This window comes from Spermophilus citellus (assembly GCF_964194105.1).
Source record: "Spermophilus citellus genome assembly, chromosome: 5".
Classification (NCBI taxonomy): domain Eukaryota; kingdom Metazoa; phylum Chordata; class Mammalia; order Rodentia; family Sciuridae; genus Spermophilus; species Spermophilus citellus.
The window spans coordinates 118242795-118314883 of NC_138186.1; the positions used below are offsets into that span (position 1 = coordinate 118242795).

Here is a 72089-nt window from a genome sequence, read left to right on the forward strand (position 1 = left end):
TGTTTCAGAGTAAAAAATAACAAAAGGATTGTGGATATAGCTCAGTGGTAGAGTACCCCTGAGCTCAACTCAATAAATAAATAAATAATTTGAATTAAATTAATACTAAAATATCAATTTTAATGACTCTTGTGAATTTTGTTTTGTATTCACCTTATAAACCTATAACCACTGTCTGTATTTTGCAGAAGTACCCCTTCTAACAAAATAACCTGTGTTAACTAGAGAGAGTAAGCCATCACCTACAGGACAGATGGGATCTGTGTGAGGATGGCCTTAGGCCTGAGCGTAAGCAACTGGATTTTAAAAACTCCAGTTTGAAACCTGCAGTCTCACCAGGCACATCCACAGAGCCCTGCAGTAAGGCCTCAAACAACTTACTTCCCCTCACCCTGATAAACAGAGTGAAGCCCCCAGCAGGCTGTCTTTGCCAGATAAGAAGGGAAGATCAGGGTGGAGACCACCAGACCAGATGTTTCTGACCCCAGGGTCAATGATGTCATAGAGAAATCTGGTGGTAGCTGATCAGGATTGAAAGGGGTCAAAAGCCCCCAAAATTAGTATAAATAATAGAGCTGATGAACAGGGATTCAGCCAGCCAAAACAAGGATGCACTGGAGAGCCTGATGAAGACCTGACATCTCATCACTTGTCATCTTTTCCTGATCCTCGGTGTGATCCTCACCACTCTCAAACTCTACCGCCTTGTCTGGACCCTGGTGAGAACCGCAACTTCTCCCTAGGATTCTCTCCTCAAGCGGTTGTCCACTCCACGCCAGGAAAAGCCTGCCTTGGTTCTGGACCTGATCACCGTGGTCTGAGTGAGTGTGCATCTGCTGGACATAAAGCCTAAGGCTTGAGACTTTTGAACTTAGCATGCAGAGGGAATGACTGTCACTAGCCTGTCATGATTAAGTGTGTTTTGCAGTGCCTAGAATTAATCTAGAATTGTTTGCTGTGAATTGATTATGTCTATTGCAGTGCCTAGCATTAGGATTGTCTTTTTTTTTTTTTATTAAGAACCTATAGAATGAAATTGTATCGAGTAATTTGAGTGAAAAAAGCAATGAAAGGGGCAAAAGTGCGTGGACATTCTTTATTTCTCCCCTAGACTGCGTATGTCGCAATTTTTGGCCCCTCACGACAATATGAAACTAACTCCCAGTACTAATACTGATCCCAACTAAATGGAATGAGTAATTGTAAAATTCCAAAAGTTACAATTAAAACAAACTATTCCCAGGGCTGGGGATATAGCTCAGTTGGTAGAGTGTTTGCTTCATATGCACAAGGCCCTGGATTCAATCCCCAGAACCACACACACACACACACACACAAAAAAAAAAAAAAAAAAAAAAAAAAAAACTACTCCCACTTCAAGGTTGGTGGACCTAGTGGGGCATGGTGGTGTATACCTATAATCCCAACAATTATGAGGATGAGGCAGGAGGATAGCAAATTCAAGGCCCCAAGCTACTTAGTGAGACCCTATCTCAAAAAAAAAAAAAAAAAAAAAGACTGGTGGACATGACCTGTGTTCAACAACCAAGAATTGGAGACCAAAGTCAAAGAAAATAGAGGTGTAAGGAAAAACAAACAAATAAAAACTATGCTTTGGCCCTTGCCTTCAAAGGTCAGCCAGGACCCAGAGAAAATTGGACCTACAACTCCAGTGAGTCCACCCAACCTCCCAATTGGGGAGATTGTGAAGGCCCTAGAGAAAAGGAAGCTAACCAGTATCATTCTGCACAGAGGAGGGTCACTTGAGAGGGAAATGTCTCCAATGTTCCCAAGGGAAGCCATATGTGGTCATCAGTCAGCAAGACTCTGACTCATCCTGGCAGATGGCACAACTGGTAGAGGAAAAGACTGAAGGAGTGAAGAGGTGTTTCATAGTTCCTAAAAAGTAACCCTGAGGAATCTTAGCTCACTTTAACAGTGGGAAGGAAAGAGGTTACTTTTTGGTCACCTCCTTGGTCTCAAATACCCGGCAAGATCATATAACCAAAGACACATGTACTAATGTGAGGGTAAAGTAAAAGTCAAAGTACAGTCATGCATGAACATTTAAAAGGAAAAGACGTTAGTCCTTTTAAATGTAACTTGAGAATATATACTTACATTAGCCCTATCCAAAGTAAAATAAGATCTTATACATGTTTGACAATAACTATCAAGAGCCTCTGCCAAACTCATATTTATCCTGAACTAATTTGAGTCTGCTTTTTTTTTTTTTTTTTAAAAATCCAGATCTTAAGATGTATAGACATGAGAAACTATTAAAAATTACTTGCCTAACCTCACCTGGCTGTTAACACAATCAGGACCTTTGACTACTATACTTCTTAATCTCCAAGTAAAATTGGTAACTTCCAAATTACAACAATTCCATGATGAAGCCCTTTCGCTCTTCTCAGATTTAGTCACTGTAAAGGCTTGTCTCCAGCACAGTTCTTTAAATATTACCTGGCACAATGTTCCTATACACTGATTTCTTCTAGTGACTGCTCATGGCCTGGATGCCATGGCTGAGCTCTCATTGACTTATAACATGGTCCATTCCTTGATGGCCGTAGTCCTACAAAACAGGAGTCTGAATAATCCTCCAAGAGGAGTGCTGTCTTTGTGTCAACAAAACAGGTCAGGGGGCTGGGGATATAGCTCAGTTGGTAGAGTGCTTGCCTTGCATGCACAAGGCCCTGGGTTCACAGCCAAAAAAAAAAAAAAATCAGGACGGATTCATAAACTAATCACCCAGGCATCACAAGTTTAGGGAGAAAGCAGCCCAGGGCTAGTTCTCTTGGAAGGAGACTTGGGCATAGTTCTCTTGGTTTTTCCCTTCTATAGAACTATTAGCTTCAATCTTCTTTGATTCTCTTGTTCATCCCCTATTAACCCTCCTCATTAATTTCATCTCTTCCTATCTAAAGGGCATCAACCAAAGGCTTGCTGGGGATTATCAATGTGTTGTGTCTGAGGTCCTGCTGCTATCATCAGCTGTATTAGATCATGTGAGATGAAGATTCCAGTAGTGCTCACCTGCCATCAAATGTCTCCTCTTAAGCTAAAGCAAAAGCCCCCAAATTTCTTTTTTTTAAAAAATGTATTTTATTTTAAAGAGAGAGAGAGAGAGAAAGAATATTTTTAATATTTATTTTTTAGTTTTCGGCAGACACAACATCTTTGTATGTGGTGCTGAGGATCGAACCTGGGCTGCAGGCATGCCAGGCCAGCGCGCTACCACTTGAGCCACATCCCCAGCCCCTCCCCCAAATTTCCTATCCTGACCACTTGGTAGCAAGGAACCAGACTCTGAAAAAATTGTTGCCCCTGACTAGCAGGAAGCAGTCAAACAGGTGATCTGTTGCCCCAAATCTTAAGTGTTTCAGAATTCTGAGTCCTTGAGGGACTCAGAATGTTAGAGTAGGCAGGTAGACAAAGATATAAGTGGGGGGGATGGGAAGAGAAAGAATAGGGCTCAACCATCATTTTTTTTTTTTTTTTTTTGTACTGAGAATTAAACCCAGGGAAACTTTACCACTGAGTTACATCCCTATCCCTTTTTTAAACTTTTTATTTTGAGACAGGGTTTAAGTTGCTTAGTACCTGAGCAGCTGGGATTATAGGCACGTACCATCATGTCCAGCAGTTCTCCATTTTTTTAAACTATGAAATCTTACTCACTTAGCCAGGCACAGCAGTTTGGGAGACTGAAGCAGGAGAGTTACAAGTTCTAGGCCAATTTCAGCAACTTAGCCAGGCCTTATCTCAAAATTGAAAAACAAAAAGCTAAAAGAACCTCTTCATTCATTTAATTGGGCAATGGGTGAAAATATATTTATAAGGTTGTTTCCTAAAGTGTTCTTTACACCTACAAATTGTAAAATAGCCTAAATGTTAAAAAAAAAAAAGGATTAAGTTATGACACAGTCACAACAAACTATCCAGTTACTAAAATTATGTAGATAAATAATAATCAGAGGAAAGAGAAAAACCACCATGATGTATAGTGTCAAAAGCAAGTTAAAAAGTTGTAGGGCTGGAGATGTAGTTCAGTGGTACAGTGCTTGCCCAGCATGCTGATGGTCCTGGTTTGAAATCTGTACCATTTAGACTTGTGTATACGAAGATATAAGTATAGGGGCTGGGGTTGTGGCTCAGTGGTAGAGCGCTTGCCTAGCTTGTGTGAGGCACTGGGTATGATTCTCAGCACCACATATAAATAAATAAAAAATAAAGGTCCATCAATGATTAGGGAAAAAAAAAGGCTAGAAAGAAATATATTTTAACAATTTTTTTAAGCATACTACTAAACCAAGCTTGGTGGCACATGCATGTAATCCCAACTACTCAGGAGGGAGCAGGAGGATCATAACATACTCGAGGCCATCTTGGGCCACTTAGTGGGGCCCTGCCTCAAATTAAGAGTTGTGGGGAAGAGCGGGGACCCTGCGGATTAGTTCAGTAATAGAGCACTTTCTGGGCATGTACCATTGTCCCGGGTTCAATGGTGGGGGGGGAGGTTCTCTTTATATGCTCTCAACAATTTGATGCACTTGATGGACCCACTTATGTAACTCTTGTAGATCCTATGCTCTTGCAGGCTTGAAATCCCAACTCCTATTTTTCATAGCGTCTAAGTCGGTCCTTTTCACGCAGCACGAACTTAATACCTGTTAAACTGAATGTGCCTTTAACTTGGGTCCGGGGGACCCTGTCTTAAGTATTAGCGATCACACAACATTCAGAATTTCTTTCCAAGAAACGTACAGGTGAGTGAACATGAGGCTTTGTGCACTTCCACGCACACCCTGGTTTCCTTGCTTCATCTTCTTTCTCCCCTCTGCCTCGCCAGCTGGGTCAGGAGCCCGAGGGTTCCCAGTCCCAAGGGTCCCTGCACAGCCCAGAGAGCTCCGCAGTGGACGCCAGGACGCTGTACAGCTGCTGTGAGAGACGCGGCGAGGCGGGGCCTGCGCTGCGCACGTGGGTTTGCGCGCTCTGAGCGCCGGCAGCCGGCCTTCCGGCGGAGGCCTCCATCTCGCGTTCTGGCCTGCGAGGTCCACAGGAGCTGCTGCCCCTACTCAAGATGGCGGCGCCGGGAGAGCTTGTCTTATGACCCAGGCGCGGAGGTGTAAGGCTCATGGCAGCGGCCGAGCAGCCGACCCGGGAGGACAGAGAGGAGGAAGAGGAGGAGGCAGTAAGCACTCTGTCGGAAGCCTGCACCGCAGTCGCAGTGATGGGTGTGCGGGCGGGGGGTGGGAAGGGCTCAGGGATGCCGTCGGCGGGAGGGAGGCCCCCTGGCGCCTGGGCCGCTTCCCGGTCCCGGGCGCGCAGAGCTGGGGAGCGTGTGGTCTCAGTCTTGATTGCCCCACCACAGTAAGAATGCAGAAGTGCTCGGAAGGTACCTTAGGTAACGTCGCTTGCATCCTCTCATTGGAAACCGGACCCAGTTTCCACAAAGGTGGACGGACTCATTACAATGGGAATTTTTGGCTTTTTATATTTATTGCCTATTCCTGCTCGCTCACATGCTAACTAGCTAAAACTCTTCTTTCTTCCAGCAGGAGCAGTTTGTTCTGGTTGAATTATCGGGAATCATCGATTCAGACTTTCTCTCAAAATGTGAAAATAAATGCAAGATTTTGGTGAGTCTTCTAGGATTGGGGGATTGTTACAGATTTTCTTAAAACAAAAATTACTGGTGAATGTCTGCAATCCAGCTACTCTGGAGGCTGAGGCAGGAGAATTGCAAGTTTCAGGTCAGCCTGGGTAATTTGAAACAAAGGACTTCTAAGACATAACATGTTGTATCTTAGATTATTACCTGCTTTTTTTCCCTCCATGCAGTTCTGGGGATGGAACCGAGAGCCTTGAACATGCTAAGCACACCTCTTCCACCAAGCTATATTATGCGCTCTTATCCCTTTACCTTAAAATCCCTGGAATACTTCTCCCAAAACTTTGTGTTCTTATCGTTGATTGAAATATACCTTGCTACATGGGTATTAATTAAGTAGTCTTCAAGTTGGAGCTCCTGGGATGAGAGCAGTGCTTATCTTGCGCTTGCTAGAGCAAGTTGCTCTTTAGTTTCCCAGTTTGGAAAATCATTTTCCTTGGTAGGGAGGTCACACATTGAAGGCTTGTTCTTTCGATGATATTTATGATCCTTTATTCTGTTGTAGGGAATTGACACTGAAAGGCCCATTATGCAATTGGATAGCTATGTCTTTGCTGGGGAATATGAAGGTAAGAAGATGTCAGATCAAATTCCTTTTTATGGGGCTGGAGTTATGGCTCTGTTAGAGGCTCCTGAGAGGAGATAGGTTGGAGCCTCAGCACCACATAAAAATGAATAAAATAAAAGTACTGTGTCATGATTTTTTTAATTCCTCTTTATATATATCTTCCAGAGAAAGTAGCTTTTTTAAAAAATATTTTTATTAGTTGTTAATTTATTTATATATATCTGGTGCTGAGAATGGAACCCAGTGCCTTACATATCCAAGGCAAGTGCTCAACCACTGAGCCAAAACCCCAGCCCTCTCTGTTATTCCTTAACAATTTGTCTTTGATTTTTTTCTGCAGATACTCTTGGAACATGTGTTATATTTGAAGAAAATCCTGAACATGGTAAGTAATTACTATGCAAGTGAAACTGATTTTTTTTTTTTTTTTTTTTTTTTGCCCTCTGGGGATTGAAACCAGCCAGGGCATTTTTATCACTGAGCTACATCCCCAATCCTTTTTTTTATATTTATTTTTTAGTTGTAGTTAGACACAGTACCCTCATTCATTTATTTTTATGTGGTGCTGAGGGCCTCACACGTGCTAGGCAAGCGCTGTATACTGCTAAGTACAACCAGCCCCCCAGTCCTTTTTATATTTTATTTTGAGACTACAGGGTCTCCCTAAGTTACTGAGACCTCTAATGTGATCCTCCTGCCTCAGCCTCCCAAGTTACTCAGTTTATAGCCCTGGTTCCTGTAATTTAACCCCTATTTAAATTGTTTGTTTGTTTCATCTACATTATTTGTAACAAGCTTGGGTTTGGTGGTGCATTCCTGTAATCCCAGCAGCTTAGAGGCTGAGGCAGGATGATCTCAAGTTCAAAGCCAGCCTCAGCAACTTAGGGAGACCCTGAGCAACTTAGCGAGACCATGTCTCAAAATAAAAAATAAAATGAGCTGGGGATGTGGCTCAGTGGTTAAGTGCCCCTGGATTCAATCCTTGGAACCAAAATAAAATAAACAAATAATTTGTAACATACCATATATAGTAAGTTTTAAAATTAAACATCTCATGTGCCTAATTTTCTAGCTGCATCATATTCTACCATTTGCCAAGCTGACTCAGATTATAGTTAAAAAACATTCCTGTATTTCCAAACTTATTCTTTTTTCTTTTTTTAATTATTTTTTAGTTATTGATGGACCTGTATTTTATTTATTTATATGCAGTGCTGAGAATCAAACCCCATGCCTCACACATGTTAGGCAAGCACTCTGCCACTGAGCTACAACCCCAGCCTCCCAAACTTATTCTTTTCTCTTGTCTTCAGAGGTAATGTCCTGAATTTGCTGTTTATCTTTCCTATATTTAGTTCTATGTTACATATGTATGCGTCTACATACAATAAATATCACTGTTCTATATATTTTCAAACTTGACCTGGGGTATAACTCAGTGGGAAAGCATTGCCTAGCAGGTGCAAGGCCCTTAGTTTGATTTCCCTGGCACTGAAAAGCAAAAAACAAAAAATTTCTATAACATGCTAGGACTAGGTGTGGTATACACCTATAATCCCAGCAACTCTAGAGACTGAGGTAGGAGGATCCCAAGTTTGAGGCAGGCTTCAGCAACTTAGCAAGATCCTAACCTACTTAATGATACCCTATCCCAAAAGAAAAAGGGCTTAGTGATTAAGCACAGCTGGGTTCAATCTCTGGTGCCAGTTAAATAAATAAATAAACAATGACGTGCTATACAAATAATTCTGTAACTTTTTTCTCTCATTTTAGGATTGAGATATGTTTTAGGATTCTACTTGTTAATATATACATAGTGCTAATTTATCTCTTCCTTGCTGCTTAGTATTTTGTGACTGTATCACAGTTTATTCTTTATTTCTTTTCCATTTTACTGCCATTATAAATGGAAACTGATATTATCCTTTTTGTTGTTGTTTCTAGTATTGGGGATTGAACCCAGGGATGTTTTACCTTTGAGCTACATCCCCAGCCCTTTTAAGACAGAGTCTTGCAAAGTTGCTTAGGGCCTTGCTTAGTTGCTGAATTAGCCTCAAATTTGGAATCCTCTTGCCTCAGGTTGCTGGGATTATAGATATTTACCACCTTGCCTAGTTTGATAATACACTTTAGATAACATGGTGATATGTTTTTTTCCTCACTATAAAAGTGCTCCTAGCTTGGTGAGATGGCACACACCTGTAGTTCCAAATATCCCCCAGTTGCTCAGGAGGCTGAGGCAGGAGGATTGGAAGTTTGAGGCCAGCCTCAGCACCTTAGCAAGACCCTATCTCAAAACCAAAAAGGGTTGGGGATGTAGCTCAGTGGTTGAGCATGTCTGGGTTCAATCCCCAGTACCCTCTAACCCCAAAATAAAAAAAAGAAAGGAAGAAAGAAGATTGATAAGTGTGTTGTCTTCAATTTTAGTTGAGTCAAGTGTAATTACTGATTTGACCACATATCAATAATTTCATTTTCAAATTGTTAAATATCTCTAATACCAGTTTACACTCAAAGAGCAATATATAAGTTTTTCATTACTTTACATCTCTGGCTCAGAGCCTCCTCTTTCTGCCTAGATCCACATGATTCTAGCAGCAATTGTCAGCATTTTTTTTTTTTTTTCTGAGCCTTCTTTTATAAATAGAAGTGTGTCGGGTGTTGGGGTTGTGGCTCAGAGGTAGAGCGCTCGCCTCGCATGTGCAAGGCCCTGGGTTCAATCCTCAGCACCACATAAAAATAAATTTAAAAAAATGTATTAAAAAAAAAAAGAAATGTCCTCTCTCCAACCTCTGGAATCAAGTAATAAGACTTTGGTCTAGCACTAAATATTTTAAGTGCTAGAATTATAGATCCCATTACTCTATGGCCAAATTCCTGACCTCAATTTCCCCCTTTAGGATTTGAGCCTATGAGGTCTATGACTCTAATCTCACTCATAGCTTTGCATTTCTCTCCCTTGTAGGTGTGTGTTGTTTTTGAATCTAGTCAGGGTCTTCAAGTGGTAGTGTTTTACCTATCATTTCTCTGTGCTTGGAACAGGAGAGATAAATTGTACTTTGAACTTACTGTACCATGATAATAGGAAGTAGTTTAGTCAAACTCCATAAACTGGAATTACTATGGCTTAGCATCATTATTTGCTGGTATCAAGTAGTGTGATAATTGAATTCATTTTATGTTCCAGTGGATGCAGAAGGCAATAATAAAACACTGCTAAAATACAAATGCCATACAATGAAGAAACTCAGCATGACAAGAACTCTTCTGACAGAGAAGAAGGAAGGAGAAGAAAACATAGGTTAGTTCACTTAATTCTCTGAACAGAGGTGCTGTAGTATTGTATCCTATAATGACACATTGCTAGCTGAATGGGATGGCAGACACCTGAATCTCTGACTTTGAAAGCTGAGGCAGGAGGATTGCAAATTGAAGCCAGTCTCAGCAAACTAGTGAGACCCTGTCTCAAAATAAAGAGGAAAGACGCTGGGAATGTAACTGAAAAGATGGAAGCAGAGTACTTGCCTAGCATGCATGAGACCCTGGGTTCAATTTCCAGGACTACAAAAACAAAAAAACATGTTGCTGCCAGGATATTCCCTGTACTCTGTAGTAATAACTGTATGTAATATGTTCAATTTTATCTTATTTATTTTTTAGTCCTGGGGTTTGAGCTCAGGGGCATTTTTACCACTGAGCCATATCCCCATTCCTTTTTCCTTTTTATTTTGAGACAGGGTCTTGCTAAGTTGCTGAGGCTGGCATCAAACTTGGCAATCCTCCTGCCTCAGCCTCTTAAGTCACTAAGATTTCAGCCATGTGCTTCAGAGCCCCACTGTAATGAGCCTGTTTACAAGCCAATATCAGTGAAACCTAAAAATTAATAGACTTTCATTTGGGTTAGGAGTGTATCTCAATAGTAGAATGCTTGCCTAGCATATGTATAGACAGGCCCTGCAGGCTGGGGATATAGCTCAGTTGGCAAACTGCTTGTCTTGCAAGCACAAGGCCCTGGGTTCGATCCCCAGCACCAAAAAATAAAAATAAATAAAAATAGATAGGCCCTGCATTCAATCTCTAACATCACAAGAAATAAGTTAATGAGTAAAATTGAGAATGCTGCATGAAAAGTACCAAACAGATTTAAAATTCAGCCGAACTTGAATATGGGTGAGGAAAGAAACTAAGAAGTTTGCCAAGAAATGTTATACGATTTCCAGGCCTTAGGGAATTCAGCAGTGTTTCTCTCTTTGTCTGTTTCTCTCTGTGTCTCTGTTTCTTTCCATCTTTTCACAAAAAGTCAGCTTGAAAATGGAGTAGTTATGCTAGTGTTTGGCATTTCCAAGGTATAAATGCAGGGCATCCCCTGGGAACTTGGCAGAAGAAGCAACCTTCCCCAACAAGCTCACAGTTGGAGGAAGTTGGCTTTATATGCAAGCGAAACTGTAGGACAATAATTGTTCATCCTGAGTCTAGTTCTTAGCATCCATTTAGTCTTCTCTAGTTGTTGACATCACAGTCTAGAGACTGTAGAGCAGAGTGTCTTGCCCCACACAGGCACATGTTTGTGGAGCTTAACACATAATCACTTCATGGTTTAAAACTTCATTGTTCAACAACATATTTGATATTCTACTCAATTAGATGCTACTCACATGGCTTATTAGATTTATTGTTTTAGGCAAGAAATAAATATTTGAAGATATATCGATCATATAGAAAGTAAGTGCACCACCCTATACACAATTACATAGAAACCTTTGTTCTTATTGTGTATATCCCCAAACTATTCCTTTTTCATGTGTCCTGTTAAAAATAATAGGAAGAAAGTGCTAGGTTCAAGAATGAGCTTGAAAGGGAAAGACATATCATAAGCTTAGCTATTATTTATATTTTCTTATTAAAGGAAATTCAGAATTTCTTCTCATGGTATTCACTATTAGATTATTAATCTAGTTCTTTGGGAAGATATGGATATTATGTTCAGTTAAATAAATTAACAACCATCTGTAAGTCTGTACTCTCTCAATTGCTGCATAACAAATAACTCCTAAATTTGATGGCTTAAAGCAACAAAACTAGTATCTTACATTCAGTAATCAGGAATTTAGGAAGAATAGAGGTAGGTGGTTCTGATTTAGGGACTTCCTGTGATTTTGCAGATATCTAATGGAATTCAGTGGATTCTTAAAGGACAAGAGGGGGAAAGAAAATGACTGGCATTATTGGAACAGATTTTGATTGTGGGGGCTTAATTGAGAGGTGAGGGCTTTGCCTATGAGTGTGGAAAGGAGCAAAATTGGTTTCAAGGTGATTTTTTTGTTTGAGACCTTTCTTATTTCATTCACAATTGAATGTTCCAATTCATAAAATTATGAGAATGGTGCATTCTACTGTCATGTATAACTAATTAGAACAAATTAAAAAATAAGAAATGAGAATGAGAGGGGTTGGGAGTACAGCTCACTGATAGAGCATGTGTTTAGCATATACAAGGCCATTGGTTCAATCCCTAGCACCCAACTCCACCACAACAAAGAAAGCAAGAAAGAGGGAGGGAAAGGAAAGAAAAAATGATATGAAAGTCCTGACTTGGAAGGTAATATAGTAATATCATATATTAAAATTGGAGGGAAGTAACCGTTTTCTTTAAGGCATGAGAAGGCAGTGAGAACTTAGTTTCTCAGAATGAGTCAAGAATTTAACTGGAGTGGCTGGGGTTATGGCTCAGTGGTAGAGTGCTCTCCTAACACATGTGAGGCACATAAAATGAAATAAAGATATTGTGTCCACAATATCTTTATATCAGCACCACATAAAAATGAAATAAAGATATTGTGTCCACCTACAACTAAAAAATAAATAAAAAAGGAAGAAAAAAGAAACTCTTAAAAAAAAAAAGAATTTAACTGGAAAAGAGGCATGGAACAGTAATTGTGATTGTGATGATACATACTCCATTCCAAGGCCTCTGTGGAAAATGAAAATTACATAATTATTTTATTGATATTTATATTTGGTTTATTTTGGGGTTTTGCTTTGACATATTCATTGGTTGAAAATTTAAAGAAAAACGGACAACTAAAATTTCTTTTTCATGTTTCTTTCTTGGCCTGCCCCCTATCCCTGCCTAATTAGGTGGAGTAGAATGGCTACAAATGAAGGATAATGATTTCTCCTACAGACCTAACATGATTTGTAGCTTCCTACATGAAAATGAAGATGAAGTTGTAGCTGCAGCCTCAGATAAACCTTTGGAATTGGAAGAGCGGGAGATTCAAATGAAAGACAGTTCAAACCGGATCTATGAACAGGAGAAATCACTGCATTTGGAAACAGAGGAGTCAAGTCCTCTTGTTGATATCCCTTCTTCTGAGATGGAAGGTTCTGTTTTTATGGAAACTCAAGGTGCTCCCTTGGAAATCACTCCTAGATGAAATGATTTTCATATTGTTTTTGTTGGCCATACATTTCCAGTTATAGCACAATTTTAATATGCCATAATCATTCAGGACCAGACATAAATTAAATTTTTTAAGTATGGTTTAAATGATTGTAGGGGCGTTTCTCTTTTATTTTGATGAGTACATTAAACTGGGAGTTTACCAAGGTAAGAAAAAATTTTCTATAGCAGCTATCACAAATTACTATAAACTTAGTGACTTAAAACACAAATGTACTGTCTTGTAGTTTTATAATTCAGAAGTTTGACACTTGTCTCAGCCTAGCTAAAATCTAAATGTTGGCAGGTCTGTGTGTTCCTTTCTGGAGGCTGGGATGAGGATGAATCCATTCGCTTGTTCATTTGTTGGTACAATTCAGTTTTTTGTTGATAAAGTATTGAGGTCCCATTTCCTTGCTATTTGTCAGATAAAGGCCATTTCTAGAGACCACCATGTTCCTTGGCTCATGGTCTCCTTGTCTTCAGAATTGGTGTGTGCCACCGCACCTGGCTTTTACTTCCACTTTTAAAGTACTATTTAATTACAGTGGGCCCACCTGGATAATTTCCCTCTTTAATTTGTCTGAATTACATCTACATCTGGGTGCAGTGGTGTATGTCTAATCCCAGCAAATTAGGATGCTGAGGCAGGAGGCTTGTAAATTCAAGGCCAGCCTCAGTAACTTAATGAAATCCTAAGCAATTTAGCAAGCACCTATCTCAAAACATACAAGGATTGGGGATATAGTTCAATGGTAAAGTGCCAGGGTTCAATCCCTACTACCAAAAAAATAAATTACATTGAAGTCCCTTTTTTGCCATGTAATTTAATATACATAGGAATAGAACCATTAGGATATTGTAATCTTTGGGATCCATTTTCAGTTTACTATAATATTTTATCTAAGAACTGAAAAAAATTTTAAGTGCTTAAGGATAAGGGGATAATTCCTAATATTACAATTATAATTTCACTCCTTTTCCACTTGAGAAAGTTTATTGGAATTCAACCATAATAGTCATCTTTATTATAACAGTAACCTAGATTTGCTCCGCTCTATAATTTTTTTTTTTTGATGTAAATATTTAGTGCGGGAAGCAAAATTAGAATCTTGGGCATACTCTACCACTGATCTATACCACCAGCCCTCCCATTTAAAGTAAATTATTCACAAACTTTGATACTTTGTTATAAATTGGCTGTATGGAATTGCCAATATTTGATTGTTTCTGACTATGAACCCAGAAATTTGATGCATGTATACTACTAATAATAAGTTAAAACACTTCATATTAATTACGTGTTACAATTGATAGAAATATAACATGGAGACTGCTAATTGCCTGAGCCATTATCTCTCCACCCCCTTTGTGTGTGTGTTGCTGAGATTGAGCCCAGGGCTTTGTACATGCTAGGCAAGTGCACTATCACTTGCTGTATTTACCACCACTTCCTTTTTTTTTAAGTTGTAGTTGGACATAATACCTTTATTATTTTTTTTTATTATAGTTTTTTATGTGGTGATGAGGATTGAACCCAGCAACTTGCACGTACTAGGTGAGCGCTCTACCACTGAGCCACAACCCCAGCCCCCCTCCCGCCTTTTTTTTTTTTTTAAATTAGTTATACATGACAGTAGAGTGCATTTATGCACTATGGTATATCATACATAGATGGAATATATAATTTCTCATTTTTCTGAGTGTAGATGTTGTAGAATCACATTGGTCATGCAGTCACATATATAATGTCTGTTTCATTCATAACTATCCTTTCTATACCTACATCCCCTCCCATACCCTCCCATTACTTCCCTCTACCTAATCTAAGGTAACTATTCTTCTTTAGTGCCCCCCCCCCCCTTATTGTCAGTTAGCATCTGCCTTTCATTTATGTCCTTTGGATATAAACCGCGGAGTGGGATAGCTGGGTCAAATCATGGTTCCATTCCAAGTGACTCTTTTTTATTTTGTTTGGAAACACGGTCTTGCTAAATTACCCAGACTAGCCTCTGGAGTAACTGGGATTACAGGCTCCCTTTTTTACTTTGTAACAGAATCCCAGAATTTATTCAGGTTAACAAAGTCCCGGCTTCCTTTGCAGATACATGTAGTCATATGATTAAAGTTATGGCCACTGATTTGGACGTGGAAGTGTTCAGTGATGCTATAACTGAAAGGCGTAAAGGAAAGTGTGTAGGTTTATCTTTTTCTTCTTGCTGAAACATGGGTATGGGGGCATGAGCCCCAGCAGAGTTCTTGGGTTTTAAGGTAACCTTGGAAATAGAAGCCATTATGGGCAAAGAAACAAGATAGAAACTGGGATGGGGCTTGATAGTGCACGCCTATAATTTCAGAGACTTGGGAAGTTGAGGCAGAAGGATCGTTGGGTTTGAGGCCAGTCTCAGCAACTTAGCATGGCCCTAAACAACTTGGACAGCCTCTGTCTCAAAAAATAAAAAAGTATTAGGGATGTAGCTCAGTGGTAAAGTGCCCCTGGGTTCAATCCCCAGTACAAAAAAAAAAAAAATAGAAATTGTATTCTGATAACTGTGGCACTGCACTTGATGAGTTTACTTGTCAGCACTCTTTGGATACTCACAAGGCAAAATAATAATGGAATGTCATCTGTAATACTTGGTAATATTATTTATAATTAAATATGACTCCTTGGCTAGGGATTTAACTAAGTGATAGAGTGCCAAGTGTGCAGAAGGCCCTGTATTTGACCCATAGCACTCCAAAAGAAAACAAAAAGACTGCTCATTGGTAAACTATATTGGGATAAGGAATACTGACAAGTGCTGTAAATGCCCATTGTAAAGCATGGACTTTGGGATTCCTTAATTGTGGTGTTTATATTGCAGAGATCTCAAAGCTACACTTATGGTCTGTTTCTGTTATTACTGGTGAGTGCCTCAGTCCATTTTCTGTTGCTATGTGAAAATACCTGAGGTTTCAGGAGAGGCTGTCATTGCCGGCTTGGAAAAGTGTCTGCATTTCTTTTTTTGGGTACTGGGTATTAAAACCGGGGGCACTTTACCACTGAGCTACATCCCAGCCCTTTTTATTTTTCATTTTGAGATAGGGTCTTATAAGTTGCTTAGGGCCTCACTAAGTTGTTGAGGTTGACCGCAAAATTGTGATCCTTCTGCCTCAGCCTCCATTTGCTGGGATTACAGACATGAACTACCACACCCAGCTCCAGCTGACTGCCTTTCTTGTTTTGTCCCTTCCTCCATATTTAAAGCTAGCAATGTATGTTCAGTCTCTCACTATGACCTCAATGACCTCAGCTTCTGTTTTCACATTTTTTCTTTTCTTTTTTTGGTGGTGGTAGGGGGATACTGGTGATTGGACCCAGGGGTACTTTACCATAGAGCTATAGCCCAGCCCTTTTAATTTTTTTATTTTGAGATCTTGCTAAGTTGATAAGGCTGGCCTGGAACTTGGAGTCCTTCTGCCTCAGTGTCCCCCAGTTACTGGGATTATAGGCATGTACCACAGTGCCCAGTTTCTTCTCTTATATAAAGTCCTTTTGTTGTTGGATTAGGGCTCACCTAGTGTACTCTTTTTTTTTTTTTTTTTTTTTTTAAACACAATGCCTTTTATTTTTATGTGGTGCTGAGAATCCAACCCGGGTCGCGCCCGCTGAGCCACAATCCCAGCTAGTGTAATCTTATGTAATCCTTAAATAACATCTGCAAGTGTGATATTCACTTAATTTACAAATTCACAGTTTCTAGGGATTAGGATGTGGACGTTTTAAGAGGAATTTATTCTTAGACTACCATACTGTCATATTTGAGGCTATCTTAGCCTTTTCATCACTGTGACCAAAAGACCTGACAATAACAATTAGAGGAGGAACAGTTTATTTGGCTCTTGGCTTCAGAGGTCTCAGTCCATAAACAGCCAACTCCATAGCACTGGGCCCAAGGAGAGGCAGAGAATCGTGGTGCAGGTGAGCTGTGGAGTGACAGCTCAGAACATGGCAATCAGGAAATGGAGTTCCCACTCACCAGGAACAAAATATAAACCCCAAAGTCATTCCCAGTTGATCCGTATCAGTGAATTAATGCACTGATTGGGTTCAAGCTCTCATAACCCAATCATTTTACTTCTAAATTTTCTTGCATTGTCTTGCACATGAACTTTTGAATACCGCATATCAAAATCATAACAGATACTTAAATTGGGGAAACAAGATGACCCATATGCCTGCCTTAGCATATTGCCTTGAGGGAGTTTCCAAGTTACAGTGTAGGGAGGAGAATCTAGATGGATCCTGGTGATTTTCCTAGTTGAGGAGATGGAACAGGGATTCCAGAAAGACCAAGAGAGTTAGAGTTTACAGACCAGAATTCAGAAGAAAGAAAACTCCAGAGGTCTGCAGAAGGTTCTAGACTCCAGTAGAATTGATGACCTGTGTTTCAGAAACCACCAGAGCAGGGGAAAGGACCACATGAACAATCCCTGGAGCTTAACTAGAAAAACCTCCTAGTTCATGAGCATGGGATAGAACACTTAGAAGGGTTTTGTCTCAATAGTGAGATAAAATGAGCCTAAATATGGCTCTTTCCCCACCTAACAAAAGCTTAAAAACAAGACCTGAAAGGATCAAACTGTTTCCAAATAGTTGCATCTCAGAACACTTGAGAATGTTTTTTAACATCTCTACTACCCAATTAAATTCAAAATGTCTTAACATTCAATAAATACCAGGTATAGAAAGAAATAGATAAAACCCATAATGAGAAGAAAAATCAATAATTCAAAATTGATCCAGATCTGAAAACTCAAGGTTGGGATCAATATTTGTATTTCTACAGTGCCTGGGACTTAGGAGGTAAAAAAATATTTGTTGACTTTTTATAAGAATGTAATCCTTTCAAGTGGCTTTGTGATTAAGGAAGTAAGTTGGAAGTTGATTAGGAAGAAAACAAGTTGAGTACATATGAAAATATGTATATGGTAAGCATGGTGATGATGGTGGTATAATTGAGGAAAAGTACATGATTGGGCCAGTTTGACCAATGAACTAAGATCAGTAGTTTTTCAGTTTTTGTTTTTCCAGGATTCATTCCCTAGGCTGCTCTGCTGAAAACCAGGAAAATAGTTATTGCCAAAAAGGTGACCTGGCTTGCTTGTTTAATTGAAGATCAGAGAAAATGACAACGGTTAAATTTTAAGATTTCAAAGGAGGGACTTAAGGAAAGGGAAGTTTATTTTTCATACTGGGGATCGAACCTTACTACTGAGCCACATCCCCAGTCATTTTCAGTTTTTATTTTGGGACAGGGTCTTGCCAAGTTGTTAAGGCTAGCCTCAAACTTGCTATTCTCCTGCCTCAGCCTTCCAAGTGCTGGGATTACAAATGTGAAATTTAACTCAATTTTGACACTATCAACTTGGAATTAGTGTCACATTCCATAGGTAAGAGATGAAACCTATAAGATTGCCTGCTGCCTCCTCATTTTTAGATACTAATACAAGTGATAGACCTACAGGTTACCTACAACTTCTATCCGACTTGGTTACCAATTGAATATTCCCATAGCCCCCTCCTCAATTTCAATCTTTTGCTTAAACAGCTCACAGAACTTGGAAAAATGACTCGGAAAAGTTTATGAGGTTTATTATAGAAGGACATAACTCAAAAACATCCAGATAGAACAGCTGTATAACAAGAAAGGACATGGAACATCATTTCCTCTCCAGATCACTCTCCCATCATTTCTTACTCACCAAACCTTGTCATTTGGGAACTTTGTGAAGGCTTCATTAGTAGGCATGACAGACTAAATTGTTGAATATTGGCAATTAAGTCAGTTTTCAATCCCTGGAGGTCAGAGGGTGGGACTGAAAATTCCAACATTCTTGCTGTCTGTTCTTGAGGTGGGGCCTTGGGATCTTGCTATGTTGCCCAGGCTGGTCTTGAACTCAGCCTACTGAGTTGCTGGGATTACAGTCATGCCATGCTCAGCTGTCTTTTTTTTAGTTTTTGTTTTGCTGTGGTGGGCATTGAGCCATAGGACTTACATGTGGCAAGCACTCTACAACTGAGCTACATTCTCAGTCCTGAAAGTTCCAAAAATTTTTTTAATATATATTTTTTATATAGTTTTATTTTATTTATTTTTATATGGTGCTGAGGATCGAACCCAGTGCCTTGCATGTGTGAGGCAAGCGCTACTGCTGAGTGACAACCCCAGCCCCAAAGTTTCAAACTTTTAATCATGTGATTATTCCCTTGGAAACCATTTCCTATCTTGAGGCTATCCAGGATTCCCCAACCATTACAGTATCTCAGCATACCAAAAGAAAAATTACTTCAGAGATTACAAGAATTTGGGGGGCTGAGTGCCAAGAAATGACTGAAACCAAATACATTATACCCATCTAAGTTCTTCCTACCTTATGACATCCAAACCCAAGTAAAGTCCTACTTTTAACTATGTCAGAAATAGTCACCAATCCAGAACTATCCCAGATTCCTTAAGCTCTCCACTGAATTCTGTCATATTTTGTTTGAATATCTTGTAGCAGACTTATTGTTTCTGGTGACTGCCATAGAGAATGACTCAACAAAAGAGATGCAAAACGGAACCAGACACCAAGATTTTATCCTGCTTTTACGTTTGGTTTGATACTGAGGATTGGTGTGCTTTGCGATTGAGCTACATCCCAGTTGTTGAGCGTACTACATCATTAACATAGATCAACACTTTGTATCTTTCCATGATCTCAGAATTTATTGTAAAACAAATCCACAGGCTACCTCACTTTCCTCAGTGGCACTTCACTGAATACTTGTGGGTCACCTGGTAGTTATAAGCCAGGCAATCACAAATTTTTTTTATTCCAATCTTAATTTCTAATATCTATCCCACGTAGTGGGATGCGTGGCTTAAGTGTTATAGATATAAGAAATTAAGAATTAAGGGGCTGGGGATGTGGCTCAAGCGGTAGCGCGCTCGCCTGGCATGCGTGCGGCCCGGGTTCGATCCTCAGCACCACATACCAACAAAGATGTGTCTGCCGAGAACTAAAATAAATAAATAAATATTAAAAATTCTCTCTCTCTCTCTCTCTCTCTCCCTCCCTCCCTCCCCTCTCACTCTTTCTAAAAAAAAAAAAAAAAAAAAAAGGGTTAAGGCAACCACAGGAGTTCAGGAGTCTGAACTGCATGAGAGCAATGGCAGAGAGCAGATATGAATATAAATAATCTATGTAGGTGGTCAGATAAGATTATGAACCAGCCAAAGACCTTGCTCAGGGTACAGAGCTGTCAAAAGCACAAGAAGTTATTCTAGGCCTAGGACAGTTTCACAGTATTATGTAGAGTGGAACTTGCATGCTTGTCATGGGAGGAGAAACCACTCTGCTAAAATCCAAGGAGAGATTCAGAGGTTTAGTCATGGGTGATTTTCCTGGGCAAGACTCATGAATAACCAGGTGATGGGGTCAGGGTGCCACTGCCACTGTGTCCAATCTGGGGGTGCTTCTTCTATGGTCCTTAAGTTAAGGGGGTTGCATTATTTAGTGGTCTGGTGTGTTCAATAAGCTCATAGGCCTCCTTTTTCCAATATGAGTTTTATATCCCATGCATCCATGTACTTCTGATTAATTAATTAAGCTCACAGGTGATCATTCTTTTTATTTTTTTAAATTTTTTTATTAGTTGCTCAAAACATTACAATGATCTTGACATATCATACATTTGATTCAAATGCGGTACGTAATCTTAATCTTAAAAAACACTTTTGTTTATTTTTATGTGGTGCTGAGGATCGAATTCAATGCCTCACACAAGCTTGGTGCGTGCTCTGGTGCTCTGCTATTGAGCCACAACCCTAGCCCCAGGTGGTCATTCTTATTAGCACAATTAACTTAGCAGACTGTGCCAAGCAGATAGTATGTTTACTTGTGTAGACAAACTATAGTCATTCCACCTCAGCACTCAATGGCAAACTACTACTTTACAAAATGGTCTAACAGGTTTAGGTACAACCTGAAAACTGCTGTTCCATAGGTCATGTAGGAACTCAGAGCAAAGCACAGTCTGCTGCTATCCACACAAGTCTTTTTTATTTTGAGAAAGGGTCTGATGCTGGCCTCAAATTTGCAGTCCTCCTGCCTCATCCTCCCAAGTCCCTGAGATTGCAGGCTCACAAAGGCACATCATATGAGTACTTATGTGCATGCACATATTTATATTCAGAACAGGCTAATCCATGGAACATAAAGTGGATTCAGTGGTTCTCAGGGATTGGTTGAAGGGGAAAATGAGTTGTAATACTACTGGGTGGGGTGAGGTGTTTTTTTTTTTTTGGTACTGGGGATTGAACTCGATGACACTGGATCACTGAGCCACATCCCCAGCCCTATTTTTTTTTTTTTTTTTAATTTAGAGACAGGGTCTCACTGAGTTGCTTAGTACCTCACCTTTTGCTGAGGTTGTCTTTGAACCTGCGATGCTCCTCCCTCAGCCTCCGGAGCCGCTGGGATTATAAGCGTGTGTTTCAGTACCCAGCCGAGGTGGGGTTCTTTTTGAGGCGATAACATATTCTGAAATTACTGTTGATGGTTGCATCTCTTTGTGAATGTAACAAAACCCATTGAATAGTACACATAAAGGCGAGAATTTTATGGTAATTTGGGGGCTAGGGTTGTGGCTCAGTAGTAAAGAGCTCTTGCCTAGCACATGTGAAGCATTGGGTTCAATCCTCAGCACCACATATAAGTAAACAAATAAAATAATGGTATAGTGTTCATCTACAACCACAAAAAACTTAAAATATTTAGAAAAAATTCACGATCAGCGGTCTTTTGGCATGCCTTTTATATACTAGGCAACTACGGTTGTCATAAACTGTCTTGGAGAGCAAGTGTCACATGCCAGTAATATAATTGACAAGGGAGGCTGAGGCAGGAGGATGGAAAATTCCATGCCAGGCTCCCTAAGTTAGTGAGACGATGCCCGGCCCGACCCCCGACCCCCCCCCCCCCCACACACACACACAAAAAAAAACCCAGAAAACTGCCTTATCGGAGCTTAAAGTTCTATCAATGGTGTTTCACATTTTGTTTTTTAGTTACTACATGAGTACCCATCACCCTTTCAACCTTTTTGATATCCTGTGTTCCCTAAATACCTGACTCCAGGTACACACGAGCGTGTACATCAAGCTGAGGGGCCAAGTCATTTTAAGTATTATTTCAATTTCTGGGGAAGAACCGAAGCAAGGTAACCAAGGCAACGAAACGCGATCTGACCCAAGATGGCCGTCAGGGGCGGGGCAGTCTCCGGAAGTATCGTCACTACGGTTTCCGGTTCCGCTTGCTAGGTTGCACGAGCCCGCTTGGTGTAACCGTGCGACTTCTCCCTTTCTCGAGTCTGGGGCTGTGGTAGTCATGGACGCCTTGGATCGAGTTATGTAAGTTCATTGGGATCCTGCCTGGGGAATGTTGGGAAGAGGGTGCCCTGGGAGGAGAGCGATATTGCCTGTGCTGCCATCTCTCTTTTGGTGACCGCTCCCGTTAACGCGGGTCTTCTCCGCTGGTACAGCCTGCCGGGAGACTTGAGAGCGGGAAGCCTCCAACTGGGAGCGGCAGCGTGAGAGGAGGGACGGAGACGTTGCCGCTTTTATTCCAGTCTCTCAAAAATGTCTTGACTTCTGGAGTGTGAGTGAGATGGTAGAGGAAGGGGTTAAGAGCCCAGGCCTCAGAACCTGACAGGTCTAGGTGACTACCCGGGCGCGTGCACAAGGCTTTGAAACTTGCCATTAAACCTTGTAGATCTCAGTTCACTCTAAAATAGTGATCATAATTCGTGCTTCATAGCACTGTGAGTTTGGCGAATGTACCTACAGCTTTTGCTACAGCATTTGGAAAATGTTCATTGGCGTTTTCTTTTCCTTCCAGCTTTGCACGCTTGTTATCTTGGAGTTATCCTGGAGTGATGTTTATTTTAAATTCGTACAAAAAATATGTATTGAGCTCCTAAATATTTCTGCTCTGATTGGCAATGGTTTTCTTGGGCCTTGCCGAGGTTAATGTGTAATCTAAGTGATTGTTTCTTTTTAGTCATTAATTCAGAGATTTTGCAACCTACTAAATCGTTAGGTGTTGGGACTACAAAGATGAGTATGACTAATTTTCAGTGTAATAGAGGGACAAACAGTTAATAAAACATGTAAAAGTGTTTTTTGGTATTCGTTGCTGATTCGTGAGTAGTAATAAACCACATAGAATATAGAGCGCATACCATTTGTTGCCATAAAGTCATTGCATATTTTTTCTCTTTGGTTTTTGTACTGAGGGTTGAACCCAAGGAAGCTTAAACAGTGAGCCACATCCCCAGCCTTTTTTGTTTTGAGACAGGGTCTCGCCAAGTTGCTCAGGGTCTTGCTAATTGCTTGAGGCTAGCCTTGAACTAGCAAGCCTCCTTAATCACTGGGATTAAAGGCATATGTCACCGTGCCTGGCTCACACTACATATTTCTTGATTTGATTTAGTAAATAATTTGTATCTTTATTAACCAGTAAATTATTAAAAACTTTATATGTGACATTTATCTGGAGAGGAAATTCTAAACTTTTTTTTTTTTTTTTTTTTAAATCCAGGGGTGGGGAGGGACTAAACCCAGGACCAGTGTATGGTAGACTAGATAAGCTACTCTCCACTGAGCTGCATCCCCAGCCCCTCCAATGCAACTTTGTAAGAGATCATGGACTGTGATCCAGCAATTCTGGAGATTGAGAGAGAAGGATTATAAATTTGAGGTCCAGCCACAGCTATTTAGCAAGAACCTCAAAAACAAAAAGGACTGTGGCTCAGTAGTAAACTGCTTCTGGGTTCAGTTCTCACTACCAAATATAAAAAAGGATTCATTCATCATACAGCTCCTGGAAATTTTATTCTCTTAAGTCTCCTGAGAATTGTTTAGAGATGAAGAGTAATATATGAAAGAATACGCCTTCACGTAGCTTTAAACAACAACAACAAAAAGCAAACCTTTTCTAATCTTGTATTGAACTTTTTGTTTGTAAGCCTGGTCTCATTATGTTGCCCAGGTTGGTCTCTAATTCCCGGGCTTTAGCGATCCTCCTGATTCAGCCTTATTAGTTCTACATGGGAATTTAAAGTTGTGTATATTCTGTGTTTCTTTTCCTTCCTGAAGTATTCATAGGACCAGAAGAAGAAGGGTCATGGTTATTTAAGAGAGGATGAATTCTTTCAATAGATGGCTTAGAACTGTTTGAAAAGCAAGATGCTTGCCTATAATGTTCACCATTAGCGGAGGCAAAGGTGACACGCTTTTTTGAAAAGAAATGTATAAAATCATGGTACTCCTAGGCTGGGATTATAGTTTAGTTGTAAAGTACCTGGCATGAACTAGGTTCTAGGTTTAGTCCTTCATACCACAAAAAACAAACAAACAAACAAACAAACAAAAAAACCCCACAAAACAAAGCATGTAGTTCTATTTTCACACCATAATGTCAGAATAATAATTTATTTTCCCTTCTTTGTTTCTTAGGTAATTGTCTTAGATGAGTTTTTAAATCTAGCTCATTGTGAAGTTGAGCCTTATTACTAGCTGCATGACCTTAGGAAGATTACTTATCAAGTCTTTGCTTTATCTATAAAGTGAAGATCATAAGTGTACTGTCTCTTAGGGTTGTGGTGAAAATTAAGTCTTTTTTTTTTTTTTTTGAGAGAGAGAGAGAGAGAGAGAGAGAGAGAGAGAGAGAGAGAATTTTAATATTTATTTTTTTTAGCTTTTGGCGGACACAACATTTTTGTTTGTATATGGTGCTGAGGATCGAACCTGGGCTGCACACATGCCAGGCGAGCGCACTACCGCTTTAGCCACATCCCCAGCCCAAAATCAAGTCTTAATATCCAAGATTACTCTTTGGTAGTTATTAGACTTTCTCAGCAGTGATGTTGGAGTGAGATAATATATACTTCCTGGTAGGTACTTGGTCTTAAATCTGGAAGAAAAGATAAGCAATACCTATATTAGTAAATAATATCTATATTTAGTAAATATCCTATATTTAATAAATATCCACAGGTTGATCAGCTGTTGATATACAATTCTTTGTGTTAGTGTGCAGGGTACAGTTTGTCTACTTTAAATTTGGGAGGGGGGGAAATAAAAATAATGTCCACTTGAGCCCTTTATTTGCTTATTTATTTATTTATTTAAGATTCAATTAATTTTAATTTTTATTTTTATTTATTTTTTTATTGGTTGTTCAAAACATTACAAAGTTCTTGACATATCATATTTCATACATTAGATTCAAGTGGGTTATGAACTCCCATTTTTACCCCAAATACAGATTGCAGAATCACATCGGTTACACATTTTTATATAATGCCATATTAGTAACTGTTGTATTCTGCTATGCTTATTTATTTTTAATTGAGTTGGGATATTTCTGTGTTGTCCAGGCTGGCCTCAAATAGCAATCCTCCTGCTATGATTATAGGTGTACACCATCACACCTGTCTGGTTCTTTATTTTTTTTAATTAAAAAGAAAAAAGGAAGCTGGGCCTAGTGGCACACACCTGTAATCCCAGCAGCTCAGGAAGCTGAGACAGGAGGATCGCAAATTCAAAGGTAGCTTTAGCAACTTAGGCCCTAAGCAACTTAGCAAGACCCTACTCAAAATAAAAAGGGTTGGGGATATTACTCAGTGGTTAAGTGCCCCTGGGTTCAATTCCCAGTGCCAAAAATAATAAAATAAAAATAAAAAGACTGGGCTGAGGCTGTAGCTCAGTGGCAGAGCACTTGCCTAGCAATGTGTGAGGCACCGATTCAATCCTCAGCACCAATAAAAAATAAATTAATAAACAAAGATATTGTGTGTCCTTCTCAAATTAAAAAAAAAATAAAGATTTAGAAAACAACAATAATAAAGGAATGTTGCAACTTGGGGATATAGCTCAGTTGGTAGAGTGCTTGTTTTGCATGCACAAGGCCCTGGGTTCAATCCCTAGCACCACAAAAAAAAAAGAAGAAGAATATTAGGAATATTAAAATGAAAGTTTTTTTAAGAAAACCAAAAGCTAACAAAACGCTTGTTTAATAGTGATAGAGTGTCTTTTTCTAATAAAATGTGAGATATTAATGTTGGAATCCTAACTGATAAATATGTGAATGTAATGTCTCCTTGATTTTTTAGAATTTTCTCCTTGTTAAAGTCTTGATTTTGCAATGTAAGGAAAATGTTTGCATTGTTATGAATTATGCTTTTCTTAACAGAAAACCCAAAACGAAAAGGGCCAAGAGATTCCTTGAGAAGAGAGAACCAAAGCTCAGTGAAAATATTAAAAATGCCATGCTGATTAAAGGGGGAAATGCAAATGCAATAGTGACACAAGTACTTAAAGATATGGTATGTATATATACTTAATGTTTAAGTACTACTGAAGTCATTTTAGAAGCTTTCAGCATACTGGTTTGGGCTGCTGGAGAAATGGTAAGGTTACCTTAAGATCTACTAGCCTTGGGCTGGGGATGTGGTTCAGAGGGTAGAGCGCTTGCCTAGCATGTGTGAGGCACTGGGTTCGATCCTCAACACCACATTAAAAAAAAAAGTAAAATAAAGGTCTCTTGTCCACCTTCAACTAAAAACAAACAAATAAATAAACATTTAAATAAATAAATAAAATAAAAAGATCTACTAGCCTTCAAGAAGATCTGAAATTAGAGGTTATTTTTCTTCCCACCTCACTGACTACTGGTTTTCCTTAAAGCAGGTAGTTCCCTTAGTAAATTAAACTAGTTTTAATTACAGAATTTGATACATTTTAGGAATGTATCTCAGCTCTACTTTTTTTTTTTTTTTTTTTTCCTCCACCCCACTGCCTTAGAAATGGAACCTGGGATCTTATACATGGTAGACAAAGAGCACTCTATCACTGAGCTACATCTCCAGCCCTTTTAGGAACACATTTAATTTGCAAAGTGAAGTAACTGAATATCACTATGTATTTATTTATTTAACAATGCCATTTACTGTCCTGAGTACTGGGAATAATAGAAAAACATAGCATCTCCTTTTAGTGAGCTTAAAGTATTAAGAATTAAATGCTGTGCTGGAGGTATGCAGAGGGTAGAATGGGAGATAGTTCACATCACTTAGGGGGACCCCCCAAAAAATGGGCTTCCTGGAAATAACATGTAAGCTTCATTTTGAAGGAGCATTTGGAGCAAGAGGATAGAAAGAGAAGGGCTTTCAAGCTGAGGAAGAATCTTGGGCAAAAGTGCACGTGAAGGAGCATTTGGAGCACTGCAAATAATTGGGCTGGCTAAAGGAGATGTACTATGTGAAGCCAGAAGAGTCAGAAGTCACATGTTAATATGGAATTTGAATTTTATTCCAAAAGTCCTGTGGAGTCATTGGCAGATTTTAAGTGAAAGAGTTGATCAGTTCATTTTCTTGACTTGATTAGAAAGGCCAGAGAGCAAATGTGGGCAACCACGTCGTTGCTATTAGCCTGGTAAAGAGAACCTGGAGTCTGGTGATGGTAAAATGAAAATGAGGATTGATCAGAGAATAGATGTTGAGGGCAGAATAGTTTGGGCATTAGTGAGAAGTACAACTTCCCAGCTTTTTGGCCTGTGGGCCTGCTGGGCAGTAATGGCTATTAGAGACTGTAAAAGGTGGGGCAGGTTCCCTCTTTAAGTTAGGTCAGAGTTTGGGACCTAATTTACATAGTGAAGATATAAAACTTTTTCCCACTTCTATACCTGATGCCTAGTCCAGAGTCTAGGCATATTGGGTGCTCAGTGAGTATTTAATCAATGAATGGGGCATAATGTGTGGAGATACTTATAGATAGTTGATTATCGAATCCTGAGTATAGCTGATAGATTCTTTGAGTTAAATCAAGTAAAATAGTTGAACATGTTTTTGAAATTGACTAAATTCTTTATGCTTATTAAATATAGTCAATTCAGATATCTAAATACCTAATTTGTCCTCATCCTTTTTTGAAATGTTTCTAAATTTCATTGTTTTGTTAGGACACTATTCTGTCAACCGAATGATCCCTACATATTTAAACAAGCTCTATTAGCTATAATCTGCATCACACATTATTACAGTAGTTAACATTCATAACGATGACTGTGTTGTCAAAAAAAGGTAGTAATGTTCATTACTCTGAGACAGGGAAACATTGGATAAGAAGAATCTTCCAGAGTTTTGGTATTTGAGAAGGTATATTTCACTGGTGAGTTTCTTCATGCCAGGCAAGTGCCCTACCACTGAGCTATATCCCAATCCACAAGAGTTTCTCTGTTTACTAGCTCTTATAGTTGATGAATGATCATTTCCTTTTATTTTTCATTGTTTTCTCTCACTGACTCCTTTTTCTGATACAAGGCAATGCTTTACATATTTGTTATTCTTTTTGGTAGAGCAGTACTGGTGGTCATACAGATAATAAGTGATTATTAATGAATCAGTGGAAAGAAGTGGGAAAACAAAGAAGAGGGTTGGGTAACAGCAATTTTTTGTTTTGTTTTGTTTTGTTTTTTGGTACTGGGGATTGAACCCAGGGGTGCTTAACCACTGAGCGACATCCCCAGGCCTTTTTTATTTTTTATTTTAAAACAGGGTTTCACTGAGTTGCTTAGGCTGGCTTTGAACTTGTAATCCTTATGTCTCAGTCTCCTGAGTTGTTAGGATTACAGGTGTGTATCACAGCACTTGGCAGCAGCAATTTTTTTAAGGGCTGTGTTTAAACCCAGCGTAGGGCCAATGATGTAGCCTAGTGGTAGAGCACTTGCCTAGTGTGCATAAGTGCCAAAGTTTAATTCTCAGCACTGCAAAATAAATGAAATAAACTCTGGCTAGTATTCTAATTATCATCATTGTGATGACTTTTGCTGAGTTCTTGTATCTCCAAAGTCATTTCGATTGTAAGTGCTTTCAGATAGGATTTAGTTTTCTGTTATCTTTTGCTCTTCTTTCTAATCTAGGTTATTTGCTTAGAGAGAATGGACTAGGTAGAGTTTAAAGAAATGAAGGGAATTATTTTAAGTTGGATAGACTATTGAAAGGGCATGGATACTTTGAAATAGGAAAATCTAGTCTAAGAATATTAAGCTTATGTTACAAATTATTGTATGTGATCAAAAGGGAGCCAAACAAAAGACATCAGAACAGGATTCAGTGACTAGAGCAGTCTCGTAGAATGCATGTAATGCTTTATTGTTATTTCTGCTTTTCAGAATGTTTTGTTTTAAAAGCTATAAATTATGTTTTACAGTATGCACTGAAAAAACCATATGGCGTTCTATATAAAAAGTAAGTCATGATTTTAAAAAATTTTATTTTAAATTATTTTGTTTTATTATAAAAATAACAACCACTTTATAATAAAGATTTGGAAGGGAAATTGTGTGTGTGTGTGTGTGTGTGTGTGTGTGTGTGTGTAAAAAGACCATGTTGTTCCAGCTGAGCATGGTGGCCCACGCCTGTAATCCCAGTGATTTGTGAAGCTGAGGCAGGAGGATTACAAGTTTGAGGCCAGCCCCAGCAATTTAGCAAGGCTCTAAGTGATTAAATGACTTAGTAGCAAGATCCTGTCTCAAAATAAAAAGGGTTGGGGATGCTGCTCAGTGGTAAAGTACCTCTGGATTCAGAGGTATTAGTAGGTTAAAGTGGTGTCTGCTGGGTTTCTCCACTATAACTCCCTTTGTAGTTAGTAAATATTTGGAAGACATACTTTGAGACTAAGTAAAGACTGTGCAAATAGGGTTATCTGTCATTGTTTGTTGGGGACTCCTTTTGGATATTGAAGTCTGGATATTCAGATCCCTTATGTATATTTTATGGTGTGGATTTTGCTTGGAACCTACATACATCCTCCCATAAACTTTAAATGATCTCTAAGTTATTTATGATACCTAAAACAATGTAAATACCTTGTACATGGTTGTTATGATATACTGTTTAGGGAATAATTTTCTTTCTTTTTTTCATTACTGGGGCCCTGAGCTGCCTCCCCAGGCCTTTTTTTTTTTTTTTTTCATGTTTTTTATTTTGAGACAGGATTTTGCTAAGTTGCTGAGGGCCTTTCTTAAATTGCTGAGCCTGGCCTTGGACTTTCAGTCCTCCTGTCTTAGCCTCTTGAGTTACTGGGATTACAAGTGTGGGACACTGCCATTCCCCTCTTAGAATAATCTTAGCCTTAAAAGTTCTATGACTAACTCACAGGTCTCAGCTGAAATTGTCATGTTATACTCTTTATGGTAACACAATATCATATTTTATTTTTGTTATAATAATTATTACTTTTTGAATGTATTTTTCTACTAGAATAGCTCCATGAAAGAAAGTACTTTATTTGATGTAGTATTATAGCATCCCTAAATCCTGGAACACTGCCTGTCATATAATAGACACTAAATAAATATTTGAATGGATATCTGTTTTTTATTATTTATTTATTTTTGGTATTAGGGTTTGAACCCAAGGGCACTTAACCACTGAGCCACCTCCTCAGCCCTTTTTATTTTTTATTTTGAGATAGGGTCTCACTAAGTTATTTAAGGCCTTGCTAAGTTTCTGAGGCTGGCTTTGAAATTGTGGTCCTCCTGCCTCAGCCTCCTGATTGCTGGTGTGCCACCATGCCCAGATTTCTGTTTTTTGAATCATCTTAATAAAAATTATCTTTTATATATTAATTGAATTTACTTATCAAGATTATTAAATTTGGGGTTACTTTTTTAATATTCTTAGGAAAAATATTACAAGACCATTTGAGGATCAGACGTCACTGGTAAGTACAAGAATCTTTCTGATTTAAGAGAACATGTAAGTGATTATTCAAGACTGATATTATAACCCTAATTTGATATTATAACCCTAATTAAAAATTAAGTCATCCTGGGCTGGGGATATAGCTCAGTTGGTAGAGTGCCTGCTTTGCATGTACAAGGTCCTGGGTTCCATCCCCAGCACCACAAAAAAAAAAAAAAAAAAAAAAAGGAAGATAATTTTGATATGGGAGGGGTAAGACCTTTATTGTTTTAAAAATATAACTATAGCTGAGCACAGTGGTACACACCTGTAATCTCAGCTACCGAAGAGGCTACAGCAGGAGTATTGCAAGTTTGAAACCAGCTTCAATCCCAATAATAGGAATGCTGATTGTGTGTGTGTGTGTGTATATGTATCATGTACACGTGTGTGTGTCTATAATTTCCATCTCTACAGATCTTACTATTTATTTATTATTTTATGGGTGGGTCTCTCTATGTTGCTCAGACTCGCTTTCAACTCTTGACTTCAAGCTATTTTGCTTCAGTCTCCTAAGATGTTTTATTTCGCTTTTGCTAGTAAATGTATTATTCATTGCTTACAAGTATATTGATAGAAATTTTTTATAGCTGGAATTACATTTTAAGCACGTAATTGTCAAATGAAAGCTTGTTTCAGATCCCCTCTCTCTCTCTCTCTCTCTCTCTCTCTCTCTCTCTCTCTCTCTCTCTCTCTTCTCTCTCTTTTTTTTTGTACCAGAGACACTTAACCACTGAGCCGTATCTCAGCCCCGCACCTCCCTTCCCACTCCTACCTCCAACCCCTGTTTGGTTTTTTTTGAGATCTATAGGATCTTGCTAAGTTGCTCAGGGCCTCACTGAGTTGCTGAAGTTGGGTTTTGAACTCAGGACCTCCTGTCTCAGCTTCCTGAGCTAGAATTGGATTTCAGGTGTGTGCCATTGCACCTGGCTAGATCTTTTCTTTTTCCCTCTGTGTGGTTAAGAGACTTTCTCTAGCAGTATGTTTTGATTTGTTGCCTTTTTATTTTTTAGGTATTATAGGCTTTGCTTTGTGGTTACCAAATTATAGTTTTGTGTTTTGTTTTTGCAGTACTGGAGTTGTTCTACCACTGAACTATATTCCCAGGCTTTATTTATTTATTTTATTTTCTTTTTTTTTGTTTTGTTTTGTTTTTTTTTTTGTGGTTGTAGATGGACAGTATGCCTTTATTGTATTTGTGTATTTTTTTAATGCAGTGCTCAGGATTGAACCCAGTGCCTCCCATGTGGAAGGCAAGCAGTCTGCCACTGAGCTACAGCCCCAGCCCCTAGTCCTTTAATTTTTTTATCCTGAGACAAGGTCTTGCTCAGTTGTTGAGGCTGGCTCTGAATTTGCAGTTGTCCTGCCTCAGTTTCCCAAGTGGCTGGGATTACACGTGTGTGCCACCATGCCTGGCCATAAAATTGGTTTAATTTTGTATGTTTTTGGGCTAGGGGTTGAAGCCAGGGGTGCTTAACTACTGAGCCACATGCCCAATCCTTTTATTTTCTTTTGAGACAGGGTCTCCATAAGTTGCTTAGGGTCTTACTGAGTTGCTGAGGCTGGCTTCAAACTTGTGATCCTCCTAGTTTAGCCTGCCAAGCCACTGGGATTTCAGGTAGGTTGCCACCATGCCTGGCTATAAGAATGTTTTTGAAAACATTTTAAGAAAACCATTTCCATTGGTTTAAAAAATATTTTTTAAATACCTTCTTGTATCAGACATTGTGCATAGTTTACTCACATATGACATCTCGTAAAGCCCTTGCATGTTTTTACAAGAGGTTTCATTATCTTTGATGATAAAATTCTCAAAAAGGTTAATTTGTGCCTGGTATTGTGGTGCACACTTGTAATCCCAGCAGTTTAAGAGACCAAGGAAGGAGGATTGCGAGTTCAGGACCAGCCTTGGCAACTTAGCGAGACCTTGTCTCAAAACTAAAATAGATATATAGTTCAGAGGTAAGATTCTCAAGGTTCTTATTTTTTATTTGCTTTTATAGGAATTCTTTTCAAAGAAGTCAGATTGTTCTTTATTTATGTTTGGCTCCCATAACAAGAAGCGGCCAAATAATCTAGTAATAGGTAAGTATGATTTACTTTTTTTTTTTAAATTAATTTTTTTTGTGTGTGTGGAACCAGGGATTGAATCCAGGGGTGCTTTACCACTGAACTACACCTCAAAAGCCTTGTTATTTTTTATTTTGAGACAAGAGTTTACTAAGATGTTTAGGCTAACCAGGAATTAACTCCTGAATGGCTAGGATTGCAGGCATGCACCATCAAACCCTGGTTTATTTTTAATTTTTTTTTTTTTAGGGAGGTGGTACTGGGGATTAAACCCAGGGGCCCTCGACTACTAAGCCACATCCCTAACCCTGTTTTGTATTTTATTTAGAGTCAGGGAATCACTGAGTTGTTTAGCACCTTGCTGTTGCTGAGGCTGGCTTGGAACTCATGATTCTCCTGTCTCAGCCTCCTGAGCTGCTGGAATTATAGGCATGCACCTGTAATTCTGCACTCAGCCTCTTAATGTTTTTATTTATAGAGTCAGCTCTGTGATTCATATAAGCTGTGTTCAGAATTTAGGAGTAACCATTAGGCTCTGAAGTAATTTTTTGTTTTGCTTTTTACCTTAAGACATTAAATACAATTATTTAATGTCATCGCTCAGTGGTAGAGCACTTGCTTAACATGTGTGAGGCCCTGGGTTCTATCCCCAGCGCAGTAGAAGAAAAGAAGTAAACAGTCTTTAGGTAAAGAACAGGTCATATATATTTTTGTGTACATATATATATTTGTGGTGCTAGAATTGAGCCAAGGTGTTGTATATTCAAGTGCTCTGCCACTATGTTGTAATCCTCAGCCTGGGCGTATAAATATTATGCTGCCAATACATGGAAGTTATATAAATGAGGAAGAATATGAAAGAGTTTCTTATTTATTAATTCTTCTCAGAATGCCATTGCTTCTGCCTCCATGGGAAATAAGTTTTGGGTTTAAATAGGAAGTATGGCTTCTTAGGTTTCTCAGCATCTCCACTTACTCAGTTATAGATGAAACACCATTACCTTCTACTTGCAATGGGCATCTCTGAGCTGTCACACAATATAGGTCCATTGGAATTGGGGACCCCACTGGTGGTGGGGATTACCCTATTTCAAGTTGAAGATATTTTTATAATATGAAACATATATTTGTATATTTTCCATCTCAGAATTTAATCACAATTGGATTTAGGTTGCTGTTTGGAAAAACAATGCTTAAAATGTATTTTCTTCTAGGTCGCATGTATGACTACCATGTGCTGGATATGATTGAATTAGGTATTGAGAAGTTTGTGTCGCTCAAAGATATTAAGGTAAGATACTTATTATAAAAATAAAAAGCATTTTGTAATGTTGCTCTTGGCCAGTAGTGACCATAGGTGAAGAGTACTAATTTAGAATTTTGTAGAGAATTTCATGTTTTTATTCTGGCATGCACAACAAATACTACTTTATTTTACCTTTACTTTAAAAGTAAGAAATATAATTTAGAGCATATAACACATGTGGGTCTTGTGGCAGATAGACTTCATATTGTGGTTACTAATTCTTGTCTAGGCCCGTGGTTTAAATGCTGTCCTCTCCCTCTGAATGATTATGACACCTATTTTATAGAACCTCAGAAATAGAGGCCTATTCTAAATCCAGGAAGCTCTGGCTGATTATGTAGTATTTTGGCCATCAAATTTCTAGCTTAATTCCCCTTTAGGACTTGGCATCTTTGTATCTCCTTTGTTTGAATGGGATTATGAAATAGAAAGCAATTAGGAAGAATGTTCCATCTCAGCTCCTGGATACAAATTGGGCTCTTACTTTCTCAGAACTCTGCTTCTGATTTTATCCCATCAAATGTATTATTTCCCTTAAAACTCATAGCTGTCCTGTGCATGGCCAAAATAATTTTCCCTATTATATATAGATTTTACAATTGAGACCCAGAGGGGTTTCATTGGTGATCTGGAGTCATACATATAATAAGTGGAACCAAGATTAGTTCTCAAGAAGTTTTCTTTCTTTTGGTAGTGGGATTTAACCCAGAGGCTCCTTACCACTGATTATATCCCAGGCCCCACTCCCTTTTATTGGTCCATTATAGTTGTATATATTGATGGCATTTGTTGTTAAATAGTCATACGTGCACACAATATGATTAGACCAGGGTCATTCCCCAACACTTCCCCTCTCCCTCCCTACCTTCCACCCCTTGGTCCTTTTCCTGTACTGATCTCTCTCTTTTTTTTTTTTCGTGGGTGGTGGCACCTGGGATGAACTCAGGGACACTTAACCACTTAGCTGCATCCCAAATATTTGGTATTTTATTTAGAGACAGAGTCTCACTGAGTTGCTTAGCACCTCACTTTTGCTGAGGCTGGTTTAGAACTCTCCATGCTCCCGCCTCAGCCTCCTGAGCCACGGAGGATTATAGGCGTGTGCCACTCTGCCCAGCTTGACTTTAATTTTTAGAAGAACCACCCCCAACTTTGTTTTTCTTTTTCCTCTCTAGCTTCTGCATATGAGAGAAAACATACGATCCTTAATCTTCTTTTATTTGATTTATTTCACTTAATGTGATGGTTTCTAGTTCTATCCATTTTCTTTCCAGCCCTTTTTTTGAGAGCACGCCTGGTTCTCAAGATCTTTGAGAGAAAGGGTATTGTCATTTGTAGTGGAAAGTTATGTAACTATTCTTAGTTAATAGTTTTTTGAGATTTATACTATAGTTGAAAGAATTATAGTGTGTGTGTATAAATATATATATATATATATATATATATATAACGATACCTTCTGTCAGCCCTTCTTTAAAGAGGGAACGCACCATTTAGTTTAAAAGAATTCCTAAATTAAATATCCCCTGATCCTGCAGATTGGAAAGAAGGTCTTATGACATCACCATTTGGTCAGTCATTCTAGCTTCTTCAGGTATAAGACAGAACAGTGGCCTGAAATTGGATTTAGAGGCAGAACACAAGATTTTGAGGCCTTTCTTTCGATTACAATGACATTTGTCATGTGACAAATTAATAACTTTTTTTTAAAGAGAGAGAGAATTTTTTTTATTAAGAGAGAGAGAGAATTTTTAATATTTATTTTTTTTAGTTATTGGCGGACACAACAGCTTTGTATGTGGTGCTGAGGATCGAACCCGGGCCGTACGCATGCCAGGCGAGAGCGCTACCTCTTGAGCCACATCCCCAGCCCGAGAGAGAGAATTTTAATATTTATTTTTTAGTTTTCTGTGTACACAACATCTTTGTTTGTATGTGGTGCTGAGGATCGAACCCAGGCCGCACGAATGCCAGGCGAGCACGCTACTGCTTGAGCCACATCCCCAGCCCAAGAGAGAGAATTTTAGTATTTATTTTTTAGTTTTTGGCGGACACAATATCTTTGTTTGTGTGTGGTGCTGAGGATCGAACCCGGGCCGCACGCATGCCAGGCGAGCACACTACCGCTTGAGCCACATCCCCAGCCCAAATTAATGACTTCTTGACCCTCAATTGCAACCACGTATGAGATAAGTATAGGAACATCAAATGAGATAATGTCTGTGAAAATGTTCATCAGTGAACATAATATATTGGGAGGTGTTTTATAAAGTATATAAACTAATGACTTGATTATTGTGGAAGCCATCATATTATTAGTTTCTTTGGGGCTATGCACAAATCCCTGGAGATGAGCAGCATATCCCCATTTTTACCTTTACAATTACTGCTTACTTGGTTACTAGATTGGTGGGTGTGAGCATTGACTGATGGATGAGTGGTTATCATCCCTCTATTCTTTCTGTTTCCAAAGCAATGAAATCCTCCATTTACTGTGTTGCTTCTAAACTGGAACACAAGTCTGATGTGGTGCATATCTGTAATCCCAGCTACTGGGAAGAGGCAGAGGCTGGAGGATAGAAAATTTGAGGCCAGCCTGGGCAAGTTAGTAAGACCCTTTCTTTGAATGCAGTGATGTGACATGTGATTCTAGTATGCATGAGGCCTTGAGTTCAAACCCAGTACCACACACACACATACAAAAAACAAAACAAAAAAACCCCTTTTCATTTGTGGAATAAGTGAGTTTGTGTGTGTGTGTTCATACAAAAACTACAGATTTCATTAATTGATAAGAAGTGTGCTTACACCAACAATTCCGGCATACACTGAGATTTATTATATAGTTCTTCTCTTTTCACCCTATTCTTGGGTTACAAGCATGTATTTTTAGTTTGTTTTAAAGTTGTATATTTTTTTATATGTTTCCTTCAATTAATTTCCTTTTTTACCATCTCATTTTTAAGACATTTCACTGGTATTTCTTTTTTAATGCCTATTGTGTTTACCAAGCCTCTTGTCTCTATTAATGAATTTTTATACAGGCACAATAAGAATAAATTAACAGGTGATTAGACTTTACCAGGAATTCAGCAAGTATTCCAGGATCCTGTTTTCTAAGATGACCAAGTAAGCCTTAATAAACAGATTAAATTTTGAGGCAAGTTGATTTTATTTTAGATAAGGTAGCCATATTGCAACTGCCTGAGAAACTTTATTTGAGAAATTTTTGGAATGTTGTGTAATACATAAGAATTATTTCCCTGTTTTTTCTCTATTTAAAAAACTCAATCTGGGCCTAGTGGTATACACCTATAATCTCACTATAATCCCAGCTACTCAAGAGGCTACAGCAGGAGGATCTCAAGTTTGAAGTTTGGCTTAGGAGACCCTTTCTCAAAAAATAAAAAGGTCAGGGAAGTTAGCTCAGTGGTTAAGTGCCCCTCGGTTCAATCAATTCCCAGTATCCCCCACCCCCTGCCCCCCCCAAAATATAAATAAATAAATAAACAGAACTGAAAAGGATGGCTTAGGGGCTCCATATAATTATAGTATTTTTAGTATACTTTATTTATAATATTTTTAGGGTTTTGAATTTTTAGTTCCTTTCAGAGTTCAATTTGTTTTTAATGGAATAGAGTTCTTTACATGTTAAATATTATTTCATATAACATTTGTTTTCTTTTTATGATGTGTATACTGGGTCATGACTTAAAATGTAATTTTAGCCAGGTGGGGTGGTGCATGCCTGTAATCCCAGTGGCTCGGGAGTCTGAGGCAGGAGTTCAAATCCAGCCTTAGCAAAAACGAGACCCTATCTCTAAATAATATACAAAAATGGGGCTGGGGATGTGGCTCAGTGGCCAAGTGCCCCTGAGTTCAATCCCTGGTACCAAAAAAATAAAAAAGTATTTTTTAATTACTATGCATTGTGGTGAAGCCAGAACTGTGGAGCTCCACCTTGTCATACCTACTATATACCTAAATATTCCCCATAGTCCTGGAGTCAGGTACAAACAGAGCACATAAGAGTTATTGGGGCTGAAAGGTCCATTCAAGCTTTCAATTAGGCAGACCTTCAGCATATCTTCATCCTCTAAATACATATAGTTGATTTTCAGGGTTTGGAAGCAGAGAATGTCAACAAGAGTGCTCATGGTGAGCAGGGAAACAACAAGTGACCTCTAGTCCTAGGGCAAAAGATGTTTGTTTTTTGTCATGTTTGTTTTTCTGCTGTATTTGGATAATCTCTAATTACTGTCAGAGTGGAGGTATTAGAATTAATGGGAAACTCAGACCAACAACCTTCAACAGTTAATAAAGATTTTTTTTTTCTTGGTAGCTTCTAAATCCTCTTGTTCAAATCACTCATTCTTTTTAATATAGAAAATCCGGAGTTAAGACAAATCCTTTTTTTTTTTTTTTTTTTTTTTTTAAAGAGAGAGTGAGAGAGGGGAGAGAGAGAGAGAGAGAATTTTTTTTTTAATATTTATTTTTCAGTTCTCGGCGGACACAACATCTTTGTTGGTATGTGGTGCTGAGGATCGAACCCGGGCTGCACACATGCCAGGCGAGTGCGCTACCGCTTGAGCCACATCCCCAGCCCTCCTTTTTTTTTAATATATATTTTTTTAGATGTCAATGGACCTTTATTTTATTTATTTATTTATATGTGGTGCTGAGAATCGAACCCAGTGCCCTCACATATGTGAGGCAAGTACTCTACCACTGAGTTGCAACACTAGCCCTGACAAAATACTTTTTTATAGCAAGTGCATCAAGCATATGAAGTGAGAATTGGCCCATATTTTCTATAGCTTGTGTAGAATAATATTGTTTCCCATGTGAATGTTTGGTTAGTGGTTTAAATTTTAAATATAGTGATTTTTTTTAACCTTATATGTATTGAGCCCAGAACTTCACTTGTGTTATGCAAGAGTTCTTAACCACTGAGCCATATCCCCAGCCCTTTTATTTTATATTTTGAGACCAGATCTCACTTAGTTGCCCAGGCTGGCCTTGAACTTAAAATCCTTCTGCCTTAGCCTCCCCAGTAACTGGGATTATAGGTATGCATCACCATACCTTGCTCCTAAAAACACTTTTAATATGATGCAATAGGAAAAGCACAGTGGTACAAATAATTCAAAGAAATTGCAATTAAATTTATTTTGATTCTGAAATGAGAGGCCAATTTTTAGTTTTTTTGGTTGGTTGGGTTTTGTCTTTCTCAAGTGTAGCTTTTAATTTTATTCTGTATATAAACTAATGTTAAAAAAGTAGTTTACATCATTCTTTGATCTCTTATTATATGATAATGAATAAAGTAGAATAAAGAAATTTATTTTTTATTTTTTATTATTACTATTTTGAGATGTGGTCTTGCTGTGTTACTTAGGCTGGTCTTGGAAATCCTGGGCTCAAGGGATCCTCCCTGCATTGGTCAGCCTCCTGAGTAGCTGGGACTAAAGGCATGCCACTGTACCTGGATCAATTATTTTTCAGTCTAAAAATCTGTAAGCCTAAAAATTCCACCTGTGTGTTCTTTTTTTTTTTTTTTCAGTACAAAATAAGTATTTTCAGACATAGTTTTAGAATTGTTAATATAATCTGAAAACAAATTACTGTATTGACTGCCTTAAAATCAGCATATAAATAGTGTAGACTTTGACGGTTATATAATTATTCTTTTTTTTTTTTTCCCATTTCACAGAATAGTAAATGTCCTGAGGGAACAAAACCCATGTTAATATTTGCTGGTGATGCTTTTGATGCAACTGAAGACTATAGAAGACTAAAAAGTCTTCTCATTGGTAAATATTTTAATACATTTTATTTGTAGGGTAACTGAGGTAGGCAATTTAAGACTGTCCTTGATGGCACTTTGCTCTGGGTGTACAATTTTTTCCTTTCTTTTTTTCTTTTTCTTATTTTTATTTTTTTTCCACCAATAGCAGGAAAGTACTTAATTATCTCAAATACAGTTAAAGGGAATATTACATTTTATGGATTATTATTATTATTATTTGATATTGTAATTAAAATATCATCCTATTTATATAAAGTGTTTTATACTTTACAAAATGCTCACACCTATCTCCTGTTATTACTAATGTCATTAGTTTAAACTTAAATTGTTAAGCTCAGATTTCACTTTGCATTTGTTTAAGACCTGTTAGTTTGATACGTAAGGACTTTCATAATGTAACCCCAGTATAACTTACCTTATTGATTTTCAATTTTCTTCTTTCTTTTTCTTTGAAAAAGTGGTTTGTTGAAATGTATTATGAACATACCTCTTATGTTTTCTGATTTCATTTTTATTTATTCAATTTCTAAAATTCTTTGAAGTTTCATATCAGGGTTTGTTTCCAGGAAACCCTCAGTGCCAAACCATTATTATGTACTTTACATTGATTGCTTGATTTTCACAAGAAACTTACAGGCTCATTTTATAGACAACTTAGTCCACCACCACCCTGTTGCACACAAGTGGCCAATTAACCATTCTTTAATTCACATTTCTCCTTTTGTGATAAGTTGGCTTTACTGTTTTTCAAGGTCTTTTGTTTTTGAGTCCTAGGCATAAAACCAAGGATCTCATTCATAGTAGGCAGTTGATCTACTACTAAGCTATATCCTCAGTCCTTTTCATTTTAAGCCAAGGTCTTGTTAAATTGCCCAAGCTAACTTTGAATTTAGGACCATCCTGCCTCAACCTCTGGAGTAGCTGGGTTTCTAAGTGTGCACCACCATGCGCAGATACTTGTTTTTTTTTTTTTAAATAATTTTTGTGATGTTAGGGATTGAACCTAGGGCCTTTCACATGTTAGACAAGCACTCTACCAACTGAGCTATATTCTTAGCCCTCTGTGATTTTTAAAATGTTACTAATCACAGTTGCCAGTTTTTTTTTTTTAATTGTTGTTTGTTTGATTATAACACTGGAAAATAATTTGTCCAAGAGATTTGCACTAATTTAAAGGGTCTGGTTAACTTTTTGGTGAACTCTGCAGCACTCTTTTATGTTCCCTCTTCACCTCTGCTTTGACAGCCTCAAGGTTCCTTATTGATGTGCAGCAATATTTTCTCAATTTTCAGTAATTTATACTGTATTTCATTTGAGGTTTTTTTGCATCCCTTTTATAAATTTGGGCTTGTTATCCTAAATTGCCTTTTAAAAAATTTTTATATACTTTGCTCTAGATTATTGCTGGAAAGTTGGTGGCTTATGTATTAAATCATATTCTTAGACTTTACAAATCTGAGCCCACCAAAATATCAAAAAAGTTTGAGGTAGATTCGTTGAGACACATTGCTTTTATTTTTTATTGTTGGTACTATTAACAGTGTTATTGTCGAGATTATAATTTTCAGAGCTTCTCATTTCTCTTAATAAGTCTGGGGATATGTTGTTTTTGGTTTTGGGGATGGGGTGGGAATTGAACCCAGAGCCTCCTGAATGCTAGGCAAGTACTTTACCACAGAGCTATACACGTGGCTGAGCATTAGTATTATCTGTTTTAATCTTTACAAAATTTCTGGAATTTGGTGACATTCATTTCAGAAATGGGAGACAGAAGTTCATGGAGATTAAATAAGGGGTATTAAATAGGTGAAGCAGAATTGAAACTCAATACCTGAGTTTTTCTCCTCTGTTGTCCATTTTCTCTTGGCAGAATCTTTTTTATAGGTTCTTACCTATATTGTCCATGAATTAAATTCATACATGAGTGACAGTGATTAATATTTTCTACTTTTAATATTAAAGCCCAAAATATCAAGAGTTTTTGTTTATTTGATACTAAGGATTAAGCTACTACTACTGTTTACTACTGAGTTACATATCCAGTCCTTTTTAAATTTTTTTTTTTAAAGAGAGAGAGAGAGAGAGAGAGAGAGAGAGAGAGAGAGAGAGAGAGAATTTTTAATATTTATTTTTTTAGTTTTCGGCGGACACAACATCTTTGTATGTGGTGCTGAGGATCGAACCCAGGCCGCATGCATGCCAGGCGAGCGCGCTACCGCTTGAGCCACATCCCCAGCCCCCTTTTTAATTTTTATTTTGAGACGGTCTGTCTTTAAGGTCTTGTAAAATTGTTGAGGCTAGCCCCAAATTTGTGATCCTCCTGCCTCAGCCTCCTGAATTGCTCGGATTACAGGCATGTGCCCTATGCCCAGCAAGATTATTTTTTTAGCCAATATTTCAGCCAGATTTCCAGGCAATATTTCTATTACTTATACTCCATTGGCTCAGATTTCCCACCTTTTCCCACTGTGTCCCCATATGATTATGTTAGGTGAGGTAGGTACTTATGATTTGTTACAGCAGAGAGAGGGCTTTTGCTTGCCTTTATTTTAATGGCTTTTTTAAGCCCTAAACTTCTCATTATTTTGTGTTTCCACTAGATGGCATTAATGACCACATAATGTAATAATGATCGAAGCAAGTGAAAAACCTAATGGAATCTGGGGACAGTTAAAAGAGGAATGGAATAAAATTGTAGGACACAAAGGGAAGTGGGTTTTCAGTGTAGATATGAAGTAAAATAACTGTCCTTTAGTTATGTTATGTGTTCAAATGAAATATAATGATGTGTCATTTAACAACGTGCATGTGGGGCTGGGGATGTGGCTCAAGCAGTAGCGCGCTCGCCTGGCATGCGTGCGGCCCTGGTTCAATCCTCAGCACCACATACAAAAAGATGTTGTGTCTGCCGAAAACTAAAAAATAAATATTAAAAAAACTCTCTCTCTCTCTCTAAAAAAAAATTAAAAAATAAAAAAAAGATGTAGTGTCTGCTGAAAACTAAAAAATAAATATTAAAAATTCTTAAAAAAAAATGTGCATGTGGCCTTAAAAATGTGTTAGGTGATTTCATCAATGTATAAGCATCAAAGTGTATCTACCCAAACTAAAATGGCTATGTCATCACTAGGTGATATATTCTTTTTTTTTTTCCTAGGGTTGAGGGGGCATACCAGAGATTAAACTCCGGGGTGTTTAATCACTGAGCCATATCCCAACCCTGTTTTATTTTTTATTTTGAGACGGGGTCTCACTATATGTGAAACCTTGCTAAGTTGCCTAGGCTGGCCTGGAACCTGCACTCCTACTATCTTAGCCTTCTGAGTCACTAGGATTACAGGTCTATGTCTTCCTGGCTGGCTTAAGTGATGTATTCTTATCGAACCGTTGTCATATATGTGGTCTGTCATTGAAATCTCCCTATGTAGCACATGACTGTATGGTAGATCAAAAAGGAAAGGAAATTAATGAAGGGCTTTCTTACAGGAAGTTTCTTTTTTGGTTACTTAAATATTATTTTTGTAAAAAAAAAAGTTTTATAAATCTAATGGAAATTGCTCTTTTTTTCCTTTTTTTAATTGTAATGCTGGTGGTGGAAATCTCGGACCTCATGAATGCTAGGAATGTGCTTTTCACTAAGTTACATCTTCAGTTCTGGAACTGTTTTTTTTTTTTTTTGGTACCAGAGATTGAACCTAGGGTTGCTTAACCACTGAGTTACATCCCAGCCCTCTTTTTAAAAATTAGTATTTTTTATTTTAAAATAAGGTCTTGCTAAGTTGCTGAGACTAGCTTTGAAATTGTGATCCTCCTGGGGCTGGGGCTGGGACTGTGGCTCAGCAGTAGAGCTCGCCTAGCATGTGCGGGGCCCTGGGTTTGATCCTCAGCACCACATAGATAAATAAAATAAAGATATTGTGTCCAACTGCAACTAAAAAAATATATATTAAGAAAAAGAAAAGAAAAGAAATAGTGATCCTCCTGTCTCAGCCTCCCAAACTGGCTGGGATTAAAGGCATGTACCACTATGCCTGGTTGGAACTGCATCCTTGATAGAATATTTATCAACCAGTAAATAATCTTTTTAGATTTAGTCTATCCTAATTTTTATTGTTACTGTTTTTATGTGACTGTTCATTGAACATTAAACTGATAGTAAATCAAGAAATGGGTTAATTTCATGAAGTGTTCCTTTAAGGTCTACTGTATTTATCTACCTAACAAGATTAATTTTTCTTAATGCCTTTATTTATAACAGTGGTCATAGCTACATTGTCTTAATTTATTTTAACCTTATTTCCTAAGTTTTTAATCCATTTGAAAAATGTGCAGTGAGCTGGGTGTAGTAGTGCATGTTTGTAATCCCAGCAACTCAGGAGGCTGAAGAAAGAGGATCTCAAGCTTGAGACCATCCTCAGCATTTAGTGAGGCCGTAGAAACTTATAAAACCCTGTGTCAACATAAGAAATGAAAAGGACTGGGGATGTGGGTCAGTGGTAAAGCACCCCTAGGTTCAATTCCAAAAAAACAAAAACATGCAATAATGAAAATAACTGCTAAAGGTTTGGTCAGGTAATTTACTAATCTTTTCTACAGCCTCACAGAGGTAGTTGTTATTAGTCTTCTCAGGTTGCCATAGCATGATATCATTGACTTGGTGGGCTTAACCCACATAGTTCCAAAAGCCTAAAAGTCCAAGATCAGAGTTGCTTCCGAATAGGCTTGCTGGTGTTTTTTCTTTTTCTTTAGAGACAGACTTGAAATGCTCCTGTCTCAGCCTCCCGAGCTCCTGGGATTACAGGTGTTTGCCACCGTGCCCAGCTTGGTGTTTTCTTACTGGAACATAAATTGTATTGGATTAGGGTCCTACCTTTTTTGACCTCCTTTAAACTTCAGTATATCCTTAGTGGCCGCTTCTCTAAAGAGAATAAATAAATAAATAAAAATAGTATTTTATTTATTTGGTGACTAGAGCTTCAAAGCATAAATATTGAGAGAATAGATGCATTCAGTACATAGCAGTAATATTGCTCCCATGTTATGGATAAGGAAATTGAGACCAGTTAGCTTGATTGCCCAGCTTGAAGAGAAGTAATACAATATAATCAGGATCTGATTGTATTCCTGGACTACAGATCCCATGGCTTTGCTGTAAATATGCTGGTCAGCCTACTGTTTCCTTTGCATTTCATTTATTCATTCATTCATTTATTGGTATCAGGGATTGAACTAAGGGCATTTAACCACTGAGCCACATCCCCAGCCCTTTTTTGTATTTTATTTAGAGACAGGGTCTTGCTGATTTGCTTAGGGCCTCATTAAGTTGCTGAGGCTGGCTTTGAACTTGCAATCCTCCTGCCTCAGCCTCCCCAGCCGCTGGGATTACGGGCATGCACCATCTTGCCCAGCTTCCACTGTATTTACTTATAGACACAGACACACTTAAAGTCTTATTTTTGCCTAGAATTAATCCATTGCAAAATATCAAACTGAAGCTTTCCATCTCTGACTAAAACTCATTTATTTTCAGCCCCCTTACTTCTTTTATTTTTTGTGGTGCTGGATATTGAACCCAGGGCCTTGTGCATGCAAGGCGAGCACTCTACTAACTGAGCTATATCCCTGGCTGACTCCCTTATTTCTTTTTAAACTGCAGTTTACCTCTATCTGTACCCTCATAATATCTTTCTTTCTTCTTGAACTCTCATTCCATGCTAGCTTTTTGTCAGCATTCTGTTGAGACACATTTAAATCTATTACCTCTTTGTTTTAGACTCATCTGTACTTTCCTTGATCAGGTCCTGGAATCTTCAGCTGTTTGTCTTGTAGGTTAAAAATTTATGCCTTTACTAACATTGGTACTGGAGAGTGAATTCAGACACTCAACCACTGAGCCACATCCCTGACCCATTTTGTATTTTATTTAGAGAAAGAGTCTCACACCAAGTTGCTTAGCACCTCGCTGTTGTTGAGGCTGGCTTTGAACTTGTGATCTTCCTGTCCCAGCCTCCCGAGCTGCTGGGATTACAGGCTTGCTCCATTGTGCCTGGCTTGACTAACATTTTTTAAAAAGTTAATATCCATGGTAAATATGATACTCCAATAAAAAACATTGGCTTTAAAAGAAGAACTTCAAAACTGAAAAATTACATATTTCAGTGGAAAAGACATGAGATTAAATAATTGAGAGGAGAAACTTTCACACATTTTTCAGGAATCATTTTTGTGCTGCCTATCTTTTTAGTAAGTATTAGAGCAAAATGGGGCATTTAGAATGCAGCTCTTTGAAACTGGATTTTAAAAGTGTGTTGAGTTTTTTTGGTACTGGGGATTGAACCAGGGATGCTTAACCACTGGGCCACATCCTCAGCCCTTTTTAGTTTTTATTTTGAGTCAGGGTCTCACTATGTTGCTTACGGTCTCACTAAATTGCTGAGGCTGGCCTTGAACATGTGATCCTCCTGCCTCAGCCTCAAGTTGCTGGGATTACAGGGTGTTTGCTACCATACCTGGTATGTATTTTTTAAAAATAACTTAACATGTACTTTTAGACTTTTTCAGAGGTCCCACAGTATCAAATATTCGCCTGGCTGGATTAGAATATGTTCTGCACTTCACTGCACTGAATGGGAAGATTTACTTTCGAAGCTATAAGTAAGTACGTTTCTTAGCATGTTTTTCTTAATTCTTAGGGTTAGCATGTTAGTGTGACTGTTTTATAGGGCTCAAGCAAAATTGGCATCTGCTCAAGAGTTTGGAGAGTCTGCAGAATAGTAATGGCAGCAGCTTTGTGCTGACACTCCAACAGGATGAGATTAGATCCTGCTAATCTTTGCCTCTGAAACTCTAGTTTTCCAGGGTCCTGGTCCATCTAATACTGCATGCTGTCTGAGTCTGGAACACTAACTCAGGAATGATCTTCTTTAGCTTTATCTCTTTATGGGTTTTGTGTTGTTTGTTTGATAGGTACTGGGAAGTGAACCCAGTGGTACTTTACCACTGAGCTACTCATGCCCTTTTAATTTTTTTGTTTTGAGATAGAGTCTCACTAAGTTACTTAGGGCCTAATTAAATTGAGGAGGCTGACCCTGAATTTACTATTCTCTGGCCTCTGCCTCCAGGGCCCCTGGGATTATGTATGTGCACCAAGGTGCTCAACTTCTTTATTGTTCTTAACTGGATTTAGAAAACATAGCCACAAATCAGGCCAGCCAAAACAAATTTCAAAATTGTAACCCCCCCCCCCCCACCCACCCAAAGGCATAGACAGAGGTTTAAATAGGAAAGTAGATACATACTCAAGAGAGAATGGGGTGGCTATCAGTCTCAAAAGATGAGATGCCTTTGGGGTAGAGCAAGGAATACATACTCAAGGGAGAATGCAAGGGATAAGGGATAATCCAGAAGGATAATCCAGAAGGCCCTAAATCCTAAATCTTTTTAAAAACTATAGTCCAGCTATAAATATAAATCCTAACAAGCAGATTCTGTTTTTATTAAAGAGCTTAATGATGTGCTGAAATTATCTTTTGAGGTAAGCATGCCTTTTTTTTTCTTTGTAAAAAATGAAACATTGGCACTGGCTGATAGAGCCTCACTTTCCTAGAAATTGGGCTGACTCTCCAAACTGCCTTTCTTTGTACAATGAATTTTGTTTCTGGACATTTTGAGCAGTGGCCTGGTAATACAGCCTGTAAGCTAGCGGCTGAGTGTTGATGGTATCTTCTGTTCAGTAGTACTATTGTACAATCATTTATGTCCAGAATTTCAAACAGAGAGTTTTGGTTTGTTTTGGTCCAATTTTTTGAGAGATGGAGTCTTTTTTGTTTTTTGGTAGTGGTAGTTGTAGATGGACAGAATGCCTTTATTTTATTTGTTTATTTTTATGTGGTGTTGAGGATCGAACCCAGTGCCTGAAGCATGCTAGGCAAGCGCTCTGCCACTGAGCTACAGCCCCAGCCCCAGGGAGATAGAGTCTTGCTGTGATAGCTCAGCTAGCCTCAGACTCCTGGCCTCAAGTGATCCTCCTATCTCAGTCTTCCAAGTGTTGAGACTTAAAAGCATTCACTGCCACTCCTGGCTAAGATGATTTTCATTTTTATTCATAACAAAAGAGGTAGCTGACTAACTATGTCTAATGACATATCCAAATGAAAATAAATATTCACCTCTTGTTTAATAATTTTCATCATGATCTCAACTGAACCGAGTCAGAAGTGCTTACTTAGTTTTTCCCACCATATGACTCATAGTACCACTTATGCTTTTTCCTTTCATTGAAAGTAAAATAATAGGGACTGGGGATGTAGTCAAGTGTTACAGCACTATCCTAACATGCGTGAAGCTCTTGTCCCAATCCCTACTACTACATACACACAAAAAAAATAATAATAAGGCAAAATACAATAAAATATCTATTAATTGCAAGATACAATTAAGAGTTGTTTTTTTGGGGGGGGTATACTGGGGATTGAACTCAGGGCACTTAACCACTGAGCCACATCCCTGACCTTTTATAGTTTTCATTTTAAGACAGGGTCTTGCTAAGTTGCATAGGGCCTTGTTGAGTTGCTGAGGTTGGCTTTGAACTCGCAAGTCTCCTGCCTCAGCCTTCTGAGCTGCTGGGATTACAGGCATGTGCCACTGAACCTGATGGAGCTTTGCCATTATTTTTTAGCTAGTTAAAATTGAAGTTTTTTTTTTTTAAAGTCTGTTGTTTGCATTTCCTCACTTGATTTGGGGGCTTTCAAGAATGTATTATAGGGGGGCTAGGGATGTGGCTCAAGCGGTAGCGCGCTTGCCTGGCATGCGTGCGGCCTGGGTTTGATCCTCAGCACCACATACAAACAAAGATGTTGTGTCTGCCGAAAACTAAAAAATAAATATTAAAATTCTCTCTCTCTCTCTCTTTAAAAAAACAAAATGTATTATAGGGCTAAGGATGTGGCTCAGTGGTGGAGTGCTTGTCTAGCATGTGTGAGGCCCCGAGTTCAATCCCCAGCAGTGCAAAAAATAAAAAGTGTTATGGATCAGGCTCCATGTCACACACCTGTAATCCCAGCAACTCAGGAGATTGAGAAAGGAGCCTTAGCAACTTAGCAAGACCTGTCTGAAAATAAAAAGGCTGGAGATATGGTTCATTTGTAAAGTGCCCCTGGTTCAATCCCCAGTACCATTGGGGGGAAAAAAAAGTAAAATAAAACCAGAGACCCTAATAGGAAATTAAATCACATTTTTCCATATTTGACCTCTAATACCTGCTAGCCATTGGCTTGAAATAGAGAATGGGCAGTGTGATGAAGAGGGAACTACTGGAAAGAATCACTAAATGTATGACAGCTTAGCAAGGATAGGCCCTGCTTGGGAGGTGTGGAAAATTGAAGAAGGGATGTTTCCAGGTATGGGAGTCATCTCTGAGCCTGGTGACCTGGCCCCAGGTCATTTCTCAGGGCCTTATTTCTTCCTTTAAAAAGTGTAGTAATAGCATTTAGGTATTTCTGAATGATATCAGCAAATTCTGGAATCAATCATTTTCCTTTATAAGAGGGAAAAGGGTACAGATGTAGGTAGGAATATGCTAGAGAAGTCTTTCTCACTTAACTCAGCACCTCAGCCATTCTCATGAACTGTACTACTGTGTCCTTGCCCTCTCTCTTACTGCATATTAGCCCATAAGCAGCTTGTAAAAGGTAAGCTAACATTCACAGACATTGTTTGTGAAAATTAATAAGGCTTATAAAATGATTTTGAGCTTCTTGAATGAAAGGAACTTTGAATGTGAAATTGATATAACCTTCAACATGTCATTTTGGTTGAATAATCATAGTATTATTGACCTCCTGCTGTACATTTTTTTTTTTTTTTTTGTACTGGGGATTGAACCCAGGGCACTTAACCACTGAGCCACATCCCCAGCTCTTTTTTATATAAAAACTTAGAAACGGTCTTGCTGAGTTGCAAGTACCTCACTAATCTGCTGAGGCTGGCTTTGAATTCCTGATCATCCTGCCTCAGCCTCCCAAGTTGCTGGGATTACAGGCATGCACCACCACTCCCAGTTCCTCCTGTACATCTTATGATAATTAATTGCTCATTTGTGTGTATCATTTGTATTCCTTGGAAAATTTTATTCACTATAGGTTCAAAATCATTAATATGAAACAAAATCTTTAGTAAATACCACATATGCCTTTGCCATGGCATTGATTAGGTTTTATAGAGTTAAATAGGCCAAATGGGAAGTGGTAACCTGTCTTCCCAGTGACTTGGGAGGCTGATGCAGGAGGATCAAGGGTAGTAATATCAGTCTTCTCAAGAAATGGGCAGATATTTAATCATAGGGATTGCAATTAGCATGTCTATAACTTGAGCCCATCTGAAAGAGAAGTAACAGGGTTTTGTCTTTGAATTTTGTACCATACCATCTTGCAGAACTAATGTTATTACTTTTGATTTAGAGCTTATATAAGAAAAGCAAAACAAAAACCAGATTCAATTATGAGATGAGTATTAGCCATGTGGTATAAAGTTCTGGTCAGTAGATATTTGGCTGAAAGTATGAAGGCTTGGTATGTGAGGCAAATACTCTACTAACTGAGCTGTATCCCCAGCCCTGAAGCATTTCTCTTAAGAAAAATAGTACAGTATGTGTGATGGGATAAGGTGAAGGAAGTGGTTCAATTTTGGGTTTTGTGCCAGGCATGGTAGCACACACCTCTAATCCCAGGAGGCTGAGGCAGGGGGATTGTATTTCTAGGCCCAGCCCAGAAAATTAGGCCTTGTGAGAGGATTTTTAAAAAATAGTAAGACTGAAGGACTAGGGATGTAGCTCAGTGATAAAGCACCTCTGACTTTAATCCTTAGTATCCCCACACATACAACAAAAAAATATATATATATTTTGAGCTTTGTTTTTGTTTTATATTTTGTGGTACTGGGTAAATCCAGGGCCTCTCACCTGCTAGGCAAACACTATATCCCCAGTCCTTTTTCTAATTTTATGAGACAGGGTCTTGCTAAGTTGTCTAGGCTGCCATTGAACTTGTGATTGTCCTGCCTCAGTCTCCCAAGTATATTTCTGACTTCTGACTTTTAAAAATAAACTAAAGGATATACTTGGTCTAATTTCTAAAGTGTTTAAGGAGCTTGGCCTGGCTGGGTGTGGTGGTGCATGCAACTTAGTAAGACTATCTCAAAATAAAATATTAAAAAAGTGCTGGCTTGGGCTGGGATTGTGGCTCAGCAGTAGAGCTGAGCACGGGCGGAACCTGGGTTCCATCCTCAGCACCACATAAAAATAAAGGCATTGTGTTGTGTCCATCTACACCTAAAAAATAAATAAAGTGCTAGGGGTATGGTTCAGTGGTTTGGTGACCTTAGGTTCAATCTCTGGTATCAAAACAAAACAAAAAACCCAGAAGCTTGGCCTTTCTAAATATGTCACTATATGTAAGTATAAATCCCTTGAATAGGAGTATTTTGGGGGGAGTTTTATAAAAATCAAAGCAGTATTTCTTTTTCCTATTTCATTAAGGTTGCTGTTGAAGAAATCTGGTTGCAGAACACCACGGATTGAATTGGAAGAGATGGGACCTTCACTGGATCTGGTTGTGAGGAGGACACACCTGGCGTCAGATGACCTTTATAAATTATCCATGAAAATGCCAAAAGCTCTCAAGGTATGTAACCTATAACTTGGTGCCATATTTATTTTTATATTCTACCCTTCTTTCCAAAAGGATTTGCAATGTATTAAAGGACATACATAAAAAGATAAATAAATAAAGCTAGAGTCACAGAGCCAGGAAAGGGAGAAAGAGCCAAAAAGATAACCATAAAGAATAATAAAAAGAGTTACAGAAACCAAGCACCAAGGTATGGCATACACCTATAATCCCAGTTCCTTGGGAGGCTGAGTCAGGAGGATAGCAAATTTGAGGCCAGCTTGGTAACTTAGACTTTGTCTCAAAAATAAAATAAAAAGGTTTGGGAATGTAGCTCAAAAGTAGAGCCCGCCCCTGGGTTCAATCATCAGTTCAACAAACAAAAACAGGCATCAAGTTTAGCTTAGAGCTTTCTGGTAGCCAGGACTGACATTTTTAGCAAAAAAGAATCATTAAAGGCATTGTGAAGACTGGGGATTTAGAGCAAGGATGTATAAACTATATGTACATAAAATATGTTTTGATTTTTTACGTGGTTTTAGAAAGTAGACATGTTACCTCTGGAATGATATTAGAGATGGAAAAATGATAGTCACAATTTCTTAAACTCAACATGGAGATTCTCTTGATGTATGACAGCAGTTAGTGTTTTCTCACAGTGTGGTCTGACAATTCTCCTGGGAATTATTAGAGACACACAATATTGGGCTATATCTTACACCTACTGAATTAGAATCTGCATTTTAACAGGATTCCCAAGTGATAAATATGGATGTTATGTTTGAAAAGAAAGATATATAATGCTATACAATGTACCATTGAGGGGACACTCTGATGAAAATTATTACTAAGATAGTTGTTGAGCTCTTGTTTTTTTAGCAATTCATAAAAGTAAAATGCCATTTAAAAAGGAAAAAAAAAAAGATGCACACACTCACATGTTTTCCCCTTTGTTTTGTAGCCAAAGAAGAAGAAAAATATCTCCCATGATACTTTTGGTACAACTTATGGAAGGATTCATATGCAAAAACAAGACCTAAGCAAACTACAAACTAGGAAAATGAAGGGGTTGAAAAAACGACCTGCAGAAAGGATAACAGAAGATCAGGAGAAAAAGAGAATGAAAAAACATGAGTGAATTTAGACAGCCAGTGCAGTTTTATTCTGGTCTCTTAAAAGAGTTGTCAAGCTTCAGTACATTCAGTTTCTTACAAGATTTTATCATAGGGCTGGGGATGCAGCTCAGTGGTAGAGTACTTGCCTTGCTTGCAGGATGTTTAGTCCTCAGCAGCACGCGTGCACATGCACACACACACACACACACACACGATTTTATCATATATTTTTATCATGATAACTATATAGTATTATGAACAATAATACAAAGTAAGCCTGTTACTTATACAGTTAAATCCTGGTGTACTGTCTTCTCTCTGATGTGATATCCCCTGCCTCTCAAAACTTCTTACTGGGTGAATGAAGGAGAAGGGATCTCCACTACCATTGGTGTTATTTAAGTTTCTAGGTTGGGTCTTGGATAAAGGGAGAAAGCAATGGGAAGCAGAAGTGAATCAAAGGAGGTATATATACATGTACATTCTCAATATGAACTACCTGGAATGTCAACCCTCATCTCCTATGTATATCTACAACATGATTTTTATTTTTTACTTTTTTGTTATTTTTTCTGAAATTCTACCTGCTAAGATTCATTTGCAATTTTAAAACACAGATCCTTGAGACAGAGATGTCTTTTACCTGATCATTGACATATTACTATGTAATTAATTATTTGACATGATTGTGGGGCTGGGAGTGTGGCTCAGTAGTACAGCACTTACGTAACATGTTTGATTCCCAACACCCCCAAATTAATGTTTTTGACTTAAAGAAAAAAAAAAGTAGAGGACTGGGAATGTAGCTTAGTGATAGGGTGCTTATAGCATGCATGCATGAAGTGCTCTGTTCAATTCTTTCTTTTTTTTTTGGTGCTGGAGATTGAACCCAGGGCCTTGTGCATGCAAGGCAAGCACTCTACCAACTGAGCTATGTCCCCAGCCCTAAATTCTCATTTTGGGGAAAAAAAAATTATAGTCACTGTGTGTGTGTGTGTGTGTGTGTGTGTGTGTGTGTGTGTACTGGGAATTGAACACAGATTTGCTCAATCACTGAGCTACATCCCTAACTTTTTTGTTTTATTTTGAAGCAGAGTCTTGCTCGGTTGCTGAGGCTGGCTTTGAACTTGTAACCCTCCTGCTTCAGCCTCCCAAATCACTTAGATTATGGGCATGCATCACTGCAGTAGTCATAATTTCTTGGCCTAAACACAGGAAATTCTCTTGATGAATGACAATGCTTAGTCTGGTATATAGTTTTGCTTCTCACAGTGTAGTCTGATAATTGCCTGACCCCAAAAGATATGCTGCAATTATGTGGAATTCCACCACTTCTCTGAGACAAAGGACATTTTTTTGTTGGGGAAGTGGTACTGCCCTATTTTGTATTTTTATTTAGCACCTCGATTTTGCTGAGACTGGCTTTGAACTTGGAATCCTCCTGTCTCAGCTTCCTAAATCACTGGCATTACAGGTATATACACCACACCTGGCTACAAACACTTGTAAGACAATATCCTATTAAAGAAAACCAGTCTTCTGTGGATTATAATTGAAGTTACTATATAGTAAATTGTATGGTAGGTCTTGCTGATGGAGAAGGGTTAAGGCATGGCAGGGTCCCTTATACAGCTGGTGAAGACCATTGTTTACCTCCTTAATCACTATCTCCATTGGTATTGCCTGACCTGATGAATGAGGGGTCAGAAGTCAGAGAAATACATCCAGTTTCTGATACCCTTCTTCCTAGCTATTGTTCATTTATTGCTATGACTTAGTGACACCCTGTCTAAAAATTCACATTAAGAAATAAAAGAGGACTAGGAATTTAGGTCAATGGTAAGTGCCCCTGAGTTCTGTCCCCAGTACCCTGAAAGTGGGGGAAAAAGTATGGTGGTGCATATCACTTATCCCAGTGACTGGGGAGGCTGAGGCAGGAGGATTGCAAGTTGAAGGCCAACTTTTTGGAATCTCAGTGAGAACCCCTGTCTTGAAATTTTAAAAGGGAGGAATTGGGGAAGTAGCTCAATTGTGAAAGGACCTTGGGTTCAATCCCTTATCAAAATAAATGTGGGTGTTTTCATCAGTAATCTTTCTTCATTTTAGATTGGTAATACATCCCTCCATTACTATGTAAATTGTGGGGGTGGGGCAGGTACTGGGGATTGAACCCAGGAACTTGCCCTTACTATGCAAAAATACTCTATAGCTGAGCTACATACCCAGAGCCCTCCCTTTTAAAATTTTTACTGTGAGGCAACATCTCACTAAATTGCCAAGGCTGACCTTGAACTTGTTGTTCTGCTTCAGCCTCCCTATACAATGTGTCCTCGTTAGAAGTATTATATAGTATTACTGAAACCTATCTTATAGTTGAAACATCTGGAACCCTTATTTCACCATTTATATGACTTTTGGATGCAGGGTCAAGATTCTAATTTCTAGTTGTCCTTGAACTTCACAACACAGCTTATATAAATGGGAGACTATTCATCCCAGAGGAGGTAAATGACCTGACTACAAGTTTTCTTTAGATTTTGGTAGATGAGATAGATTTTTTCCCCCTATGGAAAATCCAAAGTAGAACACAGATTACCAAATTTAAGATGTATGTGGTGGCACAACCCGCTCAATCCCAACTACCAGGGAGGCTGGAGCAGGAGGATCTCAAGTTTGAAGCTAGCCTGGGCAATTTACCAAGACCCTGTCTAAATAAAAAGGTCTGGGGTTACAGCACTAGCTGTATGAGACCTGATGTCAACTACAGTACTGCAAAAAAAAAAAAAAAAAAGGAAGGAGAAGGAAAATATTAATGTTCAATAATCTGATAATCTAGCAGCTTCTAATTTCTCCATTCTTTATATTTTTAGTTATTTCAGGGCCCTCATTACCCCCACTCATGAGAGGTTGGGGACAGAATGATTCAAAAAAGCTTTAAGACAAAGAAGTTAAAACCACTACTCAAATTTGACCAACAAAGGAGCATTTTTTTTCTTTCAGAAATTGGTACTTTTTCCACCATAAAATTAAGAGATTGCAAAAATACAATCTTCACATGATGTTCTTTTTAGCAGGATTGAACCCAGAGGTACTCTTCCACAGAGCCACGTCCCACCCTTTTTTATTTTTATTCTTTTATTTTTTAAAATTTTGAGATAGTCTCCCTAAATTGCAGAGACTTACCTCTAACTTCCCAATCTCTCCTTCCTCCACCTCCCAAGTTTCTGAAATTACAAGGACTGGTGACACTAGGCCTGGCCCAGCATAGTAATGCATTCTTTTAAAAAAAATTTTTTTTTTGTAGTCGTAGATGGACAGAATGCCTTTATTTGTTTATTTTTATGTGGTGCTAAGGATCGAACCCAGTGCCTCACACATGCTAGATATTTGCCCTGGAGTCATGCCCTCCCACCTAACTGGGACCCTGAGCTGCACACTCATACCTCTGGATGCAGATCAAGTAGAAGGGACTTGTGATCAGAGTTGGAGCTAAGCCAAAGTTGAGGTTTATGCTCCGGTTTAAGGATTCTTCTGTCCTTCAAACACTACAGGTAAAGACAGGAAGAGGTTCTTGGAAGGTAGAGCACAACATATATAAGTGCAACCATTGGGCTCAATGGGTGGGTCAGTGGTAGGGCCTAACCAGCATGCATGAGGCCCTGGGTTTGATCCTCAGCACTGAAAAGAGAAAAATCTTGAGCAGTTTATTTTCCTACTCTCTTACTTAGTTCCCCGCCAGAGTCACTTATATGTGGAAGGAAATGGCACAGTGACTTGACTTGACTGAATATGGACATCACTTCAGATGACACAGCTTGTAGCAGTACATCTAGCTTGTCCTTTCAGAGGGAACCCTAGGTATTAAGGCACTGAGGGAAAGTGCATGAGAATTTTTTGTTGGCACTTAGGCCCCTTTTCCAGCCGTTTCTTGTCATTTAGCCTATGCCACAAATATGTCATGAGTTGTACCCTCAGTACCTTATTTCATTTAGGGATCCTTGGGGAAGGATCAGAATCTAGAAGACTCAGTAAGTAAATGCTGCAAAGGTAAGGGAAATCCTCTGGCGATTTAGGGCTGAAGAATCACAATGGAGACTTGGGAACAAGTGGGAGTGGCAAAGGGTGGGGGGCAAGAATTTGCATTAGAAGAAAACTACACACCTGGGCTGGTGGTGTGGCTCAGTGGTAGAGCGCTTGCCTAGCACATGTAAGACACCATGTTCAATTACCAGCACTGCATATAAATAAAAACAAAGGTTCATCAACATCTTAAAAATATTTAAAGAAAACTACACATTTGATGTTGAGAGCTTAGCTGAGGTTTAAAAGGATAAAGACAATGATACAGGGGAACGGGCTGGTGTTTTAGCTCAGTGGTAGAGCACTTGCCTGGCACATGTGAGGCATTGGGTTTGATCCTTGGCATCACATAAAAGTAAATGAAGGTATTGTGTCCATCTACAACTAAAAATACTTTTTTTAAAAAAGATATAGCGGACAAAACCATGAGCAATACCAATTAGTGGCATGGTTCTCTGAGAGCAGTGTCAAAGTTAATAGCTTTGATATAATTCAGCGGTAGAGCACTTGCCTAGCATGCATAATGTCCTGGGTTTCATCCCCAGCACCAAAAATAAATAAACTGCTTTAAAAAACAGGAGAGGACAATAAGTGAGGCTTGGCTTTGTGATAGTACAGTCTTGTGCTGCATAATGACATTTTGGTCTGTAAGGGCCCAAGAACGTCCGAGGAAGAGACCACGAAGAGACTGGCTCATGCAATCAGCAAAAGGGGATTTATTGAGGATCCAATCCAGCATGCTGAGGCTCCGTGCTCACTCAAGAAGGGAGAGCAGCCCAGAGCCCAGAGCAGAGGTTAAGCAGTGCTTAAGTACACTTTTTGGGGAGGGCGGGGGCTTTGCATACATCAGAACAAATCATCATGAGGCGCGGGAAAATTGAACAACAACTCTATTTTTTTATTGGTTATTCAAAACATTACAAAGATTGCAGAATCACATCGATTGCACATCCACATTTTTACATAATGCCATAATAGTAACTGTTGTATTCTGCTACCTTTCCTATCCTCTACTATCCCCCCTCCCCTCCCCTCCCATCTTCTCTCTCTACCCCATCTACTGTAATTCATTTCTCTCCTTATTTTTTTTCCCATTCCCCTTACAACCTCTTATATGTAATTTTGTATAACAATGAGGGTCTCCTTCCATTTCCATGCAATTTCCCTTTTCTCTCCCTTTCCCTCCCACCTCATGACTCTATTTAATGTTAATCTTTTCCACCTGCTCTTCCTCCCTGCTCTGTTCTTGGTTGCTCTCATTATATCAAAGAAGATATTTGGCATTTGTTTTTTAGGGATTGGCTAGCTTCACTTAGCATAATCTGCTCTAATGCCATCCATTTCCCTGCAAATTCCATGATTTTGTCATTTTTTAGTGCTATGTAGTACTCCATTGTGTATAAATGCCACATTATTTTTATCCATTCATCTATTGAGGGGCATCGGGGTTGGTTCCACAGTCTAGCTATTGTGAATTGTGCTGCGATGAACATCGATGTGGCAGTATCCCTGTAGTACGCTCTTTTAAGGTCTTCAGGGAATAGTCCGAGAAGGGCAATAGCAGGGTCAAATGGTGGTTCCATTCCCAGCTTTTCCAGGAATCTCCATACTGCTTTCCAAATTGGCCGCACCAATTGGCAGTCCCACCAGCAATGTACAAGAATACCCTTTTCCCCATATCCTCGCCAGCACTTGTTGTTGTTTGACTTCATAGTGGCTGCCAATCTTACTGGAGTGAGATGGTATCTTAGGGTGGTTTTGATTTGCATTTCTCTGACTGCTAGAGATGGTGAGCATTTTTTCATGTACTTGTTGATTGATTGTATGTCCTCCTCTGAGAAGTGTCTGTTCAGGTCCTTGGCCCATTTGTTGATTGGGTTATTTGTTATCTTATTGTCTAATTTTTTGAGTTCTTTGTATACTCTGGATATTAGGGCTCTATCTGAAGTGTGAGGAGTAAAAATTTGTTCCCAGGATGTAGGCTCCCTATTTACCTCTCTTATTGTTTCTCTTGCTGAGAAAAAACTTTTCAGTTTAAGTAAGTCCCATTTGTTGATTCTTGTTATTAACTCTTGTGCTATGGGTGTCCTATTAAGGAATTTGGAGCCTGACCCCACAATATGTAGATCGGAGCCAACTTTTTCTTCTATCAGACGCATAGTCTCTGATTTGATATCAAGGTCCTTGATCCATTTTGAGTTAACTTTTGTGCATGGTGAGAGAAAGGGATTCAGTTTCATTTTGTTGCATATGGATTTTCAGTTTTCCCAACACCATTTGTTGAAGATGCTATCCTTCCTCCATTGCATGCTTTTAGCCCCTTTATCGAATATAAGATAGTTGTACTTTTGTGGATTGTTCTCTGTGTCCTCTATTCTATACCATTGGTCCACCCGCCTGTTTTGGTACCAGTACCATGCTGTTTTTGTTACTATTGCTCTGTAGTACAGTTTGAAATCTGGTATCGCTACACCTCCTGATTCACACTTCCTGCTTAGAATTGCTTTTGCTATTCTGGGTCTTTTATTTTTCCATATGAATTTCATGATTGCTTTATCTATTTCTACAAGAAATGCCGTTGGGATTTTGATTGGCATTGCATTGAACCTATAGAGAACTTTTGGTAATATCTCCATTTTGATGATGTTAGTTCTGCCTATCCATGAACAGGGTATATTTTTCCATCTTCTAAGATCTTCTATTTCTCTCTTTAGGGTTCTGTAGTTTTCATTGTATAAATCTTTCACCTCTTTTGTTAGGTTGATTCCCAAGTATTTTATTTTTTTTTTGAGGATATTGTGAATGGGGTGGTTTTCCTCATTTCCATTTAGAAGATTTGTCGCTGATATACAGGAATGCCTTTGATTTATGCGTGTTGCTTTTATATCCTGCCACTTTGCTGAATTCATTTATTAGCTCTAGTAGTTTCTTTGTAGACCCTTTTGGGTCTTCTAGGTATAAAATCATATCATCCGCAAATAGTGATAATATAAGTTCTTCTTTTCCTATCTTAATGCCTTCAATTTCTTTTGTCTGTCTAATTGCTCTGGCCAGTATTTCGAGAACTATATTGAATAGAAGTGGTGAGAGAGGGCATCCCTGTCTTGTTCCAGATTTTAGAGGGAATGCCTTCAGTTTTTTTTTTTTCCATTTAGAATGATGCTAGCCTGAGGCTTAGCATATAGAGCTTTTACAATGTTGAGGTAAGTTCCTGTTATCCATAGTTTTTCTAGAGTTTTGAACATAAAGGGATGCTGTACTTTGTCGAATGCTTTTTCTGCGTCTATCGAGATGATCATATGGTTCTTATCTTTAAGTCAATTGATGTGGTGAATAACGTTTATTGATTTCCGTATATTGAACCAGCCTTGCATCCCAGGGATGAATCCTACTTGATCATGGTGCACGATCTTTTTGATATGTTTTTATATATGATTTGCCAGAATTTTATTGAGGATTTTTGCATCTAAATTCATTAGGGATATTGGTCTGTAGTTTTCTTTCTTTGAGGTGTCTTTATCTGATTTGGGAATCAGGGTGATATTGGCCTCATAGAATGAATTTTGAAGTTCTCCCTCTTTTTCTATCTCCTGAAATAGGTTGTGGAGTATTGGTATTAGTTCCTCTTTAAAGTTCTTGTAAAACTCTGCTGTATAACCATCTGGTCCTGAGCTTTTCTTGGTTGGTAGTCTTTTGATAGCTTCTTCTATTTCCTCACTTGATATTGGTCTGTTTAGGTTGTTTATATCTTCCTGACTCAATCTGGGTAGTTCATATGTCTTAAGGAATTTATCGATGCCTTCACTATCTTCTATTTTATTAGAGTATAGGGTTTCAAAATAATTTCTAATTATCTTCTGTATTTCTGAATTGTCTGTTGTGATGTTGCCTTTTTCATCCCGTAAGCTAGTAATTTGGGTTCTCTCTCTTCTTCTCTTTGTTAGCATGGCTCGTGATCTATCAATCTTATTTATTTTTTCAAAGAACCAACTTTTAGTTTTGTCAATTTTTTCGATTGTTTCTTTTGTTTCGATTTCATTGATTTCAGCTCTAATTTTAGTTATTTCTTGCCTTCTACTGTATTTGCTGCTGATTTGTTCTTCTTTTTCTAAGGCTTCGAGGTGTAGTGTGAGGTCATTTATTTGTTGGCTTTTCTTTCTTTTAAGGAATGAACTCCATGAAATGAATTTTCCTCTTAGTACTGCTTTCATAGTGTCCCAGAGATTTCGATATGTTGTGTCTGAGTTTTTGTTTACCTCCAAGAATTTTTTAATTTCCTCTTTGATGTCTTCTGTAACCCTTTGTTCATTCAGTAGCTTATTGTTTAATCTCCATGTGATGTAGGATTTTTCCTTTCTCATTTTATTTTTGATTTCCAATTTCATTCCATTATGATCAGATAAAATGCATGGTAGTATCTCAACTCCTTTGTAATTGCTAAGATTTGCCCTGTGACATAATATATGGTCTATTTTTGAGAAGGATCCATGTGCTGCTGAGAAGAAAGTGTATCCGCTTGATGTTGGGTGGTATATTCTGTATATATCAATTAAGTCTAAATTATTAATTATATTATTGAGCTCTATGGTTTCTTTATTCAACTTTTGTTTGGAAGATCTGTCCATTGGTGAGAGAAGTGTGTTAAAATCTCCCATGATTATTGTGTTGTGGTCTATTAGACTCTTGAACTTGAGAAGAGTTTGATGAACGTAGCTGCACCATTGTTTGGGGCATATATATTAATGATCGTCAAGTCTTGTTGGTGTATGTTTCCCTTGAGAAGTATGTTGTGTCCTTGTTTATCCTTTTTGATTAACTTTGGCTTGAAGTCTATTTTATTTGATACAAGTATGGACACCTCTGCTTGCTTCCGGGGTCCGTATGAGTGATATGATTTTTCCCAACCTTTCACCTTCAGTCTGTGTATGTCTTTTCCTATCAGATGAGTCTCCTGTAGGCAGCATATTGTTGGATCTTTTTTTAAAATCCATTCTACTATCCTATGTCTTTTGATTAGTGCATGTAAGCCATTAACATTTAGGGTTACTATTGAGATATGGTTTGTATTTCCAGCCATATTTGGTTATGTATGATACTTAACATGATTTGTTTTTCCTCTATTCTTAGTTTTTCCTTTACTGTACTACCTCCCACTGTTGGTTTTCATTGTTATTTTTCATTTCCTCTTCCTGTAATGTTTTGCCAAGGATGTTTTGAAGAGCTGGCTTTCTAGCTGCAAATTCTTTTAACTTTTATTTATCGTGGAAGATTTTTATTTCATCTTCAATCCTGAAGCTTAATTTCGCTGGATACCTGATTCTTGGTTGGAACCCTTTTTCTTTCAGCGTTTGAAATATGTTGTTCCAGGATCTTCTAGCTTTCAGAGTCTGTGTTGAAAGATCAGCAGTTATCCTGATTGGTTTACCCCTAAATGTAATCTGCTTCCTCTGTCTTGTGGCTTTTAAGATTCTCTCCTTATTCTGTATGTTGAGCATCTTCATTATTATGTGTCTTGGTGTGGATCTCTTATGATTTTGTACATTTGGTGTCCTGTAGGCTTCTAGTATTTGGATTTCTTTTTCATTCTTTAAGTCTGGGAAGTTTTCTAGTATTATTTCATTGAATAGATTGCTCATTCCCTTGGTTTGGACCTCTGTACCCTCTTGTATCCCAATAACTCTTAGGTTTCGTTTCTTGATGTTATCCCATAATTCTTGGATGTTCTGCTCATGATTTCTTAACCTTCTTGCTGAGCTGTCTATGTTCTTTTCAAGTTGAAAAACTTTGTCTTCGTTGTCTGAAGTTCTGTCTTCTAAGTGTTCTACTCTGCTGGTAATACTGTCATTTGAGTTTTCAATTTGGTTTATTGTTTCCTGCATTTCCAGGATTTCTGTTTGTTTGTTTTTTATATCCTCTATCTCCCTATAGAGTTGATCTTTTGCTTCTTGGATTTGTTTATGTAATTCATTGTCAAAGTGATTTTTCATTGTCTGAATTTGATGTATAATGTCTTCCTTGAGACTCCAGATCATCTGAAGCATGTATATCCTGAACTCTTTGTCTGACATTCTGTCAGCTGCAGATATTACCTCATCTAATGTTGAACTGACCTGTATTGTTTGTGGTCCTTTCTTTCCTTGTCTTTTCATACTGCTCATGATTCTTTCTAGCTTTGTGAAACTGTTGTGCTAATGTTTTTCCCCTTATATATTTGTATTGTTCTTGTATAGCTCCAAAATCCCTCTTTGGCGGAGAAAGACAATGTTGAGAGATCCCAATATCAACAGTACATTATCGAAGCACAAGTTTTCATTATTAATACATTTATAGTTAGATTCTAAGACTATAGATATTGGTTTTAATTATTACTTAAGAATATATTCCTTAGTTTCATAAAAGGCGTACCATATCTGGTGGCATATAGAAAACTTAATTTCAGACGAAGGATGTTATACTTACAGGGAAAGGAGTGAGGGTATGAGGTTAAACTAACTTAGCACCTTTGGAGAATTCTAACCACTAGACTGGTAATTTATGGAAGATGTATAGACTCAACCTCCTATCTATTTAGATAGTTACCCTATGTATAGATAGCAAAAGTTAGGAGATTGAAAGTGGGATAGAGATAATACGAATTAAAAAAAAGAAAAAAAATAACAAGGAAGAAAAGAGAAATAAGAGAAGGAAAAGGGAAGTAAGATAGAAATAAAGAAAAAAAATGGGGGGGGAGGTGGGGTATATGCAATTCCTCTATATTATATTACTTTGGTAATTCAGTTGTTCATGCACATTTCTTGGTTTCACATATGCTGAAGTTGTGGAAAAGAGAGAAGAAAAGAGAAAGAAAGAGAAAAAAAATCAGAACACTGTTTTCTTGCTTCCAGTAGGTGGCATTGTCTATTGCTAGCTTGAGCCTCTGTATTCAGGGTGGTGGGTATAGCCAGTGTGAAAGGAAATGAGCTTCCACCTGTATCTTCCCTACTCTAGTCTCTGAGGTAGAAACCAGGTGCCTGTACAGTTGTTGTTTTGCATTGATAGCTACAACCCCCAAAAGCTTGTGGGAAATATTTTGAGTTATCGCAGCTAAGGGTGGGGGAGTTGGAAACCGGGTACCTGGATCAACCGCAGAACCGTGCTGGTAGCCACACCCCTTTGATGGGTTTTAAGGGTTGATGGGCTTCCTCCGGACTAGCACTCGGGGCGGGGCCAGACTTCCTCCTCCGGTCTGGCTGGGCGCCTGGCGTCTTCCTTCTCCGGTCTGGCTGGGCCCCTGGCACATCTTCTGAACAACAACTCTCATACATGATTAGCACATTCATTGGCGGGAACAGGTCGGGCGGGGGTGATTGGTCTTTCCTAAGCGGGGTATACATTCAAACTGATTGGTTTGGGCCCTGAATGCCTACGTGCCAAGCTACACAGGGTCCTAGGTTATTAAACAACTAAATGGTCAGTACCGGGCATTGTCTTAACTACCTCAGGAGTTTCAGGTTCTGTGTGCAGTTCAGAAACTTTACAATACCTAGTCCTTTACTTTTTAATTCAGGCTTTGCAGCTTAGAAACTTTACAATGCCCGGTCTTTACACTTTAACTTCAATTTCTTTTACTCTTACTGGTCAATGACAGACTATACATGAGTGATGAGATTGTATCACCTAGGGACATCTTAGTCATCTGTTTGTATAAGTATGGTGTTCATACAATAACGAAATTGTCTTACAATGCATTTTTCAGAAATGTCCCTAAATTAAGCATTATAGGACTGGTGTTATGCTCGAATTTGGGACCCCCAAAAGACCACCAGAGACCAAGATTGATGTAAGCAGCAAAGAGGTGTTTATTGCAAGCTAGCTCGGTCCTCCGCACACACATAGCAACTGGTGACGCTGAGAGGCCCCGAGTCCAGGGTTTGCAGCAGTTTTATACATTCTTTGGGGAAGGCAGGGACCCCACATACATCATAGCATCTCTTAGCAAATCATCACAGACCGCAGGAAAAACAAACAACAACTCTAAAACATGATTAGCACATTCACTGTCTGGAAAAGTTGGGTAGGGTGATTGGGGCCACTGTGAGCCAATCATCAGCTGGCAAGTGTGTGACGTCCATCTGTCAAATATGGTTAGGTATCAATCCTCTAGGATTGACTCCAAGATTAACTTGTGGTAAAAAGGTCACACAATTTTGACATTGTTTTATTATTTGTCTAGCTTGTTCCTTAGTTATTTTAAAACTCCTTTTGTAAAGTATTAGCATTGACATGGAACTTTTTATGAAAATTTGTAGCTTCTAGTGTAGAGAAAAATATGTCATGTGTAGTTTTATCTGCTAAATCATTGCCCAAACTAAGGGCTCCAGGCAATCCTGTATGTGCCCTGATATGTCCTATAAAGAACAGATCTTGGGCTGGGGATGTGGCTCAAGCGGTAGCACGCTCGCCTGGCATGCATGCGGCCCGGGTTTGATCCTCAGCACCACATACCAACAAAGATGTTGTGTCTGCCGAGAACTAAAAAATAAATATTAAAAATTCTCTCTCTCTCTCTCTCTCTCTCTCTCTCTCTCTCTCTCTCTCTCTCTGTCCCTCTCTCACTCTCTCTTAAAAAAAAAAAAAAAGAAGAGATCTTTTCTGTTCCAGATTAGACTTTGTATAGTGGAAAGCAAAGAGAAAACAGTAGAGGAATGGGAAATCCTACCAGCATCTTCAAGGGTTACTATAGCATTAACTATATACTGACTATCGGAAAATAAATTCAATACAGAATCTTTAAACATCACACAAGCTTGTAATACTGCATTAAGCTCTACCTTTTGAGCCGATTGTTTGGGTACTAAAAATGTAAAAGTTTGATCAGGTGTAACTATTGCTGCTGTACTATTATTTGACCCATCAGTGAATATATTTGGAGCATTCATGAAAGGTGTTTTTCTTGGCATTTTTGGAAAAATTACAGGATGCGATGACCAAAAAGACAATAAAGGATTAGATGGTAAGTGGTTATTAAATGAAACATTAGATTTGCACATGATTATTGCCCAAGTATTTAACTCATTAGCTAACTCATCAATTTGATTCATAGTATATGGGGTAATAATTTTATTGGGAGAAATTCCAAACACTCCCTTTGCTGCTTTTATTCCTTTGAGTATTAATTGTCCTACAGCCTCAGGATACCTAGTAAGAATAGTGTTAGGAGAATAAGATAAATGTATCCATAATAATGGACCTTCTTGCCAAAATACTCCTGTAGGAATTTTTTTTGTTGGTAGTATAATAAATAATAAAGGCAAACTTATATCAATTCTATCCAAATGCATATTTTCCATATATGTTTCAATGATTTTTAATGCATTTCTTGCTTCAGGTGTTAACATTCGGGGTGAATTTGGATCTGATGGACCTTTTAGGATATCAGATAAAAGTCCCAACTCTCTTGTTGGTATACCTAGATAAGGCCTTATCCAATTTATGTCTCCTAATAACTTTTGAAAGTCATTAAGTGATTTGAGTTGATCTACTTGTATTTGAATTTTTGGTTGACGGACCATGGTGAGGATAATAGAACTCCTAAATAATTAATTGGAAAATTTAATTGTACTTTATCTATTGCTATCTCTAGATTATAATTTTTTAATAAGTTTGTAAGTGTGGCATAACATTCTAGCAATGTGTTTTTATCTTTGTATGCTAATAATACATCATCCATATAGTGAAATATTTGTAGTTCAGGATTTTGATTTCTAAGTGGCTGGATTCCTTTTTAACATAAATTTGACACATAGTTGGGCTGTTAGCCATCCCTTGAGGGAGTACTTTCCATTCATATCTCTGATCACGACCTTCATGATTCAGTGCAGGGATAGTAAATGCAAAACATGGACTATCCTCAGGATGAATTGGAATTGAAAAAAAACAATCTTTAATTTCTATAACTAAAACATACCAAGTTTTTGGCAAAGCAGACAATTGAGGAATCCCCGATTGAGCAGGTCCCATAATAACCATCTCATTATTAATGGCTCTTAAATCTTGCAATAATCTCCATTTACCAGATTTATTTTTGATGACAAAAATGGGAGTATTATGGGGAGATACAGAAGGTTGTATATGTCCTTCCGCTAATTGTTGTTTGACCAGGTCATGGGCTGCTTGTATCTTTTCTTTAGTCAAGGGCCACTGAGGAACCCATACTGGTCTTTCTGATTTCCAAGTAATTTTTATTGTCTCAGTGGCCCTTTCTGAAAATCCAACCCATGTCTGTTCGTTCCTTGAGCTATTTGTGTTGGTGCTGCTATACCTTGTTCTTATTTTTTTAATCTTTTTCCTTTCCTAAAAGCTTGTCTAGTCATAATAGTGGGTGCATTTTTGTTGATGTTATTTGTTAATGTCAAACCTAATTGATCTAGGACATCTCGTCCCCATAAATTTATGTGAACATGATCTAATACATATGGATGTATAGTTCCTTCACATCCTTCAGGATCCTTCCAATCTAATGCCATTGCACTTCTATGGGGATTAGTCGCCACTCCTAGGCCTCGAAGCGTTTGAGTGGCTTGTTGTAATGGCCAATGTTTTGGCCATTCTTGATGAGAGATGATGCTAAGGTCTGCACCTGTATCCAGTAGCCCATTAAATTCATGTCCTTGAATATTTAGTTTTAGCATGGGGCGAGAATCTAAATTTAAAGAAAGCATAGCCCAATCTACACCTGTGGAGCCTAATCCCTTGGAACCTCTTTCTACAGTACGACTGGAAAATTTATCATGTAGGCTGGGTATTATTAGTAACTGTGCTATTCTATCTCCTGGTGAAATTACTGATATACCCTTTGGAGAACTGGCTATAATTTTTATTTCACCTTCATAATTGGGATCAATTACCCCAGGACTTATCATAAGTCCTTTTAGAGTAGAAGAGCTGCGTCCTAATAATAAGCCTACTGTTCCTTTGGGAAGAGGTCCTTTTACCCCTGTGGGAATGATTTGAATTCCCATCTCTGGAGTTAGTACTGATCTGGCGGAGGCGCAGATGTCCAACCCTGCGCTCCCTCTGGTTTGTCTGATGAGGGATCTGATGGACAATGTGTCCTGGTCACTACCCTGATGGGGTTGCTGGGTTCCTCCAGTGCTCCGTATATTTGTGATCTTGGGCCCCGGAGCATTGGGCCCCCCCTGACCATTTTTTGGCAATGGAGCCCGATGCCTTTCTCCACGATATCATGGATAAACACCTGGTCCTTGTTCGTTTTTTGATAATGGAGTACCCTCTATGGTGGTTTGGGAACGGCATTCATTAGCCCAATGTCTCTCTCTATGGTATCATGGGCAAATACCCGGTATTCTACTCCTTTGATACCTAATTTTTTTAAACCCTCCTCCTATGAGTCAATTCCTTTAAAAATGTCCTGTTTGTTCACAATTGTAGCATGTTCTTGGCCTGGCATCTAAAGCCTGTTTTACTGCAGCTGCCACGACTTGCTCTTGTTCATTAATGTCTCTACATAATTTAATATATGTGTTTAAATCTTCATGTTTCCATGGTCTAATGACTTCTCTGCACCAACGATTGGCTTGCTCATAAGCCAGTTGTTTTATTAATGGCATTGCTTGTTCTGTATTCCCCAAAACTCTGGTAGCTGTTTGAATAAGCCTATCTACAAATTCAGCATTAGGTTCATTAGCTCCTTGTATTACCTTAGATAATTGACCTTGTAAACCTCCATGTCCTTGTAAAGTCTTCCATGCCTTAACCGCATCTGCAGCAATTTGTGCGTATACACCAGGATCATATGCAATTTGTTGCTGCTGATCCTCATAAGGTCCCTTTCCTAACAACATATCTAGATTTCTCTGAGGATAACCAGCTGCTGCATTTTGCCTAGCCGTCTCCTTGCAAAATTCCTCATTGGCAACCTTCCATAACAGGTATTGACCTCCATTTAGCACAGCTTTACACATATTAGCCCAATCTACTGGCGTCATGTTCAAGTTGTTAATGGATTCAACCATGCTTACAGTGAAGGGTGCTTGAGGACCATAAGTTGTTATAGCCTCTTTTAGCTGCTTCACTGTTTTGAAATTTAAAGCATTATGAATTCGCTGCCCTCCTGCCTCAAATACAGGGCATGTTAATATTTGAGATCCTGTCTCAGGATCCCAACTATCAACTGCGGGGTTTGGGGGCCTCCCAGCATATGGAGGTGGCGCTGTTGGTTGGACACTTATGCCCTCTGGTGATAGAAAGGTGTTAGTAGCAGTCTCCTGTAGAGGTGGTGCTGTTGGTTGGACACTTACGCCCTCTGGTGATAGAAAGGTGTTAGTAGCAGTCTCCTGTTGTAACTTTTCCCCTGATGGCTTTTTCTGCTCTAAACTTTCTTCCTCTGTCTGACTAGCTCGAAAGACCTTCTCTTTTACTTGAATCTTTTCCTCTTTCTGACTAACTTGAGAGACCTTCTCTTTTACTTGAATCAATATGTTTTCTCCTTCCTCTACCTTTGTCTGAACTGAAGGCTTTGGACTAAGCAAACAAGATACCAATGCTCACAATGTCAATGTGCCAACTGGCAGAGTTCCTGGGCTTTTCTTTTCTATTCTTTTAAAATCTTTACCATGATGGTTCCATTGTGATATATTCAACAACTCCTCCTTAAAAAGCCATTGGCTACGTTTTTGTATTGTATCAATGTATGCCCTGACTGCTCTTGATTTTACTGGGATGCCTCCTTCCTCTAACAATTTACTTACCACTCTTTCGGTTTGTTTTTTACTAATTTCTGATCCCATATTTCTACTATAATACAACCCAACAAGATGATGCCAAACAAAACCGAGACAGAATGAAATAAAAATGGAACCACACAAAATCATTATATCAGCCTTTCTATCCTCCTGAAATGTCTATCCGTCCTTTCTCCCTATCTGTTCCTCAGACGCAAATAGTTTTTCCTCAGATGTGAGCGGTTTTTCTTCCGTCTCACTCATCTGCAGGGACAGGCAACTTAAACAAAAGTGAAACAAAACAAAAGAAGAATCTTAAAATGGCTACCCATCCTCTCGCCCTGCCCTCAGGGGCGAGCAGTTTACCTTATCACTTACCCTTAGTCATTCCCCATGCGGCCCACCAAATGCCATAGTCTGGCTGTGCACAATTCAGGAGCCACTTGTCAAAAGAAACGAACTTTATTTTTAGAACACACACACCAAACCACACAGCTCCTCAGGAAAAACCTTCAGAGCCCAACTGCCACCACTGGCTTCCCACAAGCCTCTCTACCTCCCACATTCCTCCTGCTCTTGAGGCCGATTGGCTGGGTTGCGTGGGCGGAGCCAAAAAAGTCCCCCAATGAGCAGCTCCTTGGTCTGAAAGGGTGGGGAAACAGCCCAATGAGCATCACCGCAGAGGAGCCAATCAGTTGGCCGCTAGAAGTTTGCTGGGGCCACTGTGAGCCAATCATCAGCTGGCAGCTGGAAGTTTGCTGGGGCCCCTTCGGCTGTGGCTCTCAACACACTTGCCTCAGCATGCTTCTCTGGTTTTATACTTCAACATTCAGGGAAGCAAGAACTCTTCACCCATAAACAGCGGTAACAGCAACATAGCCCAACCACTACGGTTCCATAGGCTGAAGCAATCGCCCTGTCAACTCATATCATCCCTGACCAATTCAGGACAGACACCATGCTTCTAAACCCAGCTTGGCCAACCTGCTGCCAGTAGCTGCAATTTAGATGGCCTAGGCTCTCCTACTTCCAGCTTCCCTTATTAGCACTGTTCTTACCTTACCCACCCACGACTTCCCCAGCCTTTACCCTTTCGTGGATGGGTGAACCTCGCCTGGGAGTGCCCCCCAATAAATCTTCTTTTGGTGCCTCTTTCTTGTTCCATGGTTCCTGATCTTGCCATGCCCCTTTCTGCTTTACGCCAGGGATTGAGCTCAGGGGCACTGGACCACTGAGCCACGTCCCCAGCCCTATTTTGTAGTTTATTTAGAGACAGGGTCTCACTGAGTTGCTTATCACCTTGCTAAGTTGCTAAGGCTGGCTTTGAACTTGCAATTCTTCTGTCTCAGCCTCCCAAAACGCTGGGATCACAGGCGTGTGCCTCTGCGCTCGGCCCTTTTTTGTTTTTTGTTTAATTTTGAGACAGGGAGTAGCTAAATTTCCCAGGTTGGCCCTCAAACTTGCAACCCTCCTGAGTAGCTGGGATTATAGGTGTTTGTCAACACTCCTACCTTGTATTTAACATTTTCAGGAACTGCCATTTTCCAGTGACTGTATCATTTTAGATCCCCACCAACAATGTAGGGTTCTCATTTGTCCACATCCAATATGACACTTGCTGTTGGAAAAACATATAATGGCAGCCACACCCCAAAAACCCCAACATGGTGCCTGAGGGGTTTCTCTTCCTGCCTCTCCCTTTCCCACCGGCACCAATTCTCCCACTGGCACCAATATTCAAATGCTGCTGGTGGGAAACCTTAGCCCCAATAAGAACTAACTTCTTGGGCTCTGGAGCTGACATCTGGCAGAACTTACCAATAAATGAGCGACCCATCATTTACCTAAGCCCTGCCACCTCTCCTTAGATCTATATAAGCCCACAGCCTTTTGTAATATAGCGGAACCTCTCTGGTGATTTGTGTCATGTGGTGTCTTCCATTCATAGTGTGGTGCAGTGTCTTTCAGTGGTGCCGAAACCCAGGAGACTGTGTGCTCGACAAACCGAGCCCTGTCTCCGCCACCGCCGTCACCACTGACACATTTTGCCCTCGTCTATCTATTTGGGTGCTGGCTCCCTGCACTCACCACTGATCTGGTTTAGGTAAGTTCCCCCTTCCCGGCTCGCCAACTCCCTTCGGGCTGACAGCAGGAACCGTTACCGTGATCGTCCAGCACGCTCCTGACACCCGGTAGGGAGGAGGGAACCCACCCCACTAAGACCTTCACTGGCCGCAGTGGACCCTCTGGTGATCCACTTCCCTTTGGGGCTTGAGGCTTCTGGGTTTACACGAGAGGCTCCCTAGTTTCTTCCTCGTCCGCGGGAGCTGCGTACCGCCGGAGCTGTGTTCTGCTGGAGCTGGAGCCCCATTCCTTTCATTCCTGACTCTTTCGCTGCAGCCGAAAAACTTTCCTGACGTCAGGTTGCCCGCGGCCCCGGCCCTATTGGCCTCACAGATCGCACTTCACTGGTGACGATTGGGTAGTGCCCTCTGTATTTCCTCACAATGGTTGGTCATTTTGGGGACACCCACATGACCCCCCCTTCGCCCTGAGCTTCCAGGAAGCTATTCCGGCCCAGGTTTTCCCTTTGTCTCTCTCTTACTCTTATTCTCTCTCTCTCCCTGTGACTATGGGTACCTCTTCGTCTGTACCTGAAGCCTCACCTCTCAAATGTCTAGTAAAAAATCTGGCCACACTCTCCCTCACACCAGACATTAAGCCCAAACTTCTGATCAAATTCTGTACCTAAGATTGGCCTACATATCCACTGGATAATGGCAACCATTGGCCTCCAGAAG

At 38.9% G+C, this 72089-nt stretch overlaps 2 protein-coding genes across 5 annotated transcripts; both read left to right on the plus strand.

The window, feature by feature from the left end:
- The first annotated feature begins 5008 nt into the window (after positions 1-5008).
- Positions 5009-12799, plus strand: GTF3C6 (general transcription factor IIIC subunit 6). Of its 2 annotated transcripts, none has more exons than XM_081293632.1 (6): positions 5009-5197; positions 5568-5645; positions 6183-6246; positions 6586-6630; positions 9433-9546; positions 12384-12799. In XM_081293632.1, the coding sequence occupies exons 1-6, from the start codon at positions 5141-5143 to the stop codon at positions 12680-12682; spliced, it is 657 nt and encodes a 218-aa protein (XP_081149758.1). In that variant the 5' UTR covers positions 5009-5140; the 3' UTR covers positions 12683-12799. The 2 variants fall into 2 exon arrangements, with proteins under 2 accessions (XP_081149758.1, XP_081149757.1); XM_081293631.1 differs by having other exon boundaries at positions 5012-5197; positions 5565-5645.
- Positions 12800-22025: 9226 nt separating this feature from the next.
- RPF2 (ribosome production factor 2 homolog) lies at positions 22026-53102 on the plus strand. 3 transcript variants are annotated; one of them, XM_081294036.1, is made up of 10 exons: positions 22026-22127; positions 25972-26104; positions 28989-29026; positions 30464-30503; positions 32527-32608; positions 33808-33884; positions 39613-39712; positions 46260-46362; positions 51242-51386; positions 52333-53102. In XM_081294036.1, exons 1-10 carry the CDS (start codon positions 22105-22107, stop codon positions 52507-52509), a joined length of 918 nt encoding a protein of 305 aa, XP_081150162.1. In that variant the 5' UTR covers positions 22026-22104; the 3' UTR covers positions 52510-53102. The 3 variants fall into 3 exon arrangements, with proteins under 3 accessions (XP_081150162.1, XP_081150164.1, XP_081150163.1); XM_081294038.1 differs by lacking the exon at positions 22026-22127 and adding an exon at positions 22163-22434; XM_081294037.1 differs by lacking the exon at positions 22026-22127 and adding an exon at positions 22163-22374.
- Positions 53103-72089: the final 18987 nt, after the last annotated feature.

What these genes read in the sequence shown, in the direction of transcription:
- GTF3C6 (XM_081293631.1), top strand. Translation starts at nt 5,141, where the DNA reads ATGGCAGCGGCCGAGCAGCCGACCCGGGAGGACAGAGAGGAGGAAGAG. An exon ending in CTTTGCTGGGGAATATGAAG is followed by an intron (nt 6,247 to 6,585) that starts GTAAGAAGATGT and finishes TTTTTTCTGCAG; the next exon opens with ATACTCTTGGAACATGTGTT. An exon ending in TGAAGAAAATCCTGAACATG is followed by an intron (nt 6,631 to 9,432) that starts GTAAGTAATTAC and finishes TTTATGTTCCAG; the next exon opens with TGGATGCAGAAGGCAATAAT.
- RPF2 (XM_081294036.1), top strand. Translation starts at nt 22,105, where the DNA reads ATGGACGCCTTGGATCGAGTTAT. An exon ending in CACAAGTACTTAAAGATATG is followed by an intron (nt 26,105 to 28,988) that starts GTATGTATATAT and finishes TATGTTTTACAG; the next exon opens with TATGCACTGAAAAAACCATA. An exon ending in ACTAAAAAGTCTTCTCATTG is followed by an intron (nt 39,713 to 46,259) that starts GTAAATATTTTA and finishes ATGTACTTTTAG; the next exon opens with ACTTTTTCAGAGGTCCCACA.